This window comes from Coffea arabica, chromosome 4e (genome assembly GCF_036785885.1).
Source record: "Coffea arabica cultivar ET-39 chromosome 4e, Coffea Arabica ET-39 HiFi, whole genome shotgun sequence".
Lineage (NCBI taxonomy): Eukaryota > Viridiplantae > Streptophyta > Magnoliopsida > Gentianales > Rubiaceae > Coffea > Coffea arabica.
Genome location: NC_092317.1, coordinates 9589921 through 9641522, shown reverse-complemented (window position 1 = coordinate 9641522; position 51602 = coordinate 9589921). Strand labels below are relative to the sequence as shown.

Genomic DNA, 51602 nt, shown 5'->3' with positions numbered 1-51602 from the left:
CTGTAGCGATTTGATATATGTGAGGGAAAAAGGTGATAGGGAAATGTGATCACGAAAAACGACAATATTTTCCGACGGAAACAAGCAATCCAAACAAGGCATAAAACTATTACATCCCTAAACCTAATTTTCAATCTGAATCAAACCATCCAATAACCCAGTAATAAATTTCGAAAATAGAATTGATAGATCATTCAGTCAACTTCATCATATTCACATGACATTTATTAAACCAAAAAAATAAAAATTATAACATAAAAAGGCCATTCTTTGTTTTGTAATAGTAGAGTTTTTTTTTTGGTAAATCTTTTCATGCACCGTTAGTATATCCGCTTGCGAATCTAGATGTGTATCATAAATATAAAATTTGGTGTTTAAATTTAAATTAAAATTATATGGCGGTACATAAAACCGTCAGTGTATACAATGATAATGTAGAAAAGATTAATCTTTCTTTTTTATGTTATAATTTTTTATTTTTTTATTTTAAGGTTCATTAAATTTCACATGAATATCAAGTTGAGTTAACCAAGTGATCTACCAATTACACACCCAAAATTTGTAATTAGGTTGATTGGTGGTTTGATTCAGATTGAAATTTGGATTCAGGGATGTAATGATTTCAGTTTTTAAATGTCAAGGACGAAATTGCTTCATTTTAAAAGTGAGGGACGAAAAGAATATTTTTGTGAAATGTGAAGGATGAAACCGATCATTTTCCCTTCTTAATTTCATAATTCAGGAAAATATTTAGGGAATAGTACAGAAATTTTTTTTCCAATAATAAGATTTACTTCCAATTCCAAGATATTGGCTTTGGAGAGGAATACAAACATGCACTTAATTTTCATAATTTAATTCTTGAAAGTGTTATTGCACATTGATCACTCAAATCAAAAGTTTTAGTGCTTAATTTTGAAAGAGGATGTAGAATCTCAGCCTAATTTAAATTATTTCTGTTTGTTGTGAATGATTTACCTATTAGCCCAAAACATCTGTTTTAGTAAGATAAGTGCTTTACTTACATGGGCACTAAACAGACATGTTTTGAGTTTTCCTGCCTCTGATTACATATACAGTCAATATTTAATTAGAATATTCATACAGAAATTTCGAACAACTTAATTATTATTGTAGAATCAATCTTACAGAAAAATTCCCAACCACAGCAAAATTTGGTTGCTCAAATTTCATTTCTTTGAGTTTCTCTCAAGTGCCCCCAATTAGCTCCATTACTTCATTTGAAGTTATAAATACTACATGAAATTTGCATAGTCAGATAAATCAGGGCACAGCTATAGGCCAAAATGTCTGGAATTTCTATAGCATTTTACTTGACACACTCTTACGCTATAGCCTACAGTTGCTAGTTGGCCACCAATTGATAGTTCCTCCTGTTATTTTCTGCATGTTAGGTACGTTGCGTTGGGCTCAATTATGGATCATTGTTGTCTTTTGCAGACCTATGACCAGTTCATCATCCAAAAGCTAGGCAGATGGTATACGGTGGTTATTAGTTGAATGCTGCCCAGAAGATAACATGATTGGATTAATAATTCTCCTTTTTCTCCATCCAGAAAAGGTATAGAAGGTTGGTGTGACACAATATTCAATTCAATAGAAGCTAATTGACTGTTGGCAATCAATGGTTCCACTGAACAATCAATTTGTTTTAGTGGTAGGCAAGTTTTATTGGACAGAAAATATTAAATTTGTTTCCTCCAAAAGGACTTGAGGACTTGATGAAAGTCTTCCATTTTATTTTATTTTATTTTTTGCTTTAAGCACCCAGTATCTTCACCCTTACTCCTGTAGTGAAACTAATCCGGATTCGGTCAGGGAGCGTCCGCAAATTTCGACTCTTACTTAGAGGTGAAGGCATGCTCTACAACCTTTTAAAACGCTCCATGCAGGAGTCAACCTTTTCGTTAGCATTAGCAACCCGCTTATCATTTGTCCCAAACTAATCCGGATTCGGTCAGGGAGCGTCCGCAAATTTCAACTCTTACTTAGAGGTGAAGGCATGCTCTACAACCTTTTAAAACGCTCCATGCAGGAGTCAACCTTTTCGTTAGCATTAGCAACCCGCTTATCATTTGTCCCAAACTCATGGGTTAAAGTCTTCCATTTGTCATTGCATTACATTTTCGGCAGATGAATATCTCAATATAAATCAATTCCTTGCAAAAATGATGTTCATTTGGAAAAAAGAATTAGATGTCTCAAAAACCAACATAAAGCACACAAACAAAAATTGCACCAAAGGCTTCAAATCAATTTCATTGATGCTCCCTATCAAGGTCTATACAACCCCTGAATTGTTGAGAAAAAAATCAAGTCAAAACCACCAAGTACAAAAAAAATAGAAATTAGAACTGCAATACAAGAAGCTTTTGAGAGGTTGAGAACTAACATCATAATCAAGTCCCTCAAGTCAGCAAGCTTGGCCTTTGCCATTGATTCTGCCAAGTATTAAAGGACAGTGCTTCGAATTGAAGCATAGAAATTGGAAAGAACAAAATAAACTAAATCAATCGAGTTGAATTTACTGGCCAAAGTAACAGAAAAGGAAACCTTACCACGTTGAAATAGTGCCTAGCAAGCATTTGCATGGGCAGGAGGGAAAAATTAACATAGAAAAACAATAAAATTAACCCGAAGGAGACAAGCATGCATGAACGAAACACTAGTGAATAGGATATTTGTGATTGTATATGACATTTGACTGTTATTTTTCTTAATTCATTTGGTGTATTGTAATATTTTTTTTATTCGTGTACATCAAATCTTATACGAAGTACATGTATTTACATACAAATTTTGACATAATGCAACAATTTGGCATAATTACACCATATTTACATACCTGTCCAACTAGATCCTTCATTCTTAGGAGTGGAGGTACACATGAGATTCTCAATGCAACTTTCCAGTCACAACTCAACGCAAACTTCTATATTTATGCAAAGTGTAGCGGCACGGTGGATTTGACATCGGATAGTGATATTTTAATGTCAACTTCTATATTTATGCCAAATACGGTAGATTTGGCATCGGATTTGGCATCGGATAGTGTCACAAAGAATCCCAACTAGACGGAGGTGTAACCCTGGGAAGACAAAGCTTTGGAAAATTACACACATATCCTGTTAAACAAGAAACAGCTCTCCATCTATAATAAATGGGATGTAGTAGATTTACTTATTTGTGTCATCTCTTGTTTCTAACCCAAAGGGGAAAATGCATGTCGCATAGCATGATAAGTACAAGTTTTCAAGACCAAGCATATCAATTTCAGTATCAAAGACCCAAAAACAGACCAATGTTAATACAAAATAAGAGTACATAAAAAGAAAAAAAAATACAATCATTTTTTGAGGAAGGAAATTAAGGTACATGATACGATGATGACCGGCAGAGGGAGAGGATGAAGAACTCTTTATTCTTATTCGCCCTGGCTGCGGTGGAGAATCAAGAATGATGGGCATCTATTCTGTTTGCAAAAGACCCTAGCACTAGCTGCGAAATAGCCTCTGATCTATAAAAACAAAGACGGCCAAATTCAGAGAAAAGAAAAAAGAAAAGAAAAAAATAGATTTCATTTCAACTGAAATTGGTTATTCACCATGTATGAATTTGGTTATTCACCATGTACGTGGATCCCGGCTAAGCATTCATGGCTGAATGGTTAAAGCGTCCAATTCAGACCTTTCAAATAAAAATTCGATTTTTGTTCTATATCAAATTCAACAGCTAAAGGTAGGGAGGGATTAGTGGTGGGAGAAGGGAAGGTAGATGAACATAAAAGCCAGGAAGAAAAGGTTAGTACGTACGCATAAAAGGTAGATGAACATAAAAGCAAGAAACTAATATGTTGTTTACTACTATAACTAAATCCTTTAGATAGCTCCTAACGTTTGATAGTTGCCTTGACTTGATTAATAAGGCACAAGATAAAAGGCTTCATAGTTGCCTTGATTTGTATGAAGCAACATAAATAAAATTTAAAAGGGGTTTTTTTTCTAACAGTGCCCAATGTGTATTCATTAGTATGCTTGAATAATATTCAATTTATCATATGAATGCATGTTAATAATTAGTATAATCTTACAATGTTTTATAATTTTTTTATTTAATTGTAATTTTTCAAAATATCGACACGTGTACTCCAGGCCCAATTAAATATTGTAACTAGTAACACCTTAATTGTGTGTGTGTGCATTCTTAAGGATGTAAGAATATAATAGTGAAAGTTTGAGACAAGGTATTATAAGTAAATATAATTAATAATAAAAGGGGAAGTAAGTACTTTAATATCTAAAGGGAAGAAGACTCTTTTTCCGAATAACATAAACTAATAGAAATAATTAATGTGAAGACCCCTGAATTTTATACGTATCATATTATAGGTTGATCACATTAACCCCTCTTTACTTAGGGTTAAGTTACAGTGAGTTTCTTAATTGTGCCATATTTTGTTCCTATAACTCATAGTCGAACTTTATTATTAATTTTTCCATCTTAAATTATGATGGGATGTCTTCTAAAGTTTAACACAGTTGGCAAAATGCTCACAAAGTATACTATATATGTTTCATAGGATTTAATTTTAGGAAACATTGGGTCAAATAGGAATGAAAGATTCCAAGGATATGTGAATTCACTATATTATTCTTTTAAAAAGTTTAACATTATGTGCAGGGCTTGACTACAATAGAGTTGCAGTAAATGTTTATCAAATTGAGCTCGAGTAACTTGATTTATTTGTATATAGATTTTGAATTTTATACCTAGCGATTGACCTAGCCATACTCAAGAATGTAAATAAAGAAATTCGAACTCTGTTTGATAGGTTGCTGAATCAAAAGTATCAAATGATCAGCATCACCAGAACGTTTTTTATGTTTTGAGTGAATAATATGATGATTTGTTCATACGTGAAAGGAAAAAAGTTTGTTGGCCTTGTGTAGAATGTAATTGTAGAATGTTATATGCTTGGTTATAAAATCTCTATCTCCAATTAGCCAAAGAAAAAATATATCAAATGATTCAACGACTAATATGTAATTCTCTTAGTTCTTCCATTGCACATTTCATTTGTACATAAGTTCCATCTTGATGTACAATTTTTTTTAAAATTAGTATTTCTTATGCTTTTAGTCAGACAATTTTTCATACCAATGAGTCTAAATTCATGACAAATCACCCTCTTCATACTTGAAATCTTTTCCCTGCACATCAGTGTACTAATTCTTTTACATTATCAGTGCACAAAAATTAATTCTATTGATGAACTATTGTACAAAAATTAATCCTATATCTTTGTATGAACTATTGTTAGAGTAATTCTATTGATGCATAAATAACTGCACAATTACAATCAAAGCAAATGTGAACACTACTGCTCAAATAGTATAAAATACAAAATCATGTGAAGGTAAATCCAACCTAAAGCAAGCTCCCAGTGATTTGGTTCTTAGCACATTTCTCCAAAAAACAATTGTACTTTTTGTAGTTTTCAAGAATGTAAGCGACGGCTGCATGTGCAAGGTTTAGCCTTTATATGGTTCACACTTCAATTCCTCTCCTTTTTAAAGATACTAATACACAATAAGCCAAAAATGCATTATTCACCGACAGTGTAAGAGTAAATTTTATATACACTGACAGTGTATACACTATCACCGTTTGATTCATGACATGTGTATAAAAATTAAATTTTAAATTCAAATTTGGTATAATTATCATTCATCCAATACTGACAGTGTATACACTATACACTGTCAGTGTAGGAAAGATTAATCCTTAGTCTTGAGTTCAAAAAATTAGAAATCTTGTGTTCAAATTTCCTTTCTCTCTTCTCACTTTTTAGATCCCATCCATCTTGTAAGAAAAAAATTTAAATTTTTTTTGGTCTCGAATGCTAAATTAGCAAACTTGATTTTGGCCAAACTATAAATTAAACCCAAAAGAAAGAAGATTGTATCTTTGTGTTCTACAGTAAACATAATCCAGAAGAAAAATACTTATTAACCAGAATTATGTTCATATAGCCCAACTCTATAGCAATTCTACTGCAGTAAAAGACATCTCTAGCACTTTATTTCACCAGAATTATGTTCTAAATTGGATTGCCAATTAAATGTATGAGCTAGTTCTGTCAATTGTGTTTCTGATGCCTCTCCTATTAGCTTTATTGCAAAAGAAACCAGTATCAAGCTATGTATCAACTATTAATATTAACTATTCATCATGGAAAGATTCTTCTTTTAACTAAAGTCGCAGCCATATGGACCAAATGAAGTTGCATCCTAAAATAATTATGTGGATGCATTGCTAGTTTTATGCTGCTTAACCACCAACAGGATATCATTCCAATATTCCATAGTTGAAAATAGTAGTTACAATCATGCAAGCATTGACTATAAATTTACTACCAATGAAAAAAGTATCATGCAAAGAATTTATCCAGTGGTAATTGGTTCTTCATGGGACTTGGGATTGGAGTAGAATTAGGAATCAACTGTGTGGCAAAATCATGATTAAAATCTTATAGAATCCAGTTCTAATTTCACTTCATGTCCAACCCCACGCGAGGAACGAAATACATGAGAACATGTACATTCGATCACTTGACCAATATTTAGCTAATCAAACCAACCAAAATCCACCAACCAATATTTAAGTTAGGCTACGTTTAATAAAATTGAAATTTAAAATTTAAAATATGAAATCTGAATCCGTTAATTCAATTCAATATTAAATCCGACATATTTGAGTGAATATCATATTAAGTGACAGGTGAATAATGTATCACTTTTTTTTAGAGCAAGTTCGTCTAAAAAATTTAGTATCATTTAATTAATTCATATATTTTATTTTTTTATGATCAAAAGCGTCTTAAGATCTGAACCCATTAAATTTAAATATTAATTAGATTATCAAACGAGATTTTAGTCTATATATACTTCATCTTGGTATTCTTTCGCATGCTTGCGGTGTTCGTTATATGTAATTATCTATACTAGGATATTTTTTTTATAATAAAAAAATTTAAATGTGTTTGACTCCGATCATTACCACGAATAAATATGTTAGTTGCTGCTCAAGGGTTTCCCCTCAAAAAAAAAAGAAAAAGAAAGCCTCATACAGACCCATAAAAAAGGCTAAGTAGGCCTTAATGTAAGTTAATAGGATGTAGTCGTGGAAACAACATTTCATGATTGAACACTTTTTAAATTAAATAGTGCTTTGAACAACTTATTATTGTCCTCTTAAGTCTGGGCATGTCTTGACTTGTTTCGGATATATATTCACATTTTGTTAGCTTTAGAAAAATCACACTGAAAATGACTTTCGTTTCGGATTTGTATTCACATTTGCTAGCTTCCTGTGCGGCGCATTTGTTAGCTTTGAAAGATAACACTCTGAAAAAGACTTTAGGTCTTCAATGTTTATCAGTATCTTGCTACCAGTTTTCGTCCAAGTAAACTTTTTGACTTGTTCAAATTATGAGTTAGGTGCTTGTTTTTGCCCAACTGAATTCTTTTTCCCCATTGAATCTTAATGATATTTTACTTTTTGCTGTGGGACTTAAACAAGGACCAACACGTGGAAATGACTTTAGAGCTCAAATCTTAATCAAGTAGACACCAAAAAATGTAAAATAAAAACCTCGGAAAGACAAATAAATTAATTCAATACCAACTTACACATTAGAGAAAAACACTAAATTTTGCTATTTATCATTTGGGATCAAATCAAATATAGTTTCAAAAAAATAGTATACCATTTTATATTTTTCACTTAATACAAGATTCAAATTATTCTTTTCAATTATAAACCCATTGTCAAACATGATCAACAACAAATAATTAAAAAAATTTGTAATCAAAATATTACTTAAAATATAATTTAATATTATAAATATTCTTGCCAACATATTAAGGTTATTTGTTGAAAATTTATGGTTTTAAATTTTACTCTTTGTAATATTTTAGTTACAGCTTTTTTTATTATTTATTGTTGATCATGATTAACAATGGATTTATAATTGAAAAAGACCAATTTGGATCTTACATTAAGTGAAATATGTAAAATGAAATACTATTTTTGATGTCATATGTCATTTAATCTTCGATGATAAACAAAAATTCTGGTGTTTTTAATGGTCGATTGAACTTAAATGTTACAGAATAATAAATCTCAAAGAAGGTTAGTGTAATTTTTAAAATTTAGAGGGAGGCCAGCGAAATAGTCAGAAACCTTAGGGGAAGTTTCTGAAATTATGCCTAAATCTTAATCAAGTAGCCACCAAAAAAAATAAAATAAATATCTGGGAAAGGCAAACAAATTAAAAGGCACAATCACGGGCCACCATCTGTTGATGCATCCCCACTGAATTATTGTCCTTGGGGCATAGATTGTAAGAAGAAACGGAATCATTGGTTTATTTGGAAGAAGAAGAAGTAACAAGAAGTCATAATCGAATGATTGAGAACCTTCTTCTGGCGTCTCTAACAAAATATTTAGCGGATCTAAGGCTTTCTTACGGCGTTGGATAAAATAAAATGCCTCACACGGTGAAGGTTTATATATGCGGTCAAGCTTCACAACAATCACATTGGCATTTGCAAGTTGAAATTCTATGGGGAAGGTAGATTAGATTGAAAAGAAATAAATAGTTTTAAAATCAGCAAATGCAATGATTTGGCACCTTTTGAACTTCCAACGATAACATATGATGATTTCTGGCTCATGTTATTAGCGGTTGAAAGTGATTTTGAGTGCGATCCTAGGTAGAGATGTCATTACACCATGTAATTAATGTACACTGATGAGAATAAGAGATAAACAAGAGCTCGTTTGGGTTAGCTACTGTACAAACCCTAGTCAATTGATTGGCTTGCTCAAGACTCTGTTTGATAACTCAATTCAGTATTTAAATTTAATAGATTCAGATATTAATATGTTCAGTTGCATTTGATAACAAAAAGTAGAACGTCTGAATTTATGTTCAGTTGCGTTTAATAACAAAAAATAAATCATCTGAATTAATTAAACGACACTAAATTTTCTAAACAAAACTTGGTCCCAAAGATAAGTCATAAATTATTCACTTATCACTTAGGTTCTGTTTGATAAAACTGAATCTAAATTCTGAAGTCTGAATTCTGAAATCTGAATACTGAATCAATTAATTTGCTGAATTTTAAGCACTGAAAAAAATATATGAATGTCTGAATTTTAATACTAAATCTATTTATACTGTTTGATAAATATTTATAACTGAATGCTTACTAAGTTTAATTTGACAATTTTGCCCTTATATCCTTTCATTCAAAAAAGAAATAGAATCTATGATTTAATTAGTTTAAAATTGATAGGTATGAAAATAACAATATTTATTTTAAATCAAATTAATATAAAAAATGAAATATATTATATGAGGAGTATGGAGAAGATGTGAAAGTCATTAAAAAAAGGAGAAAAGAGAAACTAAAAATTGTTAGATAGAGAATATTATGTTGTTTAATTAGATAAAAATTTTGAACATAATTAACAAACAAGGGTAGATTTGGTAGATAAGATAAGGTAGTTGAAGTAATTCTATTGATTCTTATCAGAATTAAGCATTCAGTTAGGATTCTTGTGCTGAAAAAAATACACACAGATTTAGCATTGCTTAACAAGTTCAGCAAATATATTTTCATTTATCAAACACTCAAAATATCTGAATGTCTGAAAAAATTCAGATTCAGCACTTTTTTATGTTATCAAACAGACCCTTAATGTAATATACACTTAGATGTATCAAATTTAGTATTTAACTATTCAATAACTTAATGAATTCAAACTTTAGATTTCAGTTTTCAGACTTTAGTTTTATCAAAAACACCCTAAATAAATTTGATTAGCGATTACTTTACAATGAACTAATTAAATAAAAGATGATATTCTACAATCTAGCAGAAAAACCCAATGAACAATATACAAAATATCATCCACCTATGAAATGAATTCAATATCCTTTCAACATCCTTGGTGATTTATATATTTATATGTTTTTTTTTGCAGTCATATAAGGTTTAGGAGAAGGAGAGGCTCAACATTCCGAGTTGAAAGTTTTTTTTTCTGACTTTTTGATTAAAATTTTCTACTTATGGCATAATTCTGCTGAAGATATTGATCCAAGCGAAGCTTTAAGTTTAATTTATGAGGGCTTATTGAAATGGCCTAATAACTAGAACAAGGCTTCACGAGAATGATTAAAAATGCAAATGAGATCTTGATCTACTGATAAAATGTTATCAAAATTGAATTGCAATTTTTGTACTGCCAAGTTTGTATTATTTGTACAATACGTTTCTTGTTTGAATTGTAATTTTTATGAAAAAAAAATTCAGTGTTCTTTTAGATCGTTCCCTTTAACATAATATTTTTTAATCATCTTTTTACCGTATATATATCATATGATCTAAAATCAGTGCTACTAGTATTATTTTTCAACAAAAACTCTCATTAACTCCCAAAAAAATGCAATTCAAATGGGAAATTTCGCACTTGCTTGTAACTTTGGTCATAAAGTTGGATGGAGAACAAATAGGCATATTTTAAAGCCTGTAAAGTCGTATCCCCTATTATCCTTATGGGTCAAAAAATGATATAGTATCATAAAGTTCAATCATGGAAGTGACGAGTACAAAGTAAATTGGAAATGTCACAGTCTATTTCCATGAAGTGGATTGCCCAATGAAACTGATAGATAATGTTGAAATTTAAAACAATCTTTAGGTGACAACAATCCAACCTTTGGATTTATCTTTTTTCGGGCAGAGTTGGAAATTTCTTGGAAACTGCCTTCACCAGTAAGGGCCGTAAAGTACATGCCCCTGGAAGTTCTGGAAATACTAAATTCTGCCCCTTGTAAATCCCTTGGTATGGGTGGAATGTCCATATTATTCAGCAATTTGTGGCATAAGAAATAAAGCATGTCATTAAGATGCAATTTCCAAATAGACGTGCTTTTCATTTTAGTATTCTGGGAAAAAAAAATACACGCATAAAAATGTATAACTTTCTTTCTAATTCCTATAATATAACAATTATGCATCGAGAAAAAAAAAATCTTCTCATTCTGGTGGTTATACAGATATTTCAACTAAATTGTTACCTTTCCATTCTACTGTGCATCGTCTATTCTTCACCTGTAAATATGTATAATTAAAAATGCTCCAGATGAAAAGATAAAAAAAATGAAATATCGTTAAATAATATTATAACTGTTTTATGGTATTATTATATCCTTAACCGTTGATATTGTATTATTGGTGTCATGTTAAAAAAGGATATCATTTTGTGGATGAAATCTTATAGTATTATGATTTTAACAATGATGAGAGTAAGGATTAATTTAAATAATAAAATAAGTGTGTTGGAAAGACCATCTTAAGATTTCATTCAACTCAAAAATTTATTTGCAATGCCTATAATCCTTCCCTTAGAAGGAAGATTAAGTTAGAATGATGTAAAATTCCAATCAAAATCAATCAAGATTCAACAATTCTTTTGGAGGGCAACTTTGGATTTTGTGAAACTTAAGGAGTGCTATTGTTCAATTAAACTCCAATTGTACAAAGAATTCCAAGTGAAATAGGACTTTACTCCAAAGTGTGACACAAACGTTTAACGTAAGCTAAACTCTTTCTACAAAGAATCCCATGTTACGCACCTGCGCCCACTGGTCAACTACAATCCAAACTCCCTTTTCTCTCACCTTGTCCGTCCACCTACTTTCACCTCAACTCAACTCAACTCAAGTCTATCCCCCCTCCTCTCCAAGCCACCTGGCTCTGTAGCTGTCAATTTCTCCCTCTCAACCTCCTTCTCCCCTTCGGTGAAAGAATGCAGCAGATTGCCTAGGGAAAAAGGGAAAAAAAAGGGTAAGGAAATACAGTTTTCTATACCATGAGAAAGAAGAGCTGGAAAAAATATTACTTGGGTTTTCTTTACTTTTTTTTTAAAAAATGTTTTCTGAGTTGCGACGAGCAAAAGATGGCATTTTGATACAGCTGGGGTGTTTTTATGATTTCAAAAATTGCATTTTTAGTTAATCTTGTTGTATTGCTGGCTTGTCATTTTGAGGGATTGTGCTGTTTATAAGTTTTATTGAATTGGCAATGCTAATTTATGAGTTGTATATTGTGTACAAGAAGTAGGAAAAGTGTAGAATTATGCCAGGAATTGGGTTGTAGTTCTTGTAGTAGTAAAAATGACATTTTTAGGTAGGATAGGGGAATTGTAAGCTAATTATTCCTCCCTAAATTTGTGCCAATCTTTTAGTTGCATCAGTTGTTGAACAAGTTTATACATATATTTTGTATCTCCATTTTATTTTTCAGATGCAATGTTGCTTTTCCAATCTTGAAAATTTGACATGCATCACGTTTCTTTTATCGGTCAAATTCAGTTCTTGAGTTTGGCATGTGATCATGATAGGAAGGTTGTAGAAAAGCCTTGGTTCTAATCTTCATGCTGAAAGAGCAAAAAGAATATTAATAAAAAAAGCTTTCTTGAATAATGGATTTCTTGAAGCTGGGGGTATTTTTCACAGGTCACTTGGGTAGCTTGATATGGATAAGAGTGATCCTTATCTTATAGTAATATGTGTCTCGAGGAAGCATCCTGGTGGAGAGAGTGAAGAATCTCTAAGGGACTTGGCAAAATCGCGCCGTGACTTCAGGAGAAGGGGTGCCTCCTCACAAAGGGGGTTGCGGTTTTAAGGATAGGATGGTATGCAGTTGTGACCATTGGTTCTATTTGGTTATAAGTGTATTCTTTTGAAATTTAGTATTGTAGATGAGTTGGTGCTGTCATATACAACAGTGGCTTGAGACTGGGATAATTTTTTAAGGAGAGTGTCTTTCAAAAGTCTTATACTTTTTGTTGTGGTTCTTCTTGGCTAGTTAAGTGTCAGAATTACCAAAGACGCTGAGTTCACAGATATGAGGATTTTTTGAGTGGAGAGTTCTTTAGGCTGTGAGTAGACCAAATCTTGTATATCCTTTTGCAACTTTTGAATTTGGCATTCAATGATTATTGTCAGTGTTGCTCCAGTAAGGCCTGCATCTTAATGAGGTTAAATTCCTAATAACATAGCATATGTTAGGGATAACTGACAGTCTTGAGGTGGTAGCTGGAAATCTGTTATGTATTGATGTTCTCAACTGGTTCAAGAGTTCTTCAAGTGTGCTAATAATCAAAAGAAGCAAGTAGAAATCCTAAACACATGGTACACACTTAAAGATGCCTTATATGTAATGGACAGGGAATGACAAAATACAAGTTCACATATGCTATGAAAGGTGGTGGCACAAGCACTGAAAAAAGTGTTTATTACAAGGAAGCATGAGAAATTTGAAAATTCACAACTATAACATAATTATAGATGTATGATTGTTTATTACAAAAATTTAGGTCACCTACAACTGGGTCTGGCATCAGCACAAACTGAAACATTAATCCTTAAAAACAAATTGGCATCATTGTTATATATGGCACCCAAGGTTGTGGTTATAAAATAATTAATCTCTTTTAGAAATTAGACATAATTATTATGCTAAAAACATGAAAATGCCGTTAGGATATTATGCAGACTGACAAAAACTGCTGGAAATTATAGCACATAAACAACATATATGGGTGTGGATGTGGTGCACCTTAAATTTAGAATTTAATTGCTTGTGTTGAATCTGCATCCATGGTTCATCCATGCTTCCATTATTTACCTTTTGCCCCAACAAGTGTCTATGGAATTGAGCTAACCGTTTAATAACTCCTTTAGATTTTAGATGCTTACACGTTGAATAACACAAAGATGCCTACAACTTTTTACATGGTTTTTGTTTCTTATGCAAGCATATATTATTTTCTGCAGACTGATATTATTAATTCCTAAAGTTAATGGGTGGCAAGAGTTCGAAGAGCTCAACTTCTGGTCGATACTCATCTTACAGTTCCAGTTCAAATTCATGGGGTAATTATGGCAGTCCACACTCGCAGTACCCTCAACCAAGTTACAATTATGCACCTCAACCAAGTTACAATTATGCACCTGCACCTCCACCCCAGGAATCGAGGAGACGGCTTGAGAGGAAATATTCAAGGATAGATGATGACTACACTAGTTTGGAACAGGTAATTAGACAGATGGGTCCTAGAAAATAAAATTGGAACATGCTTGCTTTTCTGGTATGTTAGAGCCTTGGCACACTATTCCAGCAGTGAGTTCTTTACAGATTATAACTTCCGTTGGGGTTGTTGTACTGGAATTGAAACAGCATCTGTCTCGGATTTGGACCAGTGATGTTTGTTCAATATTTGCAATTGAAACATTGTTCTTCAGGTTTTCAGGAGCTGCATTTTCAGTATATTGGTGACTTGTGAGTTTGGATAGATCTCACATGTATGTGTACAGTAAATCCAAAATGCACTTTATAGGTGGTCAAAGAATAATTCTTCTAAGTAAAATCTTGATTTTTATATATCACTTTTGCTATCTTTTGTCTTCCCCTTACTTTTTTGAAACAGTAACTACACGTGTATTCTTTGGTACTTTATGTTCCTTGTAACTTCTTTGAGTAATGTAGCCCAATCCTTAACTTTACATCACCAGTACATAAATGTGGGCTGGTGTTCTGAGACATGGGCGCAAAGTAGTTTTATAAATTAATAGTTTATTGAAATGTTTTCAAGACTGATGTCATGGATTTTTGCTCTTCGATTATGAGCACCATTTACCAATTTTTCTTTTGTATATGAGATCATTATGAGTGCAAATATTTCCTATTTGCAATGCCAGTCTCGCAAGTTTCACGTAGTCATAGTTTCAGCAAATATTTGCAAAGATACTTCTGCTCTGCTGTTTGGACCTGCACTTTGCATTCCTCTGAGGGGGGCAAAAGACAGCATTCACCCATGTAAATGATTGAGCTGCAAATAACCTTCTAAGTTTATGGTTTGGTTTGTCATAAGTGTTAAGATGTGTAACTCTTGACTCTTGAATAATTGAGTTTATTCAAGTACTTATAATGACTGGTTGAGGGCATTCGACTTATAAGTTTTAGCATTTAGCTTGTTATTACTGTCTGGTTATTTCTTGTCAGTTTTAGCATTTAACTTGTTATTATCTCCTGGTTATTTCTAAGCAGAGCCATCACACATGGTTGCTAGGTGAGTTGCTTTTGACATTCTCATTCATAATTATATGCCCCATTTGCCTCTGTAGGTTACTGACGCTCTTGCACGTGCTGGCCTGGAATCATCAAATCTTATTGTTGGTATTGATTTCACCAAAAGCAACGAGTGGACAGGTTTGTTTTCATCTATTTTACAAAAATAAGTCCACATAAGACATGGTTGACCTGATTTAGATTTCCTTGTCCTAGGTGCTAGGTCATTCCACAGAAAAAGTTTACATCACCTTGGAGATGGGCAAAACCCATATGAACAGGCCATATCAATTATTGGAAGGACACTATCCAAATTTGATGAGGACAATCTAATTCCATGTTTTGGATTTGGAGATGGTACCTATTGATAATATGATTTACATGTATTTTTCTGATTTTGTTATTTTGAGTTATGGAGTATAATGGAGGTGCTTGTGGTAGCTTCAACGCATGACCAAGAAGTTTTCAGCTTCTATCCAGATGAGCGATTTTGTGACGGCTTTGAGGAAGTATTGAGCCGCTATAGAGAATTAGTTCCACAATTGCGACTTGCAGGTTGTCATTCAAGTTCACCTCTCTTGTTTTCTTCTATGGTTGTTTCCTATGAAATGATTTTGGAGGTAAGATTAAGACTTCAGCATTTTTAAAAATGACCAATGTTGGCCTATCCAAGATGAATGCACTAAACACCCTGTCAAGAATAAAGTTCCTGACTGTTGCCATGTGAGCAAATTGCTTTAAATGCAGATTTCAATTTCCGTATTCAGGGTGACTATTTCAGAAAAAGACATCAATGGAGGAAATTTCCAAGTGTTTAATAATATACTAAAAGTGCATTAATATCTGAAGTAGACCTTCATATGGTTGTAGGTTTCATGTGTCATTAATCTCTCTTTTTTATACTTTCTTGGTTGGGCCTTACTATTTATAATGCTTTTTCATCCTTACATCTTTGATAGGACCAACATCCTTTGCTCCAGTCATTGAGATGGCCATGACTATCGTTGAGCAAAGTGGTGGACAGTACCATGTCTTACTGATCATAGCAGATGGGCAGGTTTAGTTCTCTTCTAGTTTTGTTCTCGTTAAGTATTGTAAAGGTTGTTTTCCTTGAAAACCAATTACACTTTCAAGGTTCTTTATCATCTTACTAGAGAAAAGATAAAAAATAAAATAAAACAAAATTTGATTGAAGATTGTTGTATAACTTCTTGCGTACATTGCAAAATTTATACTGGCACCTAGATCCTACTGTATCTCAAAACCATTATATTTTCTAGGTGACAAGAAGTATAGATACTGGGCGTGGTCAATTAAGCCCACAGGAAAGGAAAACTGTTGAGGCAATTGTGAAAGCAAGGTAATTTTACAAATTAGTTTGCACTGAGATTGTATTTTTCTCATTATATTACTTTCTAATACATTGCTAGTTATTTACAGTGAGTACCCTCTATCAATTGTTTTGGTTGGGGTTGGAGATGGACCATGGGATATGATGAGGGAGTTTGATGATAATATCCCTGCTCGTGCCTTTGACAATTTTCAGGCAAGTCAATCTCTTGTTTTATTCTCGTAAAAGTTTTTGTGAGGGTTCTCCTTGTCATTCAGATGTAATTTTTGATGTCTTTTGTTCTCTGTAAAAAATCTTTGTTTGCATTCTAGTTTGTAAATTTTACAGAGATAATGTCAAAGAATGTGGACAGATCCAGGAAAGAGGCTGAGTTTGCTCTTTCAGCGTTGATGGAAATACCTTCTCAGTATAAAGCAACGCTGGAGCTTGATATATTGGGGTAGTTTTTGAAAGTTTCAAGTACGTTAGTGGCTGTAAGTGTTCTTTTATATAATTTTAGTGTGACATGTTTGCATTTGCTTGAACAGTGTTAGCAAGGGGAATGGCATGGATAGGGTTCCCCTCCCCCCTCCTCTCTACGGTCCAGCCTCTCATGGCACGCCGAAAACTTCAAGAAACAGCAGTTTTCGTCCAAGCGCACCTTCTTGTGGACCTGAGCCACCTTTTGCAAGGAGTCAAGCTGCAAGTTCTTCTGATAGCCATGTAATCCCATCCCCGCGTCTTTAGTTTATGGTACATTAATAAGGCATGCTTGTTGGTTGGTGCAGCTCTATTTGTATTGTTTATTTGACTCATCTAGCTCTTTTAGTAATATAGAACACATTATTCCTCCTCCTGTTGCAAAAATTATCAATGCAGTTACTGGATTATTCCATGCATACTAGTGCTTTTATGGTCTGTTCTAACATAAACATGGATTCTAATCACTTTTATTATATTTGCAGCTTTGTCCCATATGCCTTACTGATCCAAAGAACATGGCCTTTGGTTGTGGACATCAGGTGCTACTTAATAGAATTTCTTTACTTTCAAGGAAAACAGATTGAAATGCAGATGTTTGACATAGTCCTTTTATTTACAGACATGCTGCGAGTGTGGGCAGGACCTTCAGTTGTGCCCAATTTGCCGGGATACCATAAGTACAAGGATCAAACTTTACTGAAAGGAAATTCATATGCAGTGTAAATTCTATGTTTTAAGAAGAGCTCTCATCTAGTTCTAGCAAATATTTGTCCTTCCTGATAATAGCTTTGCCATTTTATCTGATAAATACTGCATAATTATCTTGTGACATGAAAGGATGATGTCTTGCACGAATTCTTGATCTGTATATAACAATTCTTTTTTTTAGCCGCAGTCATTAGTGATAATAATCTTCAGTTGAAAACTCAGTCGTATTTCTCTGATTTCAGATGCAGAAAGTATCTGCTACAACTTTGTATTTGATGTTTGCTAAAGTTGGTCTCAATGTCTTGATAGCTTGCAACTGCAGGATTCTGGCAGCGTAGGCTTCTCGCCTTGGAATACTGGTGTTCTCAATTAGGGCAGTAAAGATGCTGCAATCATGGGAGTTTTCTGGTTTTTTGATCTTTGAGAAGCTTATATACAAATATCTTTCAACTACACGACAGATGAAAATCGCAATAATCATGCCTCTTTAGATATATATAATATAAGAGGAGAAAAGAAATGCAATGATTAGGCCTCTAGCTTAACATAGCTGCTAAATCACAGAAGACGTCAAAAAGTACGAAATTCCTCAATAGAATTTTTCTTCTTGATTGCGGTATCTATCCTGAGGGATCCCATGGTGGAAAATAACGTTCGCCAAAATGTCTGAATCTTCTGTCGTTACTAATGAAATCAAGAAATCTGAACATTTATCTCAATTTCAGGGCGCTGCACCGCCAAGTTTGGCACAAGTACTTGAAACCACCTCAATGGCCGTTTTCATTTCCAGTTATTTCATCTCGTTTGTCATTTTTGTGACTCAATATTTTCGCAAGTTTGAAATTCATCCTCCAAGAATATTCATAAAGCACCCATACTTGCCTCAGCAATTTTGAAAGCTGGTGTATCAGAAGAATTGTTCAGTCCCCCAGGAGAATCAGGGGTCTATTTGGATTAGCAGTTTTTCCCAACTACGGTTTTTCAACCAGAATTTTATAAGAGATCTACCATTTTATTTCATAAAGCACTTCATGAATATGTCGACCGAGCTTGAATCTCACCAGAATCCTGCATCCTGAGTTCAAGAAAAGGCATATCTGGAAATAACGGGTTAAATTGAGTGGTAATAACATTCTACATTCTTCAGAGGGCAAGACACCAAGAAAGAAGGCATTGCCCTTCATATTGACTCTGACAGAGCATTTGTAGATGTAAGTGAAACCAGAAATTGTAACATCAGAAGTCTATTTGTTTCTGTAATACAAAAGTAAATTACTAGTTATAGGGCAGAGGAGAATAAGTGATAAAAAAACCTGCAATTAAGTTCACATGCTGCCATATCATTGAATATCTCCTCACTATTAAGATGAAACCTTTCCAGACAGATCAAGTTTTTTTTTCTTGATTCTACCGATACCCAAATCAAAACATAGACAAACCCATAAATTGATTCAAGACAGAGGCATACATGCTATGTAACTTTCTTAATGCCAATAAATCACATTCATTATCTCTTAACAGATTCTGTTCTTCCTGCTGTAGTCTACAATGGCACTGGCACAGATGACCAATTATTTTTGCACTAGGAGGAAAATTGACAATCAGCAGGCTTAAACAGAGTGATAGGCCACTTGCTCTCACGAGCCCTATAGGATCCCATTTACACCATAGGAGCTTCCACATTTTAGGTGCAAGTAACCATTGAGAAATATAAGGGGACAAGAAAATTTAGGAAACCAAGTCATTTTGCCATCGTTTTGTCCTAAACAATGAATAATGGCGGTTCTATGCAAATACAAGTAGACAGTTGAAACTAAGAAAAAAGACCCACTTCTATCATCATAGGGAACCAGGAAAATGAAAAAGCTGGAAGAAACATGGTATTACTTTCAAAATAAAAATGAAGACAATATCTATTCTATGAAGCTGAAGCTAATACATGTGCAATTGGTGTGTACAAAAACCATTACCAGTCAATCATACACAAAGCACTGCAGTAAAGGATTCTAATAAATGCCTTTCTTATATATATATATATATATATATATATATATATATTTTTTTTTGCACCTTTCCTTTTTCTGTTCTTGATTAGTAGTTTTCTAGTTTTAGGAAACATAAACTTTCCATACTCAATCCATATTCACAAGAAATTGAATATGTAGCTCAAAGTTCTTTGTTTGATTGGCTAATGTAGAACTGCTGACACATATTTAGTTTAAGCATAATTTTCTTCTGTACTTTCTCCAATAAAGTGATGAAACAGCGCAAACAATAAAAGTAATCGAAATAAAAGGCCAGCCGAAACATGTAAGTTAAGATATCAATTTCACAAACTGTCACTCAATTAGTGTTGTTCTTCAGAGTAAAAGCTTAGCAGCAACCAAAGCTTTTAGATGTAAATAAAATTTCATTGCTCAAAAGCATTGATGGGAAGTAGACTAATCTACTATTGGAGTATAATAGCCAAAAGAGACATGAATGAGAGATCCATTCTATTTTTCTAATTTCCATGGGAACTAATCTTTCCTAAGCTCTAGTTCGCCAAAGCAGGACATTTTGCATTTTAATCAGGGCTCACATGGAGGAGAAATTGCTCTATTTGAACAAAAGTAGCAGAGTAAGTAAAAAGAAGAGACATAAATTTATGGAAGAAATAATTCAAAAAGAAAAAAAAAAACTTACCTCAAAGCAATAACAACAAAATCGATGGAGACAAGTATTAGGCTATGAATGAAGCAAATGTATTCCATTTATTTTTTCCTTTCAACCCACAACTCCAAAATGGCTATTCAACTTTGAGAAAAATGTGCAAGTACTAGGGAACAATTGACAGATTCAAGACCCCATGGAATTGGAAACTTTTGCTGCTTCTAAAACATATCACAGACAAAGGTACCAAATAAGGATCAATAAGCATTTTCTGTAGATATTACAAAATTGCTTGTAGTTTATATACTCTTTCTCGTTAGCACCTCCTGTATCTTTTTATCTTCGAAACTAGATGGGCATACTTCCCTTTTTCCACCATATCTTTTATAATTTCATGGGCTTGAGAAAGCTTTCCAGCATTTCTCAGGTAACTCACTAAGGTACTATACACCAAGAAATTAGGATTACAACCTCTCCGTTCCATTTCTTTCAGCATCAAGCAAGCCTCCTCAAACTTCCCAGCCATGCATAACCCTCGGATCATAGAATTGTAAGTAAAAACATTTGGAAGCTGTCCTTCACTGATCATTTCATCAAACATTTCCTGAGCCATATGAAACTCCCCTGCCTCAACATACCCTGTTATCATTACAGTGTAACAAACAACATCAGGCATGCATCCCTGCTTAATCATCTCATCAAAAAAGTACTTGCAAGCATCCAAATTCCCAGCTCGGCTGAGCCCATCTATTAATGTGGTGAAGTGAAGAATGGTTGGATCACAACTTACTTCCTTCATGTGGTTTAAAAGGTTCAGGGCCGCAAGAGGCTTGTCCCCTTTACCTAGCACATGAAGGAGGAGGTTGTAAGTATGAAAATCAGGTGAGAACCCATTTTGTCCCATTTCATCCAGTAATCTATGAAACTGTTCCAGTTTCCCCTGCCTATACTTAGAGCACAAGAGGATGTTATAAGTTAAAATATCCGGAGAATGACCTTCAACCAACATCTGCTGGTACACCCACTCAATCAACTTGTAATGATGCAGTACCACTAGAGAATGTAAAATTGCATTAAAACAGTGCTTAAATGGCCTATAGTTAAACGTCTTCGATTTTATAAACCTCTCTATGACTTTCTTCGCTAATCCAGCCTCACCACAAGTACAAATCAGCAGATTAAAAGTTCGAGCAGATGTCGGATACCCCTTGTGGATCATTTCATCAAGCAATCTCCACATTGCTTTAAATTCCTCAGCCTCCGCAAATATCTTCATTATCAGATGATACGAATTTGTGGTGTGACTATAGTTCTCTTGCTGACCAGACCACACAAAGAATTTGAACCCGAGCTTCGCGCTCCGTTTCTTGTTTGCAAAACTTATGCTCGTCAAAATGCCTAAAAGAACCTGTCTCACAAGAAGCCCAGAAAGCCTAAGTTTCAAATCATCTAAAGCAGCTTTGGTATCAAATCCAGGACCATCTTGCCGAAGAATTTCAAGAACCCTATTAGCATCATTTCTTACCGTGTCAATAAAACTACTTCTTGAAGAAACATTTTGCTTTTGTTGGAAAGTACTATTTTGACTTCTCCACGTTGTTTTTAACTCTATTTCCTCATCAAAATTGCAACTTTTCCAAGATTCGTTCAAGTAATCCTCGAAAGCGCGAAACCCATTATCCACACCATCACCACCACCACCACCATTAGATGCAAGACAGCTGCGGCTACTGCTGCTATATATGGTTCTTGATACGCCAAAAAAGCAAGGAACTATCTGATTAACAAAACCAATACTTCGTCGGGACGAAGACGACCGAACAACTACAGACCAAAACATTGCAAAAAGAAGAATCTTTCTACAATACCAATGCACACTAACTTCCTCCTGGCACGGTGGATTACTGCAAGTTCAAGCCTCATCCTAGATGCCACTAAAAAATGACACTGCCCATAATTTACGACTGAGTAAAGCTCCTTCTACCAGCTCCCTGCTGTACCCTTACCGAACAAGATACCTACCTGGGGTGGGAAAATGATGGCACTCTTGGAATCAGACCCCGCCCGGATGACGTTTGGTTCATGGGGTTGTTCAATCTCTTGTTTGGGTGGTATAAATGGTCTTGAATTTTGGTGTTGAACCGGGGGGAGTAGCCTAGTAGGAACTGGAAATCGATAAGAAAACAGTATGGAAGGGGTAGATGCAGAGAGGAGGAGAAAAACCGGGTCAACAAATTTCTGACCTTAATTCGCCTGCCTTGCATACTAACTTCGTGCCATTTTTTTATGCTAATTGCCCTCTCTTGTCACTTGGCAGTAGGTTTATATGTACCCAAAGTAAAGGGGTTAGGGTGTCTTGTCAATAAAACAAAAAGTTAGGGGGTGGATTTTTAATCAAACAATTAACACTTGACAATTTGTGTAAAATTGATTGACAAAGAGAGAATTAAATAAATATTAGTACGTGTTATCGGGTTAAATGCATTTCAAATATTAAGATAAAAAAATTGGATTTGAGAAAAAATATGAAGAAATTGAACTTGTAAACTTAGGCGACGGATCAAATTGGTTCCAAACACGGGAAAATTGTTATTTGTATTAAAAATACACATTTATTGATAGTTTTCACAATGGTATGTAATACAATAGTTTTCACAATCATATGTAATACAATACATAGATAGTTAAATACTCATTAAGCTCCTCTACAATCCTTTTAAGTGACATTATATGATGGAGGTTCATCTAGCTTGCTTAGTCTAGCAACTTGGATCTTTCGACCAGAGTACGAGTTTGAACAAGCGTTTGAGAGCCTTATAAATACTTCGATGGTGCACGAGTGCATGTCCTTGCTATATAACAATTTTGTTAAAATCAATCTTGAAAATTGGACAATTCAACTTAAGAGTGAAAGGGCGCCCTTAGATTGGAAAATGGAGAATTCACAAGCTTTATGCCCTGATCTGGCGAGAAGATTTCGCTGAATGAGTGAAGCTTTCTGTGGCATCCTGAATACTTTCTGCACCTTCCATACATGATGCTTGAGCCGCCCCTTTTAGGCAAAGGAATCACACGAAAAGAAAGGCTAAGTTTCTTGGAAGGATCACATTTTCTTTACCAAACTTGCCATATATAAATGATAATTCTCCAGTGAGTGTAAGCTAAACAAAAAAGCATAGACCAGAGTTTAATTTCTCATGGTGCAAAGGAATTTCCTTAGCTTCTTAATCAAATGTATCGTCTTCCTGCTGTTTTTCCTCCTGCTATCCACTGAACTGTGCAATGCAGCTAGAGAGCTTTCTAGTAGAGGGAACAGAAAAGGGAAATGGCAACTTCTATTGAAGAATGCAGGTGTTGTAGCCATGCATATGGCCTTGACACACTACGACACTGTTGTCATACTTGATCAGATTGGCTCTCAGCAATCTGGTTACCGCCTAAAACGAAGGCTGAATGGGACAAAGTGTGACCACAGGTATAGGGATTCGGAGGACTGGTCCTGTTATGCTCATTCAGTGGAGTATGACATTATGAGAAACAAGATTAGGCCTCTACATATTAATTCTGATACTTGGTGCTCCTCTGGTTCCATACTGAGTGATGGAACCATTATTCAAACGGGTGGCTATGGTGGTGGTTCGCAAAGAATTCGTTACTTCAAGCCATGTGATCATAATGGCCGTTGTGATTGGAAGCAGAATAAGCATTCTCTTTCAGATATGAGATGGTATGCTTCCAATCTACTATTGCCTGACAAGGATAGAGTCATTGTTGTTGGTGGAAGAAGGATTTTTACCTACGAGTTTGTACCTAAATTGTCATCCAGGGAGAAGGCTTATGATCTGCCTTTCTTGCACAAGACATACGAAAGAAGGAGAGAAGGGAATAACCTCTATCCCTTCCTTCATCTTTCTTCTGATGGCAATTTGTTCATCTTTGCAAACCGAGATTCCATTCTTTTCAACTACAAAAGAAGGAAAGTTGTGAAGACATTTCCCAGGATTCCAAAGGATGGAGGAAGGAGCTATCCTAGCACTGGCTCATCTGTTATTCTTCCTTTAGACCATGAAAATGGCTTTCAAAAAGTTGAAGTCATGATATGCGGAGGTGCTGCTCCAGGGGCATATGGGGCCGCCAATGAAGGGAAATTCTTGAAGGGCTTAAGCTCTTGTGGCAGAATGGTGATCACAGGTAACAGGCACAAGTGGAAGATGGAGAACATGCCTGGACCACGAGTAATGGGTGATATGTTGATTCTCCCCACTGGCCATATACTGATCATAAACGGTGCAAAACGAGGCTGTGCTGGATGGGAAAATGCAGCCTCCCCTGCTCTAGAGCCATATCTCTACAAGCCCAAAAAAAGACAAGGAAGAAGGTTCACAGTCCTAAAAGCCGCCAAAATTCCCAGAATGTACCATTCATCAGCTATTCTTCTCCCTGATGGGAGAGTTCTTGTAGCAGGAAGTAATCCTAACAGGAGGTATGAATTCAAGAATGTGAAATATCCCACTGAGCTAAGGCTACAAGCTTTTGTCCCTGATCATATGGACCAAAAATTCGATCACAGAAGGGCACATAACCTGTCAATCTCCACCAGTAATGGGGAGGAAAATATTGGCTATGGAAGAGAGTTTGGAGTTCATTTTTGGCTAAGAGGGAAAATCAGCAGCAAAGATGTGATATTCAGTGTCTATGCAGTTCCCTTTACAACTCATTCCCTTTCCATGAATCAGAGGATGCTAAGACTTAAATGCAAGAAAATGGTCAAGGATGAAAATGGACTGGTGAATGCAATTGTTGAAGCTCCTCCATCTGCTAATGTTGCACCTGCTGGCTATTATCTGCTCACAGTTGTGAATGGAGGGATACCTAGCAAATCTCAGTGGATCAGGTTCACACACAAATGACACAATTGAACTTGGATTCAAGAGTTGTCTGTTTTTTTCCTTGGTTTTATGTACTTTTCCATGTTTCTGGTTGATGATAAGAAATAAATAAGACATGGTAATATACTAATATTAAGTATTCTGATGTAGAAGCATATGATTTATTTCTTTCCATTACGTATTTGAATTGAATAAGGAACAAAGCCTAACAATCATGTGTAAAAATTGAAAGCAGCAAAAAAAAAAAAAAAGAAGAAATGCTTACCACTTTTTACACATGTTTTTTGAAAGATACTTTACAAATGTTGAAAGCAATTAGTCAAAAAAAAAAAAATGTTGTGCATTGCCAGCACCACTAAAAGCATTGAAGCATGGTTGGAAAACGTTTTTGTCATGGAACTAACAGGACGGTAGACCAAGATTAGATTGTGTGTCGGAAAAATAGGAATGATTTGGAAAAAAACAATTTTCTTGCATTACGAACGAAAATTCAAACACACCTTTTATCTTTTCAATCACCTTTTTGATCTCATATATATTATATTACAAAAAGTATTACAGTAATTATCTTAAATAAATATTTCAAATAATTCCTATCCAAATACGTTATTGCTAAGTCAATTATAGGATGTTAGATGACATTTTATCAAAACACGCTATTGATAGGATGTTAGATGATGTTTTATTAAAAACTAAATAAAATGTTAAAAGTGTCTAAATGCAGAGCACAACTAGATTATTTGAATTTGGTCATTAATTAAAAAAGCTCCTCCAAAATTGTAAAATAAGACCATTGTTAATTAACAAAAAAAAAAAAAAAGACGGCAACAAAAAGACGGTTTTCAGCCGTCTTTAAAAACAATGACCCCACATAGCCGATATAAAAACAAGACCTTTAAAAGGATTTTTAATTCCAAATTGATTTTCAATCGGCTCTTCTCAGTTCTCACTTGAACAAGAGCCGAAAAGGATTTGTAGTTCCTTTCATTCAAGAAATGGAAGCTTCAATATCCCTGAGAGCAGCTGCAAATACACCAACAAGGGTGGTGGCCCTGCAGTCAATCCATCTCAAACCCAGATTAAGATTTTTCAAGCCAACCCCAGTTGGAAGTTCAATGGCACACAACACCCCTCTAAGCATTCAAGCTCAAAAGGTAATTCTGGCATTTTATCAATCACCTGTATTGCAATGAGTAAAATGCATGGTGTTCCATCTTCTGTTTTTATCTTCTTTCTTTGGTGTTTTTTTAGCAAAAAATTGGATTAATTGCAACTGGGTTTTGATTTCTGTGCTTGGTTATGTCTTGAGCATGTCAAGTAGTTATAAAGTTGTGATTTTTATTGGTTTTAATGAGAAGAATTGTTAATTTGGCATAAAAAAGTTAGGAGCTTTAGAATCCAGGGGGGGTGGGGGGGGGGTTTATCAGAGTAAGTGGTAATAATAAGTTAATTGTGAGGGATTCGGCGAAGATGACCGAATTTTTTTTTTTATGGAGTTTCATTGAAAAGAAATTCATTTTGGTTGTGGTTGTAGTCTGAATTGAAAGAAGCTTCAGCTGAAATTACTGAGAGAGATGCTCTTAAGATTAAGGAATGGGAAGTTGGGATGTTTCAAGATGAGGTTGCTGCAAGCCAAGGTATAAAAATCAGGAGGCGTCCGCCAACGGGGCCTCCTTTGCATTATGTGGGTCCTTTTGAGTTTAGAATTCAGAATGAGGGGAATACCCCACGTAATATACTTGAAGAGATTGTGTGGCACAAGGACCTGGAAGTATCTCAGGTAATTGTTGTTTTCTGAATTATCTTTTGTTATGTGCATATCTTATTGATGAACTCCATCTGAAAACTGAGTTACGTATTGGCATTTGTCTGTAGATGAAAGAGAGAGAGCCTCTTCCCGTGTTGAAGAAAGCTCTTGAGAATGCTCCGCCAGTTAGAGACTTTATTGGAGCACTTAAGACAGCAAATTTGCAAACTGGATTGCCTGGTCTAATTGCTGAAGTCAAAAAGGCTTCTCCCAGTAGAGGAGTTTTAAGGGAAGATTTTGACCCTGTAAGTTCTCATGCACCACTTTGACTCTGCTGTTGATAAGTTATGATGAGCAAATTTTGGTTGTGATGGACATATTGAAAATGTTAATTAGTTGATTGTGGAAAAGATGGAGGGTTAACCATGTTGAATGGAATTGCAAAATTGCTGCATTTTTCTAAAATTTTGAAATAGGAGTTTTGTCTGTAAAGTTCTAATGCACCATGCTGCTCCCAGATTGAAGCTGAAACTATATCCCTACGCTCAGGTGGTTTTTTTTTGTGGGGAAGGTGGGGGGGTTGGGTTCGTGGCTCTGTTTTTTTGTCACAATAGTAATTTTATAAGAACATGATGCAATGAAGCCACTGGCTAGTTACTGGAAGGGGCAATTAACCTCGTCTTAAGTGAGTCTATGAAGGAAAGGGTACACTCATTCTGACACCACAGAGAAGCACTGCTCGTTCTGAGACTACAGAGGAGCACTGACTTGCTCATTTCTTAACTTCATTAGAATCTGGTAGTCTACTTATCTTCATTACAATCTTCTATTCTGGAATTGATATGCAGAATGCTATTATTCAAATCATAATTGCTTTTGGGCGTCTTCATTGCGAACCGGGATCATAGACATTTTCTGAATATGTGCTTAATGCATCGGAAGAAGAATTGAAGTGTCAGGGAAATTTTTGCAAACGTGATGAAATATTTGGAAAATTTTGATTATTTTTATAATTCTTGAAAAATGTTATTGATATTTAATTGAGGCCAACATTGCCATTTTTTTGGGAAAAATGTAAGATAAACTTCTGGGAAAGAAAAAGCATTTTTCTTTATGAACAGTGGTTATGCTCATTCGCATTAACATGATTACTATCTATCTAATTCCTTTTCGTCCATCCTGTTACTATATCTAGATATATGACTGTTAGGATTAAATGGACATTTGTCTGCATGGATACTTAAATGAATGTTTAATGACTGAAAATAAGAATTCAAACTCAATAACTTAGGTACAGAAACACACTTAGATGACATTTTACTAAAAATGAACTGATTTATTGTGAATACAGAGTAAATAAAAATCATTTTGTAAGATTTTAAAAGCTTTGTATGGCAGATTACAGTTATCAATAAGTTGGAAGCTTCATACAGGGAGACTTAGTTATATTATATAAATGCTGCTTGTTCTGGTTTGATTTGAGAATCTTTTGGTCCTATAGCTGTTTGCTGGTTTATTCCTCTATCAGTGGTTAATTGAATAGGTTACTGAGGGTTATAATATCTGAATACAATTCTTAAGATGTTGACAGTGTTATCTGTTTGCATTAATTCTTGGTTGTCTATTATAACAGGTTGAAATTGCTAAGGCCTATGAAAAAGGTGGAGCAGCATGCCTCAGTGTATTAACAGACCAGAAATACTTTCAAGTAAGGATTTAAACTCTTCAGTCATTTGGTGACTTTTTTCTTCAGGGTCATATAAGCCTGTCTCTGCAAGTCAATGTATTTGTTTTTAAGTTAATTCTTACTGCTAATTATCATCACTACTTTTTTGTTTCTGTGCTCCATAAAATAAGGGAGGCTTTGAGAATTTGGAGAAAATAAGGAATTCAGGAGTGAAGGTATTTTTTTTCTTCTTGATGTATATTTCTGCTGAATATTAGCTCAAAGTATTATATTTGAAAGTGGTTGCTGAAACAATTTACATGTGCAGTGCCCTCTCTTATGCAAAGAGTTTGTTATAGATGCTTGGCAAATATACTTTGCTCGCACAAAAGGCGCAGATGCAATCCTGTTAATTGCTGCTGTTTTACCTGATCTTGATATCAAATACATGACTAAGATCTGCAAATTGCTTGGTTTAACACCACTTGTGGAGGTATGGTTATTGTTTTCTTCTTTCTTTCCTTTTGCTGTCTTAACCATTAATAGGATTCAATTCCCTCCCCACTTTTAGTATTAGATTTAGGACCTTTAAGTCAGGGTAATTTTCATTTTCTTATTTGTGATTTGTACAAAAATCGGAATATCAACAAAAATCTGTAATGATATCTCAAGTTTGTTTTTCATCTTTTTCATGAAGAAAAAATTTATTTTTTAAACATATGTAGGTTAGTGGTCCTTCTGTTCTCATGAAGGCTGTCTAATAATTATCTTGCTTTACTTGAAGCAATTTTGGTTTTATTTTTTCCTGATTTTGGTTTTATTTTGTTTTTCTTGTCAAGTAAAAAGTTTGAAGTATCAATGATTTTGACCTTTGTTTGTCATATCTCATTTTTTAGGTACATGATGAGAGGGAGATGGATCGTGTTCTTGGGATTGATGGGATTGAACTTATTGGAATAAACAACCGTAACCTCGGTATGTTTCTAAAGAAAATTCTATATCGATCATTTAAATCTTCTCCTTCTTGATTGTGCATTTAAATGTGCATTTAAAGTTTGATACCTTGATATTTTGATTCTGAAGCTGCTATCAAGTTTACATTCGATTGTAGCTGTATTTGGACAAAAATTAGTTCCTTGTATTCTTACTAACATCGATGAGAAGGTCTAAATATTTTCAAGTAGCTAATCATTTGCTGAAGTGTATATCATTTGCACTGTGATGCTATAAATAATAATACCAACAAATTAATTCTGTTATGACAATCCCCTACTTCCCTTTTTTTTTTTTTAAACTTTCTAGGAATTAACTTCTTTGACATACTTCTTGGTGCACCAATTGCTAGATGCCAAAATCTGGTGCTGGATACTCTTCCTAGTTATCTCGTCTTGCTTAGTGCTGATATTCAATATGGTTGCATGATATAACCTTTTTCTCTTAGAATGGTAGTTCGTAAACAGTCAGTCAGGAAAAAATGAGTTAGGTAACAATGGGTAAAGGTGTCATCTTGAGGATGGGTGAGTGGAAACAAGCTATAAATCCGAAAAGAACAAGGATGAAGATGATAAAAAATGCACAACCTAGAAAAAATGTTAAAAGAGCAATGAGTAGCTTACAGAATCAGTACAAGTCATTTGTTGGACTCTTGCAAGTTAATTTAGCCTTGTCTATCTGCAGAAACATTTAAGGTTGACATCAGCAATACTAAAAATCTTCTTCAAGGAGAACGTGGGAGAATAATCCAAGAAAGAGGCATAATTGTGAGTATCCTATTTCTGCACTTTTCTCATGCCCTTTAAGATTTCTCCTTCTTTGTTAAATTGTTGACAGAGGCACATGACTGCTTCATTACATATTATTTTGTCTAATCACCAATGTATTCATTTTCCTGTCTTCAAAATCTTTAGGTCGTTGGTGAGTCTGGACTTTTTACACCTGCTGATATTGCATACGTGCAAGAAGCTGGCGTCAAAGCGGTATGTTATGAATGTTTTGTAGGAAAGTTGTCTACTTTTTCTACTTCCACAATCATTTCCCATTCCCTTGAATGTATGAGAAGGGGCAGGAAAAGCTGCAAGCAGGCATCGATTCTAGTTGCAAATTTTCCCTAATTTTGGTTTCTTCTGACTGACTGTGTTGCATAGACATTCATCTATTGCAAGAAATGTAATTGACACAAAAAGAAGGATAGAAAATCTTGTTTTTGTTGAGTGATTAATCAATCTGGATTAATATTCAAAATGTTCTTTTGGTGCCATCACAGGTTTTGGTTGGAGAGTCAATTGTTAAGCAGGATGATCCAACGAAGGGAATTATCGGACTCTTTGGTAAAGATATATCATGTTGAAGACCCCTTCTTTTTATATCATGGAGAAAAGTATGAAAAGAGAATTCTCTACGTTGAAACTTGTGGAGATTTTGTTTTCTTTGGAATGTTGTATACTAAGTTCCTTTTCTTTTTTTGCATCGTAACAACCCCAAATTCCTCTGTTGTTGAATGAATTAGAATTGGAATTTTTTTTTTTTTTTTTGGAAAAAAAGTCTTTGAGCTCTTATCCATGATACCCACATGATTTACAAAATAAGGAACCTAAGGGGAAAAAAAAACCCAAACGCCCAACAAAATTTAGAAGGTTTCAAGGCACCAAATAAATCGGATCTCGATAAATAAAAAAAAAATCATTGGCTGCACAAATTCTGGAGAGAGGGAAATTAAGAGAGAATTTGATATTCTATTTGCTTTACTGTCACACTTTATTTTTCCACCAACCACTTAACACTAAATATGACTACCTTTTTAAGTGCCATCACTCAATTTCACTCGAGTTTTGGCTTAATTGAGCCAGAAAAAAAAAATACTTAAAAAAAATATATATATATATATATATATATATATACTCAAGCTTGCGTAACGAGCTTAATATTCTGAGCTCGAATTCGAGTTCGATTTCGACTCGAGCCAACTCCAACTCGATCTCGAGCTCGATATTGATCGAGTTCGAGTCGAGCTTGACTCGAGCCGCTCGCGAGACGGCTCGATAGCCGGCTCGATTCGTTTGCAGTTCTAGTTCATGTAACTTCAAGCACATGATAGTGTTATGTTAACAACCTCAATCACCTTACATCTCCATCTCTAAACGTTCCCAATCACTCTAACGCAATAGGAAAAATGTTGATTTAGTATTCTAACACTTTGCTGAGTATCTGGAAATTTTGGAACATTTTACCACCAATCTTTGCTTTCCTCTTTTACACCAACATTTGAAAAAAGCTTGATTTATAGCTAGAACTAGACCAAATTGAGCTTCAATCTATATGTCAAATTAATCTAGTCATTCACTTGTCGTTTCTTTTTTTTTAAAAAATTTTTTTGGGTGTAAGTTGCCTTCTCACTGTTTTGTGGTTTAGTGGTTTCAGCTTATCATTCTCCTGTGGTTTTAGTTAGCCGTTTCATCCCCTTATGTAAAGTAGAAAATGCCTATTTTCCTGTCAAAACTAATAGTAAAACTTTAGAACAAAAATAAAATATCATTCTTTTTGGTTGACCAAACAATAAAATGATAAACAAGCCCTCTTGGCTGCTTCTTTTTTTTTTTTTTAATTTTTGAATTTCTATCTTTAAATTTTCCTTCCACATTTGATCCTTTTTGTGTTTATTCTAACCATGCATCTTACACACCACTAAAGACCAAAATTTGGGCAATCGATTCAAGACGGATCAAACTAAGTTTTGCAGATCTTCCATCTCCATTACTCCTGGATTAAATCGATACAGAAAAGGTGAATCTTGAATTGAATTGAAGGCCATTTTTGACCCTAAAAAAGCCAAGAACAACGGCCACAGCTAAACAAGGAACACTATATGTAATTTTGGGTTGTCGAAGGATCATCTCTATTTGATTAGATTTTGGACATGAAGCAGTTTTGCCCAGGATTTCAGAAGCTTAATTCCTAATTTTGGTGCTACAATATTTAAACCAAAATTGTCCTTATTTTTGCTTTAGCCTAATGTGTCAACAGTCAACGTAGGATCTAGTCATATGGGTCCATTGCAGCCCATATCTAATTTTCATTTTTGGCAGGTTGGTTGACTATTAGTTAGTTTCTTTTTTCAGTATTTGATTGTGGGTTGAATTTTTTTGCCCTTTTCATTTTATGGTTCTTTTATTCTGTTTGATTTTTTTTTTCGGAGTTGATTAATAAACATAAATAAATAAAGTAAGAATCTTCAAACTTCTTGAATGATTAATTGAATTGGATTCTCCCCTTACCAATCCCATGTTAATTCTTCTAGATTCAAACTATGATTAGCCGCCAATGCTAATGAATACGCGTAACTGATGGACTAAGTTACAACCTTAACACGCCAAAATCCAGAAGTGATACAATGGAAGATGACTCAGGTCCGTGTCATTCCTGCTAGGATTGGTACCAAATCATCATACAAGATCTAATATTTATTTCCATGCCAATCTTTCAAAGCAATTCAGGAAACCAGCTACTTATATTTGGCTTTTTCTTGTTGTTTTGGGCATTGTTATCCCGTGTGTAGAAATATAGGTCAAGGACTTCAAATCCTTGTTCAAATTCTCATTCGCTTCTTGATTGAAGATCAAGCAAAGCTTGTATAGGTATCAATCAAAGTACCTCACGTATTTTAGCTGAAATTTGCTTTTCACATACTGGAAGCAATTTTTTATCACTGGGGAGGGATTTATTTATCAGCATTGCAATATTGCATCTCACGTTTGTTCATCTTTCCAAGATTTCTTGTTCAATTGCTTCTTGGTTTTCTACGTTACCTTTGAACTTTGTTCTCAGTTTAACTGTTTTGAAGTACGAGAGTCTTGAATGGTATTAACTATTGAGCCTCTTTTGATCAATTATTGGTCAGGTTAAGCTGCAAAGTGGTCAGAAATCACCAGCAAGATGACAATAACGGCTGTTCCATCTATTACAAATGGACGCCTTGTCGTCCGTGGGAAGATTATTTTGACAGGAATTCCAGATAATGTTGTTATTACACCAGGGAAAGCAGGATCAGCCTTCTTGGGTGCAACATCAGAAAATACAGCATCTCGCCATGTTTTTGGTCTTGGAGTTCTCGAGTAAGTATTTGTCTGATTATGGTCATTTGGGTTCGTAAATTGCAGGAGTACAGAGCAATATTCTGTTGCAAATACTATTGATTAGAATTGCAACAAAGTCTGAGCCCTTTTTGACAAGTAAATAAGAAAACTGTTGCGTTATGAAAATGCAGATGCAAAGTTCATTATGATTTATAAGGATTAAATATGTCATCTTGTCAACCTTTTCCATGAGGTGATAGTCTCATTTACTTGTCTGATATTCCAGGGATTACCAATTCTTGTGTCTGTTTATCGCAAAGATATGGTGGATGATACCTCGTGTTGGAAAATCTGGAAGAGAGATACCGATGGAAACTCAAATGCTTCTCTTGGAAGCAAGAGAAGATTCTAGTCTTGTTGATGAGGACTCTTTTGATGCTCCTGATGAAAATAAGTTCTATATTTTGTTGTTGCCAGTATTGGATGGATCTTTTAGGGCAAGTCTGCAAGGGGCAGCCTCTAATGAGCTCCAATTCTGTGTTGAAAGTGGTTAGCTTGCTTCATTTAACACCACGCTGTTTCAATTTCTTGATTAGTTCCACAGTTATATTTCAGTCTGTTTGAAACCTGTTCTTCTTTTTAACATTTTTAAGGTGATCCGAGTGTCCAAACTTCTCAAGCGTTGGAAGCAGTTTTTCTCAATGCAGGGGACAATCCATTTGAACTCATCAAGGACTCCATCAAGTATGCTTCAACTCAATGGGCTGTTGATGGACATATGCCAATTTTTTATTCATTGATCTTCAATGCTGATGATATTTTTTAAAACTCTGTTGATGCAGACTTTTGGCAAAGCACAAGGGTACATTTAATCACATTGGGAACAAGAAGGTGAAAATTTAATTAAACACTAAGAACAATCTTTGTTTGAAATCTAGAGAACCAAAAGATTAAGGTGTCTTTGTGCTCCTGTTCACAGACTCCTGCACACTTGGACTGGTTTGGATGGTGTACATGGGATGCTTTTTATACTAAAGTGGATCCAGATGGAATTTTAGAGGGTCTTAAAAGGTTTGATTATCTACTGATTCAAGAATTTATACATTTTCTTGAACTGGACATTCCTGGAGCTGTTTTACTCTTAAAGCTATAACTCTCATTTCATATTAATCAGTTTCTCAGAAGCTGGCTGCTCTCCAAAATTCCTGATAATCGATGATGGATGGCAAGATACAGCAAATGAGTTTCAAAAGGAAGGGCAACCCTTTGTTGAAGGAACACAGTAAGGCTTCTGAGTATGAATAATTATTGCTAAATTCACCATCATTTATATCAAGGTAGCACTTTGAAGCTCATTCATTGATTACAGATTTGCTACAAGGCTGGTGGATATCAAGGAAAATAGTAAATTTAAGAGCTATGGACCAGATGGTTCAGAAACCAACCTCAGGGACTTTATAGGAACCATCAAGAAGAGATGTGGTTTGAAGTACTGTCCCAGAAATCACCATACATATCTATTTCTGTTATGTTTCTTTAACAGTACGAGTATTTAGTTTTGAAGTATTTCTGGAGTTCAATAATTCTTGCTTGATGCAGATACGTTTACATGTGGCATGCATTAGCTGGTTACTGGGGTGGACTCCTTCCTTCATCCGAAACACTAAAGGAACACAATCCCAAGATTGAATATCCAGTTCAATCTCCTGGAAACTTAGGAAACTTGAGAGATATAGCCATGGACAGCTTGGAAAAATATGGTGTTGGGACAATAGATCCTGAGAAAATCTATGACTTCTATAATGACCTCCATAGTTATCTTGCAAATAGTGGAGTAGACGGTGTAAAGGTTGATGTTCAAAATGTGATTGCAACATTAGGCTCTGGACATGGTGGGCGAGTAGCAATTACCAGAAAGTATCTTGGAGCTCTTGACGAATCCATTGACAAGAACTTCAGAGACAATAACTTAATCTGCTGCATGTGTCACAATTCTGATTCTATTTACAGGTTCGTCAATAGCCACTATATGATGCCTACTTCAAAACTCACCAAAATTTTACTGTTGGTTCTGATTCTTCAATCTATCCCCAGCTCAAAGAAAAGTGCCACAGCAAGAGCCTCAGAGGACTTCATGCCAAATGAACCAGCATTTCAGACTTTGCATATAGCAACAGTTTCTTTTAACAGTCTGCTTCTAGGGGAGATAGTAGTACCTGATTGGGACATGTTTCATGTGAGTTTTCTAAGTTAATCTTTCAAGTTTTTGCTAAACACTCTAGGCTTATGACAATATGGTTGAACCTCTATTCTGTTTAGCTCCATTGACACGCAATACTAGTCTTGTAGTTTTGCTTGTTGATGATTTGAGTTCATATGACCGACTGCTTTTATATCTTCCATTCAGAGCAACCATACTACTGCCGAGTTCCATGGAGCAGCAAGAGCGATTGGCGGTTGTGCAGTGTATGTAAGGTAAACCAAAATCAGATACATTCTCATTTACATCCATTATCTAATTGTAGGATTTTCCATTAGAAGCAAACTAAATAAGACTTCTACAGCGACAAGCCAGGGAAGCATGATATCAAGATCCTCAAGAAACTTGTCTTGCCTGATGGATCTGTGTTGAGAGCTAGATATGCTGGCAGACCAACTCGTGACTGCTTATTTGTCGATCCAGTTATGGACGGAAAGAGGTGATTCACTGACTATTACTCTTTTCATTGTATCTTTAAATTGGAAGAGTTAGAGAAATTGGTAAAATAATGATTTCATCATCAACTAACAATTTCTATCTGATTACTCCACAGCTTGCTGAAGATATGGAACTTGAATAAGCTAACAGGAGTTCTTGGAGTTTTCAACTGTCAAGGAGCAGGAAGTTGGCCCTTAAAAGAAGCTGTGCACGATTTGCCGATCAAACATTCACAAGATTCTTTGATATCAAGCCATGCTAGGCCTAGTGATGTCGAATTCCTGGATGAGATTGCTGGAAAAAATTGGAATGGAGACTCTGCAGTGTATGCATTTAATTCAGGTCAGCTTGCTTTTCATCATCCTAGTCAATTGCCAACTTCCAGGGCAAATATATGTCTAATGTTTAAGCCAACTAATATTGCAGGAAATCTTTCCATAGTGCCAAAGAACAAAAGGTTTCAAGTGTCTTTGGATGTGCTAAAATGCGAAATATTTACAATCTCTCCAGTCAGGGTTAGTATACTTCTCAAGAGTATTTTTTCCCTGCAATTTTTTACAAACGTGAGCCTAACATAATTGACTTTGTTATTACGTGAAACAGGTATTCAATGAAACCCTTGAATTTGCACCACTTGGTTTAATTGACATGTATAATTCTGGCGGAGCCATTGAAGACATAATGTGGATCTCCAAGGATCTTTCAGGCACATTAAAGATCAGGGTTCGAGGCTGTGGAAGATTTGGAGCTTACTCAAGTACGAAACCAAGTTGTTGCAAGATGGACATAGAAGAGGAGAAATTCTGGTATAATCATGAGAATGGATTATTGATTATAGACCTTCAAGGTGGCTGCAATTTGAGGGACCTTGAAATTGAGTACTAATGTATTTTTGGCTGGATTTGATCTGCATTTCTCAACAGATTAGTTCTGTACAAATTGTAAAGGACCATATTGGTTCATTTCCAAACATAAGAGGCTAAACCATTTTAGTCCACGCCTAAAACATTAGAGACTAAAATTGTAATTTTCTTGTAACTGTATAACTTTTGGGCTGTTCTGTTAAAATAGAAAAACCACCGAGCACATATTACCTCAAATATTTTTGGGTAAATTACATTTTAGTCCCCTGTGATTTTCACAAAAATCACATAACCCCCCATGATTCAAAAAGCTATACATAAACCCCCTGTGGTTTGGGTTGAACTGGCAAATAGACGGAAAGCACCCACCGTGACGATTCGTGGGCAAAATGTCCAAATTACCCTAATATAAATACAAAAAGGAAGCAGATGAGTCAGATTCTCCCTTGCTCTGGTCTTTGTCGTGAGAAAGGGAGAGAAAAACATGATCGCCGAATGAAGGAGAGAAATTTAACCCACAAAATTAAAACCGTAGATCTACCATTGAAAACCAAAAAGTAGCTGTGACAGAGTATCACGAAAGCTATTGTTGCATCTGGTAAGTTTTTTGACATCAGTTTAGCATATAAGATGCACTTGCATGGTTTTTGAACAGAAACTATCGGGCATTGGAAAGTTAATAAATCAGTGATTATTTTGCTTAAGCGTTGATTAATTTAAAATTTTGCTGCTTTGGGACAGCCTGTATTATCATATTTAAGCATAGAGTATTTTATCGACTAGAATTGAACTTATGCATTAAGATTAGGGTAAAAAAAATTGCATTCAGGAGTTCTAAAATCACCGAAATTTCAACTAAACATGGGTAGAATATGATTTTGTTAGTTTGAGATTTGTTGATTAGTGTCAGATTTGGGTCAAATTTGGGTGGCTTGATTTTCAATAATATAGAGTGATTTGGCTGCTGATAAAGTTTTGGCAATTTGGACATTGAATAATTTTTGCTTGTCGGCTTGTTGGCCGTCATGTGGTCCATGGAAGTATGCGATATGCAATATGTCCTTTTCTTAATCAGATTGTATTTTTTTGTAATCATGTGTTTTCATTGAAATATGTAATCTATTAAATGTCCTTTTCTTAATCAGATTGTGTTTTTTTTTTCTTATCATGTGTTTCACTATTTTTAATGCAGGCTTTGAAAAAAATGACAACTCCAAAAAGAATTACTATAAAATTGCATTTCGGTGGTATATTCATATGGGAACTAGAAACTGTCTATACTGGTAACAATGTTGCCATATTTAAAAATTGTGAGACAAGAAAATTGTCCAGGGATATGTTGTGTAAATTGTATGGTAGGTATGGTGATGCCTCGAATGTGAACCTATATTTTGAAATACCAAATTGTGGGTTGTATGTTGGAGCAGCTGAAATCAAAGGAGATAAAGAAATAGAGTTAATGTTAACTGCACATGAAGGAGTAGATGTTATCAACATATATGCTGAATTGTGTGATGAAATGCCTAGTGAAGTTGCTTCAGTTGGAGTAAAAAGTCATGGTAAAAGTGCCCCCACTGATGCCCCACATAGTGGAGTACAAAATGTGGTATCTGATAAAGATACCCCAAAAAAGTTAGCAAACAGAAAAGGGAAACAGATAGTCAAGAAGTCAGTGAGAAGACAGACCAAGCTAGCTGGAAACAAAAAGCACAGCAAAGCAGAGGCTAATTCAGCAAAGGAAAAAGGTGAAAAAGCTGTAGAGAAGCAAGATGAAGTTGAAAAATAGCCTGAAAATGAAGATGAGTACGGTGATGCTACATCTGATAGTTTAGAAGAGCCTGAGTGGTTGAAAGAGGGATTAGAAGGACCAGAAGATGAGGATATTTTTGCAAACAGAGCAAAGGCTAATGAAATAGAAAATTAGCAGCAGGCAAAAGGCATAGATGAAGAACCAGCAACAGCAAAGCAGACATATACAATGGAGGATCTGCAATCACCAGGCTCTTCTAAGAACAAATTTGAAGAAGGGGAGAGTTCTAAAACTAATGAAAAGTGGAATGAATTTGCTGTTGATGATGAAGAACCGCTTGACATTATGTGGGGAGATGATGAAAGAAATGGGAAAGGTAATAGTTGTCGAGATTTTAATGCTGCAGTTGAGTTCAGAAAATCAGATTTTGAGTTGAAAGTTGGGGATAAATTTAAGAATTTACGGGCCTTTAGAGAAGCACTTGTGGAATGGAATGTCAAGGAAGACTACACCATGAAGTACAAAAAAAAATGAAAGAGCAAAAGTTATTGCCATATGCAAAAAGGGTTGTTCTTGAAAAATACGGGCAAGCCCAATTCAAAATGAAAGCACCTTTCAGATCAAATCAATAAAGGGAGTGCATGTGTGTGGAAGAGAATACATCAACCATCATGCAAATGCAAGATATTTGAGCAAAAAATATTTAGACAGGTTCAGAGACGAACCAAGTTCTTCCATTGAAGGATTTGTCAAGACTGTGAGGAGAGAGATTATGGTGGACATAAGCATGAGACAGGCTTATAGAGCTAAAAGATTGGCAAGAGAGGCACTACAAGGGGATGATATAAGACAGTATCATGTCATCAGAGATTATGCTACTACCTTGTTGATCCGGAATCCTAGTAGCCATATTGTCCTGCAAGTGACTAGACTGGATGAGAACGAGGTTGGGATATTTGAAAGAATGTATTGGAGTTTAAGTGCAGTGAAGAATGGGTTTCTAGCTGGTTGTCGACAAATAATTGGATTAGATGGCTGCTTTTTGAAAAGTCCATTTGGTGGACAACTTTTGACAGCTATGGGTAGGGATGACAATGATAACATGTTTTCCATTGCAATGGCTGTAGTGGAAGCCGAGAGATATGACTCATGGAAATAGTTTTTGATGGAGTTGAAAATTGAAGTTGGTGTTGAAAATGGAGCTCCATGGACATTCATATCTGATAGGCAAAAGGGATTAGTCAGTGCAATTGATGATGTGTTTCCCGAATCAGAGCATAGATACTGCCTTCATCATATATATCAAAATTTCAAACAAAAGTTCAAGGGAAAGGAGTTGAAGGAGTACTTTTGGGCAGCTGCGTCTGCTCGGAACATTCGTGACTTCAAGACAGCAATGGCTGAATTGGAAAGGGCTGATCCAAAGGTGGGAGAAGCTATGAATGCAGCTGGTTGGTTAAACAGGATTCCTGCACATTTATAGTCCAGGTCACATTTCAGCTCCTCATGCAAGAGTGATATTCTTGTTAATAATTTGAATGGGTCATTTAATTCCTACATACTTCCAGCAAGAGAGTTCACAATCATCTCCATGTTTGAGTGGATAAGAAGAAAACTCATGCAGAGGCTAAATGTGAAAAGGGAAGGCATGCAAAAGTATGAAGGGAACCTTTGTCCAAACATACAAGAACGACTTGAGAAGAACAAGCTAAATAGTAGGTTCTGCATAGCTCATTATTCTTGGGATGCGGAGTATGAAATGGATTGTGGGACTAGAGTATATGTTGTTGATATAAGTCGTAGAATATGCACATGTGGATCATGGCAACTAAGTGGGATTCCATGCTCACATTCTATTGCTGCCATTCAAAGGGATAAATCAGAGCCTGAACACTATGTTGATCCTTGTTATAGCAAAGAAGCATACTTGAGCACCTATAACTACACTATAGCTGCAATGCCCTCTGAAGAGTATTGGGATTCAAAAGGAGCTGAACAGGTGAATCTCCCAAAGATTAGAAAGCAACCTGGAAGATCCAAGAAAGTGAGAAGAAGAGAAGCTGATGAAGTTAGAGGCACTACATCTACAAGAAAAGGACTTGCTATACACTGTAAGAAGTGTTTTAGGCCAGGACATAATTCTAGGACTTGTAAATTCCCAATCCATCCAAAGTCCAAGTTTTATAAGGTAAATTGTAGTAGTAGTTAATTTGTAATCAGTGTCATATGTACTTAATTTGTTACCTTATGTACTTATCAGTGTCATATCATGTCATATGTACTTAATTTGTTACCATTAAAATGGGTGTCTGCTGGAGCTAGTAATGCTGGAAATGCAGGTGATGATGTTGCAAATGCTGGAAATACAAGTAGTGATGTTGCAAACGCTGGAAATGCAAGGAATGATGTAGCAAATGAAACAGATATTGCTGGAAATGCAACAAGTATTGGATCTGTCTCACAACAGGGTTCAGTGTCACAGGTACTATTAATGATGATGGTTATTACTGCAATTAACTGCATTTAACTGACTTAAACCTATCTATTTATGCAGCCTTGTGAAACTTCAGCTGCTAAACCAATTTTTGAAACTAGAAGACCAACTGATGAACCTGTTGAACTTGTTTTGGACACTAGAAGATCAATAGATGAACTTGTTGAACCTGTTTTGGATACTAGAAGAGCTGCTTCTATTGTTGAACCCATTTAGATACTAGAAGATCAACTAGAGTCAGAAAACTTGTACCAACAGTTGCAAATGTGTTGGAAAATTTGAGGGCTAAGAAAGCTAAACGTGTTTCTAGAATTTGAGGACTAAAAGGGCTAAACGTGTTTGTAATTCAACTAAGTTATTTGTCTGTAAACGTGTTTGTTAATATGTTGTTGCTACACTTTCTGTTGAATCTTGGCGTCTGCTGTTAATATGTTGTTGCTACACTTTTTGTTGAATCTTGGTGTCTGCTGGACTTAATGATTAGCTACTTATGTACCTTATTTTGTTTTGTAAAAATTGGTTGTGAACTTCTGGACAACTATATTGTCAAATGAATCCAAAGTTCAGTGTTTTGCTTTAAACCATTGCTTTCCACTTTGGATAGCTCGTGTATGTGCTTTTTGGCTGTGCTATCTTGATGAGAAATTGTTTAACTTCATGTCCTAGACTTGACTGTGGAGAAATATGCGTTTATCAATGCCTTACCAATAAAATCATCTTCAATCCCATTATCTTCTTGAATATTCCTCTGCACTGATTTACCCTGTGGTGATGATAAGCCTGTGAGTACCAAGTTCAGCCTGAGTACCAAAGCAGGTTCATACCAACTGGAAATCGTGTTTGCCCATTATATCAATTGACTACCAAAGCAGATTCATTCATTCATTGAACACAACAGGTTCAGATTTACAGCACTTTTATAGCCACAATTCATCTGAAATATTTCCACTTAAACATCAAAATGAGAAATGATAGCACAGATATAGCAAAACAAGCACCCACACAAATCTTCATGACTCCTAAGCTTTCTTCAATGTTTTTCATTTTCCTCAAATATAAACCACCATCCATGCGCAAGCCTTCCAAATCTGAACTATCAATACTTGATTCTCCACTAAATATGTCTCCTTGTAACATTCAAATCACTAGTGTAATTTTGTCTTATTCTCCTTGTTGGATTGCACTATGAGAAAAATTCACAACTTCTTGTCGCACAAACAAAATATAGCTTTCCTTTTGAAGGTTTGTCAGATTCAACAATTTTTACTGCTGCTTTTCTCCCACATGAACAATGTAGGTATTGGTACCTTAGATCTTCAGTACTTCCACCAGCACTGCTTGAGCATGACATCTACAGTTATTGAAAAAAAAATTAATAATCCATTCAAGTTATATTTCAGGAAAAGGAAAAAACTGCACCTTGATGTTAGAACTCACCTTCCGATTTCCTTCGTTCTCTAACTTGGTTTGGTTTCTTCACTAAATGTATTGCCTTCACCAACATTCAGTGCAAAGTCAGCTACAAAGTATTTTGGAAGATGGAAAGAGATGAGGAGCACCCATCTAGGCTTTATTGGGTTCGTCAAAGTGGTCAGGGGTAGTATGGGAATGTTTCCTACTGCTACCAGAAGAACAAGCGCGTTTTGCCCACGAATCGTCACGGTGAGTGCTTTCCGTCTATTTGCCAGTTCAACCCAAACCACAGGGGGTTTATGTATAGCTTTTTGAATCATGGGGGGTTACGTGGTTTTTGCGAAAACCACATGAGGCTAAAATGCAATTTGCCCTTTTGAACATTTTGGTTTTTTCCCCTTTTGTGCTTTTGTTTTTTCAATGAATGTCGTTATTTTGCTTAAAGTAATGCTGAAGTTGCTAATATATTCACTTCCAAGTAGTTTTTTGAAATCCCTTTTCAAATCAATATGTATAGTTATTACGAAACATTCTTGAAATGAAAAGGCACAAGTAGTTGTAGTTTCTTGAAAGAATATTGAATATATGGCATGGATTTAAGTACAACCATGAACAAAATTTGACAAATGCTCCATAATTTATGGCTATCTAGGCATCTTTCGATGCAGTACCATGCATTGCCCTGCTTGTTAGTTGTTACATCAATTATATTCTTTATCCAGGGTTCCAATGCTTCTTTCTTCAATAATCAGGTAAGGTTATGGATCTACCTGCGACAATGTTAACCGAACTTTTCCCAGATCAGATTTACTAACTGAAACCTCGATCGACAGGATTAGATACCGTAGAAAAACCTCGACATGTTTACAGTTAATGGAAAAACCATGTTGTCTGGAGTACCTGAAAATATTGTTAGTTCTCTAGCAAGTGGTGAATCAATTTTCAATGGGCCTAGTTCCACAAGCCTGAAATCTCGCTGTGTTTTCAATCATGGTGTTCTTGAGTGAGTATATTCTGTATTAGTACTTGCGGCTGCAAGTTGATCAAAAGCAGTGATGTTCTGTGCTTTAGTTTACATAATTTCATGTTCTTTGCAGTGGATACAGATTTTTGTGCAATGTCAGATTCAAAATCTGGTGGATGATACCTAGTTTTGGAAATCAGGTGGTAAGGTTCCTGTGGAAACTCAGGTGCTTCTCCTGGAGGGCACTGAAAAGACTGTCATCCATGATGAAGTTTCTGAGCCATCTTCTAAAGGAACTTTCCATGCTTTGTTCCTATCTGCTCTGGATGGACAATTTAGGACTAGCTTGCAAGGATCTTCTGACAATCAGCTGCAGCTGTGTATAGAAAGTGGTTAGTTTATGCCGCAAACTGCATAATTGTTTGAGCAACTTTCATACCCTTAATTTTCATTTTTCAAATGCACCTGGGGATCCAAATGTTCAGACCTGTGAAGTCAAGGAAGCACTCTTCATAAATTCAGGGGTGAACCCATGTGAGCTGATAAAAAATTCTATCAAGTGTGGTTCAGTTAAGAGTCTTTGCTTCTTCATCAGCCAATTTAGTATCATTCTAGTGCATTTCCATTTGCTATGGTAATGAATTCTGCTTCAGAACTTCCATTCTCATTACTTTAGGCCTAATTGAGCCCTTGTTATTGGTGTAGAATATTGTCCGAGCACAAAGGAACTTTTAGTCATGTTGATGGCAAGAAGGCACAGATTGCAGCTGTTGCTTTTAATAGGCTGTTTGAAGGGGAAATTGTAGCTGTGGACTGGGATATGTTCCAAGTAAGATATCTATAGCATCTTTAAAACAGATCAATATATTTCTAGAAGATGTTGAATTACTAGCAGATGTAGCTGGTGAAAACTGGAATGGAATCTGTACTGTATCTACATTCAGTTCTGGTTAGCTTTGAGGCCCCATAATTTAGCTTTCAGCCCCCCAATTCTAGATTTTTAATCTAAAACTTCACATATATGACCATGTCATATCCTATCTTCAGGAGTTCTTCACACATTGTCGAAGAAAGAAAACCTCAAGATACCTCTTGGTGTCCTAAAGTATGAAATCTACACCATCTGTCCTATTCAGGCAAGCATGTTATGTCTGCCAATGAAAGTTTTGAGCCTGCATTTGGCTAATTTCAGTAGCTTTTCTGCACTACTTACTAAAATCTCAAGATGGTAATTCGAATTTGGAACAGGTCATTGATGGAAAGATTCATTTTGCTCCAATTGGATTGCTTGACATGTACAATTCTGGTGGAGCCATGGACAGTTTAAGGTATTCAATTGATCTGCTACGACGTTCAGTAAAATTACATGCAAGGGGATGTGGCCGCTTTGGAGCATATTCAAACATGAATCCAAAGCCTTGGAAGGTGAAAATGAAAGATGAGGCATTCATCTATGATTCTGATACTGGATTGCTTGAAAGAAATTGAGATTCTGTACTGAGGTGTTTTTTCAGTGTTTTTCTGCAGGGTAATATCAATAGGTGTTATGTTATTGGTTGATCCTACTCAACAGAACTTAGATGGAATTCACATGTCTAATTGTTTGCCCAAAAAAAGAATCTTTTATCATGATTTATTATTTTAACAACTTTCCTTGCAGACAAACAACTTTGTGATTTGTGCACAATTTTTTGTTTCCACCAGTATTTTAGCATTATTTTGGGTAGTAAATGAAGCAAAGATACATGTCAATATGCTTGATATACAAGAATGGTGTAGCATAAATTTTCCATAAACTATGTTAGCAATTTGCCCTTTTTACACATTCTAAGTAGTGATTTCTTTTGAAAGAAAACAGTAATTGGACATTAACATTTGTGGTGCAGAATTTGGAGTATGGGAAGGCACAAACTTTGAAGGACTGACATAAACTGGATGTGGATCATGCACACAATAACTCAATTATTTTTGTGTCTCTTAAGTTGTACCAAAAGATTAAAAGGACCAAATACCCTTACATGGTCATCATTCTAATTGTATTTCACAAAAAAAAAAAAAATGAAACTCTATTGTAACATTTAATAACATTGGAGTTTCCCACCTCATTAGCTAGCTAAGACACAGCAATTGTTAGATCCATAATGGTTAGAAGCAGAGTTGCAAATGAATCGAGACTCGTCCTCAAATTCAAGCCGAGTTCGAGCCTAAAAAAATAACAATAATTTTTTTTAGGGTTAATCGCACTTTATCCCCTTTAAGTATAGGTCATTTCTCACTTTACCCCACAATGTTTATTTTTTCTCAGTTTACTCCCTCCGTCAGCAATTGCACGTTAAAAACTTCAAGATGCCGAAATTGCCATTGGGTAGTTAATAGGGCTCCGTAGTTATTGCAAATTGATTTTGAGTTGGATGTGTGCATTTTTCATGAGCAGTTCAAGGTGGGGCATGGTTTTCTAATTGATAATATTTCTGTTGAATTGTCACTTTCATATAGTCTCTTAAGTATTTCCTTCCTCCAGCACCTAGTTACCCTCACTTTTTCAATTTCATCAGTTGAACACTTAAAAAGTTGCTTAGCACTTTTTCCTCTTTAAAAGAGATTTTTTTCTTCCAAAGATTCAGACTATCACTTTTTGAATAAACATAAAAAGTTTGATTTCAAAGAACAGCAGAGTGAATTAGCTATCTGACATACTGTGAACTTTAACTAATCCTCAGGCTAACATGACAGTTCAAAGCCTTCAGAAACAGTTTGGATTATTCTAACAGACCCACGAGTACTAATCCAACAGAGCAAAGCAGAATATGAGCAAAAAAGTTACAGAGGAGGAAATTATCCATTAGGAAATCACAGATGTTTCAAACTAACCTAAGCATCAGCCAGTAAACGTGCAAGAAGCTTTCTCACCAACATAAAATTCAAAAAATTATATGCTTCTTCTTTTTCCTCCTCTGCTTCTTCTGCTAAGAAGCGCAAATTCAAATTCCACTCCAATAGTAAGGCCTACGTCCAGTACCACACCCTCGTCGCCGAGGAGGGCTCCAATGTCCCTCTCCGCGAGTACATCAATGCCGAATTCCTCAACCCTGTGCCTCCTCCTGACCCTCTTTCTTCTGAACCCTATTTCGACCTAGGCGACGTCGTCGCCTTCCTACTATAGGGACGGCTGGTGGACTGGTGTCGTCACTGCTCTTCTTCTTCAGCACCACGACGCCGACCGCCACTACCACCACAAGCAGCCCCAGTCCCCCTCTCTTCTGAGGTTCGTCGTCACCTTTCACAATCCACCCAACGAACTTCACTTTCCTCCTTCCCAATTGAGATTTCACCACCGATGGGTCAATTGCACCTGGGTCCGACCCGCCAAGCAGGTGCCGTTTCTATTTCTGGTGTCGTTTCATGTTCTTTAATGGAGGTTTTGGAGGTTTTGCTAGGAATACAGAAGAAGAAAGAGGCTGATAGAGGGGAGAGAGACTTGACCGACAATGACAAAAAGGAAGGAAACCTTTTGTCTTCTGGTTTCCCTTTTCTTGTCCCATGTGCCCGATGGAGGGAAATTTCCTCCTCCATTGTTCCAGGGCAATTTTGGAAATTTGTTTTTATCCGTTTCATAAACCTTTGACATATGGGTATTTTGGGTTGTTCATTATTTTCTTAAGGGTATTACTGTCTTTTCATTATTCTGTTAATCTCCGTTAGAGTTGACTGTTAGTATTTGGGATAAACTGAAAAAAAACAAACGTTGGGAGGTAAAGTGAGAAATGACCCATACTTAAAGGGGATAAAGTGCGATTAACCCTTTTTTTATGTAATTTTAAAAATAAATAAAATAGTAATTTTTTGTTAACAAATAATAAAATATTAGGGATATTTATGTAATTTTACTATCAAAATAAAAATTTTATATATACATATGTATATATGTGTCTATGTGTGTGTGTATATATATATGTATATGTATATGTAAGTATGCATGTATAAAAATTTTTTCTGAACTCGAGTTCGAATGTTGACCGAACTCAAGTTGAGTTTTGACTGAATCGGCTTACGAGCGTATATGTGTGTGTGTGCATGCATGCATGTATAAATCCGTTGCAATGGATATTCTCGAATATAAATCAAGACAAGGGAATATCTCATAGACATCACTGCGAGGACGAAATCACAATACATGCAATAAACAATAAAGTTGGCCAAAAATGTTTAACTTTTTTTAATTTTTAATTTTTTGATTTCATGATAATCTAAACAATGTCATATGTGCTTCGTTTTATCTACTCTTTGATATTTACTTGAAACGTACTTCTTGAAAGGAAATTCAAGTCTATTCACATCCAAGGATTATGCATTTTGTTCCTTACCTTTTCCAAGACACTTTAAATTTTCCAGAATTGTATAAATTACTCATAGTGTTTAAGAATCAAGTAAAAACTATAAGAAGAAGTATTACTTCAACAGATTTGATTGGCAAAATATGTAAATAATTTTGGTTGTATAAACCCCTTCGGAGAAACTAAAGTTAGCAGTTGTCAATCGCGATGTAAATTAAAAATGAAATAATATGTGGCTGGAAAATTAAAATTCAAAAAGTTGTGGCTTTGTTCCTAGTAAAAATGGAAAAACAAACTAAGCTTCAAATATAGTACTAATATTTTAAGACTTATGCAGGATGAAAGGTAAATTATTGTAAAACTCATTTGATGCATTATTGGTAACTATTACATCATCCAAGGATCAGTTGTCACGATAAATCATGTGTTAGTGATAAGGGTTATGCTTGCGAATTGGGACCTTTCTTATTATTAATAAATGAAAATTAGTCTAGAAAGGTAGAATTAATATAATTAATCCAGTAATATCAGAAGCAACATCACAATTAAATCATAATGAAATAAGTACCTAACATACACTAAAATTGAATTCACGTTTAGTTAGACTCGAATTCGAAACCTTTAATTCCTGGGCCTAATAGATCATATGGTATAAAAATTAAAATTGACAAACAAAAATAGATGCGCCAACAGGCCCAAGTACGATAGCTGTTTAAACTAGATTTCCTGCACCACTATTTCAATCAAAACGGCAGTGTAAGGTTGAATTTGAGGACATTTTTTAGCATTTCAATCCAATCAGGCAAGTCGTATTGGCCGTTTACGAACAGGTGCTGGAACTTTTAGCTGATTAAAGTCCATTCTCATCCAATCAGGCAACTTCTGCTGCTATATATTTGTAAGTTTTCTGTCTTTAATATTCCAGTATTTTGTCCTAAATATTGAGTAGAACATGATTCAATTCCCATATTCCTAATGATGGTTACCAAATTGTCCAATTAATTGTTCAAACCTTTGATCACTATCCAGAGAAATTAAACTAGCCCCAAAGTTAGCATCTACATAGCAAGATCTATCCCCTCTCATCTCATTCCTTGCCCTCTTCACCTCTATAAAAAGCTAGCAAAATTGCTATAGACCATTTAACAAAACTCAAGTGAAAACCCTCCAAAGTCCCAAAAAGATCAAACAGTTCCTATTCTCAAAATTTGCAATCCCATCACAACTATGGCTAATTCATCAGCAATCAACAAACAAGTAACACTAGTAGTTTTCATGGCCATGTTGATCATGAGTTTCTCCTCTGGAGGGCAAGCACAAATCCCTTGTAGTACAGTGTCCAATGATCTCTATCCATGCCTGAGCTATATTATGAATGGGGGAACAGTTGATCCTGCTTGCTGCGGTGGTATTAAGGCTCTCATCAACTCAGCTAAGACCAAAACTGATCGTCAAAGTGTCTGTTCTTGTCTGAAGTCTTTTTTGTCAAATGCAACTGATGGTCAAATCAAGAATGCTGCTGCTATTCCTGGACTATGTGGTGTTAAACTTCCGGTCAACATTACTCGTAATATGGACTGCTCAAAGTAATCTTCTATCTCTTATACGTATGACTAGTAAAGTGATAAATCCTTTCCCATGCATTTATTTCTATTCACTATTGATTTATATTTCTATGATTGAGATGACTAAGATTCCTATTCTGTGCAAAATTTGAGTTCTAAAAGAGGTTATCCGCTATAGTTTGCTCTGTAATCATTTTAATACTGAAAACATTGGAATGGAGTAAATGGATTAAAACTGGAGTGGATTCATGACTTCCCACATAATCATTAGCAGATCATTATAAAGTTTTTTTTTACTGTTCTAGACATTGTTTCGTGGCCTAAGAAGCGGATTAGTCTTTGATTAATTGGAGCATCTAATTTGGCCGACAATATCAATTAATTGTCCATCACATAAAATTATTGGATTCCTAAAATGACCGCACATGCCATGTATTGAATATTTGTGCATCTCTGATTTCTTGGCTAAGATCCTCCCTTGGACTCATACGTAACATTGCCTTGATCGATATACACAATGTTCGTGGATCCCAATACATGTAAAATGATTAAATCAACAATGTCGAAATTGAAAATTCTTCTTGGCAGCCAAAAAGTTTTCCTATATATTGATTAGCCACTCATCAAGCAAAGTATTAAAAGATGTAACAGGAGGAATATTCAGTAGAGTAAATCTTATATATACTGATAGTGTATATACTATCACTGTTGGATCCATGATATAAATGTGTAAAAATTGAATTTCAAATTCAACCATTGCACAGTTATCATTCATTCAATGCTAATAGTATATACATTGTCACTGTAGAAAAAATTAATCCTATTTAATATTAGCAAATTTGCTATTCAAGTTATTAATCCTTCTATTCTTTCCAATTCTGTATTGCAGGGTGAACTCAATTTATTACTGAGCACTTGATGGCTACACGTTGGTGGGGATGTCTCGCATTAATGTTTTAACTTGACTGGTTCTATGGATTGTAATATTTTCCAAGTGATTTCCGTTTCTGTTACTTATGGACAATTACATATGAAGGAATGTGTTATTCCGTGCCTTATATATGTTCCCTAGAACATAAATTTGTGAAGCAATGTCCGATTTATATACTCACTTTTGCTCTCTTATTCACTCTTGCTTTTTTTTTTTTGGTTTTAAATGTCTGATTTTGGTAGCTTATGAAAAATTAAATAAGAAACTAGTTCTGTTTATGGCTTCTCTGCTATCTTTATACAATTTGTAGTTAAATAATGATGTATACGTTCTCGAAGTTCATTTCGTGTTTCATTATACTTCTACATTTGCCAGGGAACAGTCATAACGCTATAATGATGGTGGCAAAGATTCTATACAGGAATCAAGATTAAGGATTTGGCAATTTCAATGCTTTTCTTTTTTCTTTTTCAATTTTGGCTACATATTCAATAATTAATCAGCTCGTATTAAACTAAAACCGAGTAAATTCCATAAAAGGGGACAAGCTTGGTGAAAATGAAGAACCAATGTCATTCCTTAATTCTTGGAAGAGTAAAGTTTGGTGCCTAAATTTTGATCCTTAAGTGATTCAAGTACTCGAACTTAGACGAAAATAGATCAAGTACACAATATTACAATATTTAAACACATTTGGTGCACTTGACCGATTTTTCTAAATTTCTACTAGAAAAAGTCGCGTGCCTGGCAATGAAATTTTATATAAATTCTAACCCCCAATTACTGCAATTGGATGTTGCTTTTTGACAATTAAAT

General features: G+C 35.1%; 7 protein-coding genes across 17 annotated transcripts; 6 read left to right on the top strand and 1 right to left on the bottom strand.

The window, feature by feature from the left end:
- The first annotated feature begins 11729 nt into the window (after positions 1-11729).
- On the top strand, positions 11730-18470 carry LOC113742823 (E3 ubiquitin-protein ligase RGLG2). Of its 6 annotated transcripts, none has more exons than XM_027270820.2 (13): positions 11730-11942; positions 12614-12792; positions 13937-14196; positions 15287-15371; positions 15447-15587; positions 15672-15785; positions 16190-16287; positions 16511-16590; positions 16671-16776; positions 16893-17020; positions 17109-17283; positions 17526-17582; positions 17663-17937. In XM_027270820.2, the coding sequence occupies exons 3-13, from the start codon at positions 13963-13965 to the stop codon at positions 17741-17743; spliced, it is 1299 nt and encodes a 432-aa protein (XP_027126621.1). In that variant the 5' UTR covers positions 11730-11942; positions 12614-12792; positions 13937-13962; the 3' UTR covers positions 17744-17937. The 6 variants fall into 6 exon arrangements, with proteins under 6 accessions (XP_027126621.1, XP_071903669.1, XP_071903666.1 ...); XM_072047565.1 differs by lacking the exon at positions 12614-12792 and adding an exon at positions 18074-18470 and having other exon boundaries at positions 11731-11942; positions 17663-17762; XM_072047567.1 differs by lacking the exon at positions 12614-12792 and adding an exon at positions 18061-18470 and having other exon boundaries at positions 11731-11942; positions 17663-17762.
- Positions 18471-20473: 2003 nt separating this feature from the next.
- LOC113741675 (uncharacterized) lies at positions 20474-22692 on the bottom strand. Its single transcript, XM_027269268.2, has one exon. It carries the CDS (start codon positions 22241-22243, stop codon positions 20720-20722), a length of 1524 nt encoding a protein of 507 aa, XP_027125069.1. The 5' UTR covers positions 22244-22692; the 3' UTR covers positions 20474-20719.
- Positions 22693-23600: 908 nt separating this feature from the next.
- On the top strand, positions 23601-25384 carry LOC113740708 (aldehyde oxidase GLOX-like). Its single transcript, XM_027268239.2, has one exon. The coding sequence runs from the start codon at positions 23601-23603 to the stop codon at positions 25311-25313; it is 1713 nt and encodes a 570-aa protein (XP_027124040.1). The 3' UTR covers positions 25314-25384.
- Positions 25385-26193: 809 nt separating this feature from the next.
- On the top strand, positions 26194-31171 carry LOC113741261 (indole-3-glycerol phosphate synthase, chloroplastic-like). The gene is made up of 10 exons (XM_027268759.2): positions 26194-26446; positions 26827-27072; positions 27168-27344; positions 28673-28747; positions 28897-28941; positions 29034-29198; positions 29602-29680; positions 30383-30465; positions 30613-30681; positions 30969-31171. The coding sequence occupies exons 1-10, from the start codon at positions 26288-26290 to the stop codon at positions 31050-31052; spliced, it is 1182 nt and encodes a 393-aa protein (XP_027124560.1). The 5' UTR covers positions 26194-26287; the 3' UTR covers positions 31053-31171.
- A 1788-nt stretch (positions 31172-32959) lies between these two features.
- On the top strand, positions 32960-37572 carry LOC113741722 (probable galactinol--sucrose galactosyltransferase 2). Of its 4 annotated transcripts, none has more exons than XM_027269324.2 (15): positions 32960-33108; positions 33600-33813; positions 34061-34323; positions 34428-34518; positions 34617-34665; positions 34754-34845; positions 34949-35056; positions 35144-35263; positions 35374-35784; positions 35869-36010; positions 36182-36249; positions 36339-36473; positions 36588-36814; positions 36899-36987; positions 37076-37572. In XM_027269324.2, the coding sequence occupies exons 2-15, from the start codon at positions 33635-33637 to the stop codon at positions 37355-37357; spliced, it is 2256 nt and encodes a 751-aa protein (XP_027125125.1). In that variant the 5' UTR covers positions 32960-33108; positions 33600-33634; the 3' UTR covers positions 37358-37572. The 4 variants fall into 4 exon arrangements, with proteins under 4 accessions (XP_027125125.1, XP_027125123.1, XP_071903663.1 ...); XM_027269322.2 differs by lacking the exon at positions 32960-33108 and adding an exon at positions 33180-33336; XM_072047562.1 differs by lacking the exon at positions 32960-33108 and adding an exon at positions 33346-33451.
- A 182-nt stretch (positions 37573-37754) lies between these two features.
- LOC140006028 (uncharacterized) lies at positions 37755-45610 on the top strand. Of its 3 annotated transcripts, XR_011813609.1 has the most exons (7): positions 37755-37933; positions 38528-41273; positions 41425-41567; positions 43088-43241; positions 44090-44785; positions 45004-45092; positions 45205-45610. XR_011813609.1 is itself a non-coding variant. In XM_072047564.1 (3 exons), exons 2-3 carry the CDS (start codon positions 40677-40679, stop codon positions 41494-41496), a joined length of 669 nt encoding a protein of 222 aa, XP_071903665.1. In that variant the 5' UTR covers positions 37755-37933; positions 38528-40676; the 3' UTR covers positions 41497-41988. The 3 variants fall into 3 exon arrangements, 1 of the variants encoding a protein (XP_071903665.1); XR_011813608.1 differs by lacking the exons at positions 43088-43241; positions 44090-44785; positions 45004-45092; positions 45205-45610 and adding an exon at positions 41640-41988; XM_072047564.1 differs by lacking the exons at positions 43088-43241; positions 44090-44785; positions 45004-45092; positions 45205-45610 and having other exon boundaries at positions 41425-41988.
- Positions 45611-49296: 3686 nt separating this feature from the next.
- LOC113740707 (non-specific lipid-transfer protein 1-like) lies at positions 49297-50980 on the top strand. The gene is made up of 2 exons (XM_027268238.2): positions 49297-49876; positions 50745-50980. Exons 1-2 carry the CDS (start codon positions 49518-49520, stop codon positions 50764-50766), a joined length of 381 nt encoding a protein of 126 aa, XP_027124039.1. The 5' UTR covers positions 49297-49517; the 3' UTR covers positions 50767-50980.
- The last annotated feature ends 622 nt before the right edge of the window (positions 50981-51602 follow it).

Excerpts from the sequence above, each read along its gene's own strand:
- LOC113742823 (XM_072047565.1), top strand. The coding sequence starts at position 13,963 with ATGGGTGGCAAGAGTTCGAAGAGCTCAACTTCTGGTCGATACTCATCT. Across the intron at positions 14,197-15,286 it reads ACTACACTAGTTTGGAACAG|GTTACTGACGCTCTTGCACG; the intron begins GTAATTAGACAG and ends TTGCCTCTGTAG. Across the intron at positions 17,284-17,525 it reads CAAGTTCTTCTGATAGCCAT|CTTTGTCCCATATGCCTTAC; the intron begins GTAATCCCATCC and ends TTATATTTGCAG.
- LOC113741675 (XM_027269268.2), bottom strand. The coding sequence starts at position 22,243 with ATGTTTTGGTCTGTAGTTGTTCGGTCGTCTTCGTCCCGACGAAGTATT.
- LOC113740708 (XM_027268239.2), top strand. The coding sequence starts at position 23,601 with ATGGTGCAAAGGAATTTCCTTAGCTTCTTAATCAAATGTATCGTCTTC.
- LOC113741261 (XM_027268759.2), top strand. The coding sequence starts at position 26,288 with ATGGAAGCTTCAATATCCCTGAGAGCAGCTGCAAATACACCAACAAGG. Across the intron at positions 26,447-26,826 it reads TAAGCATTCAAGCTCAAAAG|TCTGAATTGAAAGAAGCTTC; the intron begins GTAATTCTGGCA and ends TTGTGGTTGTAG. Across the intron at positions 28,942-29,033 it reads TAAGGAATTCAGGAGTGAAG|TGCCCTCTCTTATGCAAAGA; the intron begins GTATTTTTTTTC and ends TTACATGTGCAG.
- LOC113741722 (XM_027269324.2), top strand. The coding sequence starts at position 33,635 with ATGACAATAACGGCTGTTCCATCTATTACAAATGGACGCCTTGTCGTC. Across the intron at positions 36,011-36,181 it reads CTGATTGGGACATGTTTCAT|AGCAACCATACTACTGCCGA; the intron begins GTGAGTTTTCTA and ends TCTTCCATTCAG. Across the intron at positions 36,250-36,338 it reads GGTTGTGCAGTGTATGTAAG|CGACAAGCCAGGGAAGCATG; the intron begins GTAAACCAAAAT and ends AGACTTCTACAG.
- LOC140006028 (XM_072047564.1), top strand. The coding sequence starts at position 40,677 with ATGTTTGAGTGGATAAGAAGAAAACTCATGCAGAGGCTAAATGTGAAA. Across the intron at positions 41,274-41,424 it reads CAAAGTCCAAGTTTTATAAG|GTGATGATGTTGCAAATGCT; the intron begins GTAAATTGTAGT and ends CTGGAAATGCAG.
- LOC113740707 (XM_027268238.2), top strand. The coding sequence starts at position 49,518 with ATGGCTAATTCATCAGCAATCAACAAACAAGTAACACTAGTAGTTTTC. Across the intron at positions 49,877-50,744 it reads CGTAATATGGACTGCTCAAA|GGTGAACTCAATTTATTACT; the intron begins GTAATCTTCTAT and ends TCTGTATTGCAG.